The sequence below is a fragment of the Sesamum indicum genome, linkage group LG5 (assembly GCF_026168435.1).
Source record: "Sesamum indicum cultivar Baizhima isolate 11 linkage group LG5, ASM2616843v1, whole genome shotgun sequence".
Taxonomy (NCBI): domain Eukaryota; kingdom Viridiplantae; phylum Streptophyta; class Magnoliopsida; order Lamiales; family Pedaliaceae; genus Sesamum; species Sesamum indicum.
The window spans coordinates 5529214-5601302 of NC_142661.1; the positions used below are offsets into that span (position 1 = coordinate 5529214).

The 72089-nt window shown below is 34.9% G+C and overlaps 3 protein-coding genes across 3 annotated transcripts; 1 reads left to right on the forward strand and 2 right to left on the reverse strand.

The window, feature by feature from the left end:
• Positions 1–1216: 1216 nt before the first annotated feature.
• Positions 1217–1804, reverse strand: LOC148788050 (putative disease resistance RPP8-like protein 2). The gene has a single exon (XM_088880306.1). The coding sequence runs from the start codon at positions 1802–1804 to the stop codon at positions 1217–1219; it is 588 nt and encodes a 195-aa protein (XP_088736432.1).
• A 2071-nt stretch (positions 1805–3875) lies between these two features.
• LOC105179442 (putative disease resistance protein At1g58390) lies at positions 3876–6951 on the reverse strand. The gene is made up of 4 exons (XM_088880307.1): positions 6664–6951; positions 6197–6385; positions 5947–6118; positions 3876–5458 (listed from the first exon to the last, which is right to left on the reverse strand). Exons 1-4 carry the CDS (start codon positions 6949–6951, stop codon positions 3876–3878), a joined length of 2232 nt encoding a protein of 743 aa, XP_088736433.1.
• An 8045-nt stretch (positions 6952–14996) lies between these two features.
• On the forward strand, positions 14997–18291 carry LOC148788051 (putative disease resistance protein At1g50180). Its single transcript, XM_088880308.1, has 3 exons — positions 14997–15301; positions 15398–15673; positions 18156–18291. The coding sequence occupies exons 1-3, from the start codon at positions 14997–14999 to the stop codon at positions 18289–18291; spliced, it is 717 nt and encodes a 238-aa protein (XP_088736434.1).
• Positions 18292–72089: the final 53798 nt, after the last annotated feature.

Here is a 72089-nt window from a genome sequence, read left to right on the forward strand (position 1 = left end):
TAATCCTTGGATGGAGGTTTAAAATTATCAACTTTGCCCTTGATGTATTTTTATCTTTTTTTCTAAAAAAATTAAATAATGAGAAAAAAAAACATACATAGTGGATGAAATATTATCAACTTAGTCCATAAAAATTTTTTAGAAAATTTTTAAAAATAACTAAAATTATAATTCAAAATTCACAAGAATATTTTAGTCAGTTTACCACAAAAATAAATTAATTGGACTAATTATTGCACCAATGTTAGAATCAAAGGTTGCATGGTAATTATTCAAACAGAGAACATTACATTTATATATATTGTTATTATTATGAACTTTTTATTTATATCGATGTATTGTAACTTAAAGAACAAAATTTATTTGCATTACTAATGTACACCATTTAATATTTCGATTGACTTTCACAAAATTAAAAAAGTTATGAAATAACCAGAACAAAAAAAAAAAAAGTTACGAATTGTGATTTTAATTAATGCGTACATTACATTACACGGAACACATGCTAGTTAATTATACATTCATCAATTATAGTTATAAATAAGTGACACCTATAATTGGTATTAATTGGTATAAATGAAAATATTTGGAATGTGTTTGATTTTGTGATAATCTTCTCCTTCACCATCCACCACTCCTACCCTCTTCACAAACTCTTCTGGCATAGATATAATTCTCAGTTCTTGGATAGTATTAATGAATTCCAATTCATCTGGAATCATCTTCAATTTACTGCATTCTGCAATAAGTAGACTGGAGAGGTTGAGCATTGCTCCTTTCTCCACTCTCCAACCCATTAAATTCAACAACCTATGCAAAACAAGTTCCCTGAGTTGAGGAAATCCAGCTGCCCGACAAACCATCTCTCTGCCCACATATGGATTGCTCCACAAGCCAAGAACTTTTAACATGGGAAGCTTCTCTAGTATTTCCATTGGGTCTTCCTCAATCCTTGTACCCACAAGCTGCAATTCTATCACATTTTGATATAGTTGAACTTCATAAGCTGGTAATTTGCTCACTCGACAATGTGTGATTCTCAAGTAATGTAGTGAGTGACACATCACCAACCTCCTGAAAAGAGTTGAGCCATCTTCCCGATTCGTATTGACATCCATGTCCATCTTGGGCAATTTAAGAAGATGAGTGATATCATCAACCACATCACCAATCCAGATATCATCAACCATCTCCAATTCACTCAACCCTTCAAATTTCAATTTTTTGCTCCAACCCTCTCATGATCATCTTTCATAAATAGATGCCTCAAGCGCTTCATTTTGTATATGCAATTAGGTAATCTCATTGTATTTTTCACATTCAATATCTGCAAACAAGGTAGCTTGCATATAGATGGTGGCAATTCTTTCACAATACTATTTTCGAGACTCAATAGCTTCAACAGCTTCCATTTTGCGATTCCTTTGGGCAATTTCCAATTCTCAAATTGATAACCTTTGAATACAGAAGATCTTATGTTCTTATTTTCCCCAATCCTTTGACTAAGATCGTTATCCACTCCCACCGCATGAATAGCCAATCTATTTGTTTTGCAAATGGAAGAGTCTCCTCCCATCACTCTATCCATAACCTCCAGAAATCCTTGTCTTTTTCCTTTTGACAAACATAGATCTCTAATCATATCATGAAGCCGGCATGACTTAAACCTATTATACAGCGGCAACTCGTCTATTTCCACTTGAACCATACACCTATTTGCTAGCTCAAATAAATACCGTTCTGCCACATCTCTCAAACTTTCTCCCCTTCCCTTGTCTTCTGAAGAAATCATTCCTTCAGCCATCCATAGTAAATGTAGTTTTTCTGTATCTATTTCTTGATCCTCTTTAAAACATGCCAAATACAAAAAACACGGTTTCAGGTTGTAAGGGAGCATATTGTAACTCAAATCCAGTATTTGATTTACTCTTTTGTCAGTCTCCAAACCTCTCCATGTTGAAGGTACGAATCAAGATTTCTACACACATTTTTCCATTCTATTGATGCCTTTTCATGACGAAGAGTTCCCCCAATAACTGAAATGGGTAATGGTAAATAACCACATTTTTTTACTATTTTCCTTCCATATTCTTCCAATAACTTTATTTCAGTTGTAGGTAGCTCTGTATACATAATGAATTAATGTTAGTTATTTACGTTTGTTAATTCAATATATTAAATTTGTGTAATTAAAACAAATATAAGAGAATTTTGCCCCATACTTAAAACAAATAAAAAGAGAATTGTTGTTATGTTTGTATTGTAATGAATTTGTCACTAATTATTCATAATGACAATTTTTTTGTCACTAATAATTTTTAAAGATAGTTTTTTCACACATATTGTCGTCATGTAAACTATAAAAAAATATTAGAACATATTAAAATAATCTTTTTCACCTAATATATACTATTAATGATATTTTTAGCATCATTACTCTTTTTTCTTTTTGTCACTAACTAGAGAAGAAGATTCAAAATCAATAAAACAAAAACAAAAATATTTACAAACTAACCTTGTGAATAACTATTTGGGAGTGCTATCTTTTGAAGGAGCTCCCACCCTTCATCTTCACTCATGCATATAATTTACTACAACCTACACAATCTAAGAATATTTTGAATAATTGCATCAAAATAATTAACTTAATGATACGAAAACAGAAAAAGTTCAAGCAAGAAAATTGAAAAATAGAATGAACAACCCTAGAGAAACTATAGATTCATTAAGGACATTTCTGAAAAACATCTTAATAAGTAGCAACTATTATACGCCATATAAAAAATTATTGTATTAATTCTTAAACAAATAGTTATTACGAATTATATTTTTCAAAATAATCCAAAGTTTATAATATGTTTATAATTTTTATAAATATCTTTTACAAAATTAATAAAAAATAAGATAGATGTTGACCGTCCACATAGACACGGGTGTATCTATAAAAGTAGGATACGTTCCCTATTTCAAAAGAAAATCGAAAATAAAACATAAATTAAATCACTTAATTTTGATTGGCTCAAAATTCCATGTAAAGTTCATAAAGTAAATACATCAAATTGATAAGAAATATGTGTGCAGTATATTTGAGAAGACAATGAAAATAGTTAATAATGAATAAGAAAATTGATATTGAAACTCCAACGATTAGTAGTGGGTAGATGATAAATAATTATATATATATAAAAAAAAACTCAATAAACTCATGAAGCCAAGCAAGAGGATTTCTCCTCCAACAAAATCAAACTAGCAAATGAATAATGGAACCATATGTTTACATGACAACTTAATGAGTTCTATTGTTAATTAACTTTTGAATTTTCATTGAATATATTTGCAGTAATTATTAAAATTTCAAATTCATTAAACTTAATGAATAAAATCTTTTCATTAATAAAGTGCATATCAAATTTTAAAATAATATGTATTCATTTATGAAGTATTTTATATTTTTGCTTAATTAAACTTCTAAATTTTGTCAAGATTATAAGTATCACGTACAACGCACGTGATTCCTACTAGTAGTGACAAAAGGTGAGATCTATAAATCAAAAGAAAAACCAAAGACACAAATGTAACAGATTCAAAAGCCATGTATGATTCAAACAGAGATAACAAGAAGCAATTGACAATCAATGGAGGCCAAAGCACATGAACACAATATTAAAGGATGATGAGGAATGTAACTACTACTGTCTCACCATTGTTAGTCGTAATAATAAATGTCAATGAAGGGTATGTGTTTGATTTTGTGATAATCTTCTCCTTCTTCACCATCCACCACTCCTACCCTCTTCACCAACTCTTCTGGCATAATTATAATCAGTGTTTTTAGAGTATTAATGAATTCCAATCCATCAGGAATCATCTTCAATTTACTGCATTTTGCAATAACTAGATGAGAGAGATTGGGCATTGCTCCTTTCTCCACTCTCCACTCTCCACTCTACTAAATTCCTCAAATCATTCAAGGAAAGCTCTCTGAGTTGAGGAAATCCAGTTGCCTCACAAACCATCTCGCTGCCCACATATGGATTGTGCCTTAAGCCAAGAACTCTTAACATGGGAAGCTTCTCTAGTATTTTCATTTGATCTTCCTCAATCCTTGTATCCACAAGCTGCAATTCTATCACATTTTGATATAGTTGAACTTCATAAGTTGGTAATTTGCTCACTCGACAATATGCAATACTCAAGTAATATAGTGAGTGACACATCACCAAACTTTTGAAAAGAGTTGAGCCATCTTCCGAATCCATATTAACACCGATGTCAATATTAAGTTGTACGTCGCGAAATTGTTCTTGATAATTTAAGATGTGATCAACAATCATTGACAAACTTTCTTCATAAAAAATTCTTCCTCCCAATACTCGGAGCTTCGGCAATTTAAGAAGATGAGTGATGTCATCAACCAAACTGTTGAACCCAGTTATCATCTCCAACTCATTCAACCCTTCTAATTTCAATTTTTCACCTCCAACGCTCTCATGAAGAAATCCCAGAAATAGATGCCTCAAGTGCCTCATTTTGTATATGTAATTAGGTAATCTAATTGTATTTTGCACATTCAATGTCTGCAAATAAGGTAGCTTGCATATAGATGGTGGCAATTCTTCCACACCACTATTTTCGAGACTCAATAGCTTCAACAGCTTCAATTTTTCGATTCCTTTGGGCAATTTCAGATTCTCAAATGTATAACCTTCCAATACTAAGACTTTGAGAGATTTGAAAATCCCAAACGTAATGTAATTATACAAAAATGTATCTCGCCAGTCCGTTTTGAGGAATAGAAAAGATCTTATGTTCTTATTTTCCCCAATCCTGTAACTAACATCGTTATCCACTCCCTCCATATGGATAGCCAATCTATTTGTTTTACAAATTGAAGACTCTTCTCCTCCCATCTTTTTATCTATAACCTCCAGAAATCCTTCTTTTTTTCCTTTTGACAAACACAAATCTCGTATCATATCATGAAGCCGGCATGACTTAAATCTATTATATAGCGGCAACTTGTCTGTTTCCACTTCAACCATACACCTATTTGCTAGCTCGAATAAATACCGTACTGCCACATCTCTCAAACTTTCTCCTCTTCCCTTATCTTCGGAACAAATCATACCTTCAGCCATCCATAGTAAATATAGTTTTTCTATATCTATTTCTTCATCTTCTTTAAAACAAGCCAAATACAAAAAACATGGTTTCAGATTGTAAGGGAGCACATTGTAACTCAAATCTAGTATTTGATTTACTCCTTTGTCATTCTCCAAACCTCTCCCATGTAGAAGGTACGAATCAAGATTTCTACACACATTTTTCCATTCTATTGATGCCTTTTCATAATGAAGAGTTCCTCCAATAACTGAAATGGGTAATGGTAAATAACCACATTTTTCTACTATTTCCCTTCCATATTCTTTCAACAACTTTATTTCAGTTGTAGGTATCTCTGAATACATAATCAATGAATGTCAGTTAATTCAAAATATTATATAATTTGAATTTCTTATAAATATGTATAGTAATTAAAACAAATCAAAACAAGAGAATTTCGCCCTATACTTTCAACAAATAAAAAATAGAAATAAAATCTGAAAGCATAACTTTATATTGCTGAATCCATTTCTTCGTATGACTTTCTAAATGTTTGATTCCTTTTACGTTTTAAACAAATTTTGTATCAAAAAATAAATTTTAAATTGCTATTCAATAGCATTTTATACATATAGATCAACTTGAAATTTACATAAGAAAATTCAAACAATCTTGTCATCATGAAAACTATAAAAAAACATTAGACTTAACAAAATAATCTTTTTCGCTAAATATATACTATTAAGGATATCTTTAGTATCATTACTCTTTTTTCTTTTGTCACTAACTAGAGAAAGAAGATTCAAAATCAATAAAATAAAACAAGAAATTTTTCAAACTAACCTTGTGAATAGTTGTTCGGGAATGCTATCTTTTGAAGGAGCTCCCATCCTTCATCTTCATCCAAACACTTGAGATTGTGGACGTATCCTCTGGAAGCAATGTTTTGATTTCTAGTTGTGAGCAAAACTTTGCTATCTGCCTCTGCAATGGGAAAGGCACGCCTTGAGCAATTCTAGTGATCAACTTCCCAAACGTCATCAAAAACTAGGAGACATTTTCTGTCTCTTTGTACTTGGTACAACTTTCTGACCAATGTATCTTCGTCTTGCTCTTCACTTTCATTCGGAAGAAGTTGCTTTAATAGTCGTTGGAAAGTAGTTTTAGGTTGAAATTGCTGACTTAGACAAACCCAAGCACGATATTTGAAGCACCGCTCCACGGCCTCCCCATTGTAAATTTTAGTAGCAAGAGTGTCTTTCCCAATCCTCCCATGCCACATCTGGAAATCACTCCATTTGATTTGTCATCAGTTGTCAGAACTGATTCCAACTGTTTAATATCCTCCTTCATTCCTACAAAATATTTTTCAACCTCATGCCCATACGTTCTTCTTAACCTATCGGTATCATCTACCAATCTTGATGAGTTGTCTCCTACACTCATAGACTCCGACTGTTTGGTGAGGACGGACATTCGAGACTTGATATCTTTAATGTCTTCTCCGATTTGGTGCATTCTTGACTACTCGCTCAATATACAAGTGAATCTTTTTAGAACCATTTTAAGGCCTTTTCCTTTTCTTCTGGACACCACTTCAATGACATATCTTTCTAGCACATTCTCAACTTGAATGGACAAATCGCGAAGTTCAGCGATACAATTCTGGACTGTCTGTGAATTGTACCGATCATGCCTCCTATCAGCATCCTTCAAGAAACAGTGCATGATGTTGAGCTGCCTACGGACTTCCTCAACCTCACCACCCACACTCGATAGAAACTTGGCTTCCTCAATCAATAAGTCCCGAAGTATTTCAAGTGCAATTGTTGCAATAGAATTAACCATTTTACTTTATATTTGGGTGATTTTCTGGAGAAATGTGTTGGATCAGTAGCGGCTAATTGCAAAGTGGATGGATGTTATTGATCTTTTTAATTCACCAACTGACTTCATTTTATATATGCGCATACCAACTTCTATCCCTACTTGACACAAATTCTACGCATGCTACAAATTCTTTTCTCCTCTTATCTTTTATTTTAAATTCGAAGTTTTAGATTCTTTCTCCCATATTTCACACTTTCTTGATTCTCACTTTTAATTTAAGTTAAAGCAAAAGAATCGGCTACTCATAACACAAGTTCAAGAAATCCCTTTCAGATTTAATTTAAATTCTACTCATAGGTACAAATTCTTTTCTCCTCTTTCACAAAATTTTATTGATGGGTATTGACTCAATCCAAATATAATTTATATTTTTTAATGGATTTGGATTTGGACATAGGTTTAGTAATATTTATTGGATGTGAGTATGAGTCTGAGTAGGGTCTCACCCTATCCATTGACACCCCTATACTATTAATGTATCCATATCAAATTAGTGATTGATTAACTATAATACTAATTTTAATTAATTATATATATTTGATATTAATTATTGATGATTGCATAATATAATTATAATCAATTTATTAAAAAAAATTATGTTCGGGTTTTAATAATGATTAGTACCATGATCCGCATTGATCCTTCAATCTATATTATATAAGTAACTCAAATGCTTTCTAGCCCCCCCCCCCCAAAAGAATAAGACGTGGATGCCAAAATGCACTTAAGTGTGAAGCACATGGACTACAATCAGTCTATGGGAAAAGTTAAGATATTTCAATTGCTATGCATTTTTTATTCATTTAAAAGAATGTTAAACAAATCTATGAATTCACATCCATCTTAAACATAAAAATAAGAAAAATTAATAACATAAGACGTACATGGCTCACCCAATTTGAGCTACATCCAACAAATAGAACGTTTACGACATCGAAAAATGATGATGAGGAGTGTGCAAAATGACTTTTAGAAGTAATACAACTCTAGTCTAAAAAATATAAGTCTTGGACTATTACATGATACTGAAATAGAGCATGATAACTTAAAGTACCTTATAAATAAGAAAATTTAAACTATATGATAATTTACATATAAAATCTGCTATAAATGAATAGTTGTGATTGTTTGAAATCCAACATTCTTGTCCTATGCTACACATATTTAGAAGAGTACATAGCGTCCTTTGTGAGTACATCACAGGCAAAAGTCCATTCGATGGTTGGCTTGGCTTCTCTCTGGTGAAAATCTCTATGCTTTCCATAACACAACTTTGTCAAATCAAATAACTCTTTTACGGTATATTTTTGAACTGTGGATCCTAATCTGGCTTTATGTAACTCATGAATCTGCATCGTCGACTTTGTCTTAGTGGGAGAAACTTGTGTGATTGTGTATGTGGCACTGCAAAAAAAAAAACTCGATTTGGAATGGATATTTTGTAACGGGTATGTGAAAAAATCCTTCAGACTTCTGTGTTCTTACCTGCTCTCACCTACTCTCTCCTGCTTCTAGCTAGCACCTCTGTATTGGTGGAATGGGGACTCCTTAAAGTTGCCCACTGCAAAAGCATTTGCCAAGGATTTTTTCATTAATCAAGAACGATAGATAATTCATCCATATATATCCTCAACTTAGGAATAGTGAGAAAAATCATTGTCATCATATACCTCTAGTACTCATCCAAATAGACAAACTCCCACACGTTGTAGCATTTAGTCTAATAAACAAACAAGATAAAAGCAAACCAACAACATAAATGTCTATTTGGTTGATCGTTGTATTAACTTTCTTCACTCTTGATCAAGTCATCACGAGTGCATAGCCACCTCCGTCCTAATGCATCATGGCATCTATAGAATCTCCGTCCTCCATTTCCATCTATGTATAAAGTCAAAAGTAGCAATACAAATAAAAAAGTTTCATAGTTATTAGATGTTTACGTTAGCAAAAGCAAGCGATAAGCAAGACTTATGTGCACGTGACCTTTCGGTCCGAAAATCAGCCATGCATCATAAGCACAAAAACATTACTATGCATTACAACTTCAAAACTAAACTATACTTACGAATGATAATACATCAACGCAAACAAATGCAAATGCAAGGGAATGATTATATTTCCGCTATCAAAATGTTATTTTTCGGCATATTTCATCGTTGTTTTCTTTGATCTTACAATGCTAGGAACAAAAATTTTACTTATATCGTAAAAAAGGGGTTAAATGCAGTTTACCCCATGTGATATGTGAAATGAACAAATATTTTCTATGAAAAAAAAATTGCAAATTACCCCACTATTTAGATGGGTGGGGGTGGGGGGTAATTGGTTTCATTTTTCAAGACACATGGGGTAATTTGCTATTTTATTCGGAACAGTTTTTTTTTTTTTTTCATTTCTCATATCACGGAGGTAAATTGCATATTTCCTATTTGTGCAGCAATTTTTGCATATCGTTACAAAATCACAGTTAACATTAAATTCTAGCATCAAAGACGGAAATAAAGATGTTACGCGAAAGTATCAATAGACGTTACCTCCAGGGGAGTTTTTGAAGCTTTGATGCGTTGGCCATTGTACACAAATGCTATTGCGTCGTAGTTTAATTTCTTCTGCTTACAATAAGATGTAAATAAGTGTTGTAGTCTCTTGTCGAGGGGAAACCGGTAGTAGACCTCGTCCCCGTCCTGCAATGACATAAAAATTAAGTAGTTCAAAGATAACTTGCATCAAGAATTAATTAACTACATTTGTATTACGGTGGGATATTCTGAATACGTATATCTATTATTATTAATTATTGATCTAAACTTCAAATATATAATGAATGGGTGAATAGAAATTTGCACCCTGTGATATTACAAATGAGTAAATTAGTCTTTTATAGCAAAAAAAAAAAAAAGATAGGGAGGTAGATTGGTGTATTTTAGATTATATAAGGAGGTAAATCTAGGTCCTTCTCTAGCGATTCTTGTAAGTTTTGTGCATGCACTTGAACCCTCCTATGTGAAGGCATATAAACTTGCTCTGACTAGACACTTTATCGCTCCTCTAGCAAGGCCCTTAAGTCTTTGTTTGAGTAGGCACCCCAAAATTATCCTCTTTTGATGAGGCAAACATATTTTGCTCCGTGCAAACACACAACTTCTGTTCATAATAGATATATCTCCATTATTAATATTTTCTTTTAGAAAAATAAAGCCCTAAACTTGAGTAGACAACCATTAAGCCTTAATTGATGGAGGCACACGAGCCTTCCTCCATAGAGACAAATAAGCCCTACTCCTACAGGAAAGACGTGCTATAATAGCTAGTATTTGAAAAAAAAATGCCATCTACACTCACAAAAGACAGTTAATGACACCATCGCACCAATTTTTGAATATCACAATTGCACCCCTAGTTAAATTAATTTCAAAATTAATTTTAATTACTGCTCTTTTTTTGTTTACAAAAGTGATTAGCATCATTTTATTACTACTACACTAACTTTTTTTATTGTGTCGAGAATACCTTAATTTTTTTTTTTTGAAATGTGATTTGTTAGTTTATATATTTTGTTCTTAATTATATATAATATATTTTAAAATATGAAAAATTATTTTTATATGCACGCAAGAATGACGTGCCACGACGAATAACTAGCATAATTTAAAAGATATTGACAGCTTGTTACAACATTAATACAAATTAATAGTTCAATGAACTCAACTTCTTTTTTTCTTGGAAAAATTATAATTTTCGTTCTATAAGTATGGAAGGTAACACTTTTGGCCCACTTAAAATTTATTCTAGCAACGAAGGACAATAATTTAAGAAAAAAAAAAAAAAAAAGCAGCACATTGCGGACATTTGTCTCTGAAAATTTTCCCTAGTTACAGTTGCCATGCACATAATATGCACGTGACATTTTCCAATAAAATTGGTTATTTCATTGGTGAATATAAAGAACAAACAGTATCAACATTATGAAAAAAAGCAAATCAAAGATAGTTAATTCATCCATATCCTCAACTTAGAATAGTGAGAAAAATCTAAACTCATTTATTCTACTAACGTATATATGTATGGCAGGTTGAAGTACGGGAAATGGACATGTATTACATAATTGTACAAGAAATTGAAGACAAGTTGGACGTAAAGGTGAAGAAAGTGCCTCTCCAACAAGACGTGGACCCTCTACCGAAAATTATTTAGACAATAAAAATCCAACCAAGATCCAAGTTACCCCTACAGGAATGATTAGAGGAGCCTCAAATGCTACTGATAAGGTAGTAATTATTTAATACTTTACCTAAATAATCTTTAATTTCTGAGTTATGCAAAAGTAATATAATATAACTAACATTCTTCAACCAAATTTTCATGCAATAGTACTATATTCATGATAGAGTTTCTGAAAACTTCCGCTCTTTAAAAGAGGTTGCAGCTTTTATACTCTATAGTTGTCCGAGGAGTGATCTAGTGCTGGAACAAGTTAATTCAAAATCTATAAATTCATTTTATCTTTGATCAAAATTTATGTGGATATGTTTTATTTTATAACTTTTCAACTATAGAAGATTATAAAAAATGAATGAACTATTATGTCATTTTGTCAGGATGCATATTAAAACTTCCTAAACATTCATGTTTTTAACTCTTATCTTTGTTATTTGTTCTTATCTTAATAGACATTCTATCAGATCCGGGCAATGAAAATCCAAATAAAATGGATAATGAAGTGTTGGAGATCATTACTTGCACTTTAATTGATTTATAGCCAGTAAATTTTCTCATTATTATTTTTCTATTATTTTGTCAACATATATAATTAAAAAGGAAATTTTAAATTCGAAGATCTTTTGCCTTTTCGAAAGCTTTTGAGGCGAGGAGAGGGTGTAGGAGTATTTTGAGGCCGTCACTGCGGCCCCATTGCAGGAGGAGCAAACTCCCATTTCTAATATTATGGAGGGTACCAGTACGCCTTGGGGTGATGTAGTGCAGATGATTCGGCATGGAGGATGGTTCTAAGTATAACCGGGATAGTGTGCCTGATAATGCTATGGGGTCGTATCCTACTAATGTAGGACCTAGTTCATATTACGGTAGGTGGTACGATTATGTGTCTGGGCTAGCAAATCAGTTTCACGATGTAGTGCATGCAGCAGAGCAGCCATTGGGGAACGGTTGCACCCAATCTCAATTGAAGATTGTTGCTGAGTTGGTGAATATGAAGGTCGTTGGCCATTTTCTTAGCATATATGTGACCAAATATCCCAGTGGGTTGATCATATAGTAACGCAACCATACCTTGTCCCAGGATTACTATACTATGAAGAAATTGATAAGAAACTTAGGTTTACCTATTGGAAGATTGATGTGTGTAAAATGGTTGCCTGTTATACTGGAAGGTGATCTTTGACTATTGCATGTTTTGTGGAGAAGCTAGGTACAAGTCAACCAGGGCACGAAATCCTAATCGCAAAAAGACAGCGTATACCAGTCTTAGGTACCTACCGATTACCCCTCGCTTACAACGGTTGTATGCTTCAAAAGCGATTGACGAGCAAATGACGTGGCATGCTAATAATCTAACGAAAGAGGGATCCGTATTCAATCCGTCTGATGCAGATGCATGGAGGCATTTTGATCGAACATATCCTCATTTTGTAGTAGAGCCCCGTAATGTTAGATTGAGTTTGTGGACGGATTGGCGCGCACCGCACGGGCAGTACGGTCGTACGAACTCAGGTCGCCCCATTATACTTACACCATACAATCCCCACTGGGAATGTGCATGACTGCTGAGGTGATAATGGTGATCCTCGATCCTTCCAATCCTAAACGTTTCATCAATGTTTATCTGGAGCCTTTGATCGAGGATTTGCAGAATTTGCGGCATGTAGGTGTACTAACGTGCGACACTGAAAAGCGAGTTATTCGCAATGCACGCCATGTTGATGTGGACTGTGAACGACCTACCCGCTTATAGATTGGCCTCTGGATGGAGTTCCACTGGTGCTATGCGGTGTCCAGTTTGTATGGAAGACGCACATTCATTCTACCTACAGAACAGTAGAAAGTCATGCTGCTTTGACTATTACAGGCAGTTCTTCCACATGGACCATCCAAACCGTTGGAACAAGAAAGCATTCAATAAGAACCGAGTAGAAAGGAATGTTGCACAACCAAGATTGATGGGAGAACAGATCCGCAAATGGGTTGGAGAGTTTAGCCCTGCGGTTGAAGTGTCGTTGTCACTTGCGGACGGGTAAGGTAGCGAGTATAAGTGGACAAAGAAAAGCATCTTTTGGGAGCTCGACTACTGGTTGATGCATCTCATATGATGCAATCTTGGTGTCATGCACATTGATAAAACATGCTTGACATTATATTCAATACCGTGATGGATATAAAAGGAACAACGAAGGATACTCTGAATACATGGAAGGACCTGAAAATCATATGTAACTGACAGAAGCTTGAGCTGGACAAAAGGAGGATGAACGTGATGCATAAAGCCGTATACACCCTGACTCTCAATGGACCGACATTGCGTTTCAAGAAGTTGTGGGAATACCTCGAAGTTCCGACGGACAACCATAATTATAACCTGCATAACCCAAATGGTACACTATTAGTCGTTGAGCTTTATATTGCTAATCAACAAGGAGCAGGTACATCCCGATCGGGGAACTGTAAATCTTATGACGAGTCTGACGACGATAGCTTTGATGAGGATTACGAGACTGAAGAAGACAAAAATTCTAATTGACATTTAGCATTTTCTATATCAAGTGTCTGTGTATTTTGCCGATAGAAATTAGTATAAATTAAAAAATTACCGATAATAATTTATAAAAATAGTTTACCAGCTAATTTAGAATTACAACTTTCAAACTATTTGTCCATACCAATATTCTTTTTTAAAAAAACAAAACACATTTTATTTTCTATTTAGGAATGGTCAAAAAATCTACAAACAAAGTGTTATATGTAGATTAAAGAGCAAATAAAAAATTACCAAGAAAATAACTAAATATTAGAATAAAAATTAATAAGATGAGATAAAGATTACTTCAGTACTCGTAATCAATAAATCATAATAGCAAACGAATTTCTAATCTTCAAATGATTTGGATATATAAACCTAGCTTGCGACCCAAAAATAAAGAATTACTATTATTTCAGTTTTATTTGTCATAGGAATTTCACATTATATCTTGTAATTGAGAAACATCCACCAAACTAATGCTAATTCAATGGTCATGGACTAAACACATGGTTTCTAGTGGGTGATCAAGATGCCTAAAGAGTCGGGATCAAGAGGGACTCAACCTAGGATCTGATTGGCCCATTCAAAAAGAATTGGTTGGTACAATCCATGCCAAACCAAGGCTGATTCCAAGTATCAATACTTGGGATAGGCCCAGCTCAATGACCTAGGACCTCCTAACCCTGGGTCAAGTTAGCGGGCTGACCTAATCGAGCCACTTCTTTTTTTTTTTAATAATATATGACATAGAAGTTTTATTTTATTATTGTAGCTTAACTATTCTATATTTTATATACTTTGGAAACTTTAAAAAGTTTTACCTTTATTCTTATACTTCTATATTAGTACAACAATTCACTAAAACTCATTGTTATTTTTTTTAAAATGTATTTTAAATTTTTTTTGGGCTTGCCATTATTTAAGTTTATTATTTGTAGCTAGTTGGTTCAATTGTTATTAAGTTCTTTATGCGGTCTTAGCTACTTTTTTTTTTGTAGTTTTGATTATTTGTTTGGTTTAATTTATGATTTATTTATTTAAAATAAAATCATAAATTATTTAAATTTGTTGAAAAAAGTATCTCATCTTCATTTAAAAAGAAAGAAAAGAAAATAGGCACAATCGGGTTTGGTTTGAGCCATCACCACTGCCATTGCACTTTCTCTTCATCCCCCGTTTTGTGCTAAATATAAGGTATCAAAATTAGTGTTTTCGACTCACTTGTATATTGAGCGAGTGGTTGATAATGCACCAAATTGGAGAAGACGTTAAAGATATCAAGTCTCGTATGTCCGACCTCACCAATCAGTCGGAGTCCATGAGTGTAGGAGACAACTCATCAAGATTGGTAGATGATAACGATTGGTCAAGAAGAACGTATGGGCATGAGGTTGAAAAGTATTTTGTAGGAATGAAGGAGGATATTAAACAGTTAGAATCAGTTCTGACAACTGATGACAAATCAAATGGAGTGATTTCCATATGTGGCATGGGAGGCTTGGGGAAGACCACTCTTGCTACTAAAATTTACAATGGGGAGGCCGTGCAGCGGTGCTTCAAATATCGTGCTTGGGTTTGTGTAAGCCAACAATTTCAACCCAACACTATTTTCCAATGACTATTAAAACAACTTATTCCCAATGAAAGTGAGGAGCAAGATGAAGATACATTGATCAGAAAGTTGTACCAAGTACAAAGAGACAGAAAATGTCTCCTAGTTTTGGATGACGTTTGGGAAGTTGATCACTGGAATTGCTTAAGGCACGCTTTTCCCATTGGAGAGGCAGATAGCAAAGTTTTGCTCACAACCAGAAATCAAAACATTGCTTCCACAGGATACGTCCACAATATGAAGTGTTTGGATGAAGATGAAGGATGGGAGCTCCTTCAAAAGATAGCACTCCCAAAACAACTATTCACAAGGTTAGTTTGTAAAATTCTTATTTTATTTTATTGATTGTGAAGATAATGTTGAATTTCTTGTTGAACCCTAATTATGGAAAAGAAATTCTTAATATATTCAAAAATTAAATATTTACTTTTTTAAACTTTGACAAGAAAAGAAATTAATTAAAAAAAATTGGAGAAACAAAAAGACAAATAATTAAATCTGTACCTGAGGCTCCATTAATCTTGCATGAAGAGCACAAGAGATGGGATCTGACGATAGATTTCACAAGATGAATTTGAATTTGGGTCGGATGAAATAATCCGGCCAAAATCTTTAGTGTATGTTTTTGAAGTATTTTGTTGGCAAATTATAACGATGACGAATTAACAAATTGATTCAAAAAGAAGAATTAAAGAAGGAAAAAGAAAGAATCAAATGTTTGAGAAAAGGAATAATGCAGTTGCCTGGATAGAATTCATCTTACATTTATGGAGTTTTTCGCCATTTCTTGGCTAACAAAGGAATCAGATGTAACGTCCCTAGCGCTCTCTGAGCGTAGTACTTTATGGACTTGAACAGTGTTCTGCAGTGAGTGTGTTGAGGGAGAAAAGGCGTGAGAAAATCTGAAGTGTGAGTGGTTGACTGAGAGAGTGTGAGTAAATGTTGTGTGTGTATGTGCGAGTGTTTCAAACAACAAATCTCGATAGGGGGTAGCAGAAGCCTCGGATGTTACGTCCTGTCTTTTTGTCATAATATTTTCCTGTTAATTTCTTCTTTGTTGGTTTGTCGTTACATAATATTATTGTAATAATAAGACAAAAAGCATTTTTAGAAAGAAATGTATATATTGATTCTATCTATGAATACAATACAATGAATTATTTTCTCTATTAATTGGTCCAGAAAAAGCAAAAAAAAAAAAAAAAATGAGACAACATTTATGAAAATTAATTAAAGAGTTCATCAATCTGTACATATTATTGTATTGTAATCAACCATTTGTCTTTACTTAATTGTATACAACTACAGTTTCTGACTAAAATTAAAAAACTTAAAGTAGTGATGAAGTTAAAATTGATACTCAAAACAGAAAAATTAATCATGTATACCTTTCTTGCAAGTTCAATCATTTTGTGTTTATTAAAATTTGGCAATACTTTTAACTATCGGTTTGGAATTCGGTTTCAAAGGCTGGATATTAGAGCGAAATATATGTGGTAGGTGTGTTTTAATCTGAAAGATGTAATTAATGGTTTGGTACATAAAGATAGATATAGACTAATGTCATTTATTACACTTTGAGGACTGGATTTCATTGATGAACTGCAGTCTAGTAATTTATGTTTGAAATTGAATTGCAATTATATTAAAGTTATACACATAAACTAATGTGTGTAAGACTTTTTTGCACCAATTTATTTGGTTCTTTGCCACCACAGAACATATCACTTTCAAATATTTTGAAAAGAAAAATCAATTGACACATTTGAATCCATTAATTCCTATATATATATATATACATATGTATAATAGACACTTAAAAAAGCTAAAAGAATAACAAAGACTAGAGGGTTGGATATTGCAAAAAATAAATTGGAATATCCACCCCTCTAAGGCTGACTATCCTCTAGTAACTTCTGGAACGTCTCCTGCAAAACAAACAAAATTATAAATACTTTTAAGCAAGAATTAATTTTTTTAAGAAAATAATATTAATAATGTATCTATTACTGCCACCTCGAATGCCCTCAGCCCACTCCAGCCACCGTCTACTTTTTTCTTGTAGCACATCTCCAATAATTCTATCTGCTTGGGGGCGACCGACCTTTGCCTCATGTAGAAGAAAAAATATTTAGCATCTTGTTTATAAAATAATGGTAAAGCATTTAAATATTATTTACTTACCAACTTCCTCTTGTGCATGCCGATAGAGGACGACCCCCTCCCCCTGATACACAATTGAGGACACCGTAGAGTTTGCCGCCCGGTTGCCATATTCTTTGAGGACTCCCGCTGGAAGTCCACGTTGGCCCAGTACGTCTGGAGCTGGAGCCAAATCTTGTTGGCCAGCCAGAGTGGCCTGACGAGGCTGGACAGGGTGATAGAAAATATCTTCCAGATTCACTTATCGGCCAACATGTTGAAAACCAAGAACATTAACTCATCGTCACAGTCCCACCAGTAGGTCATCTACAATAATAAAATTAAATAAAACATTAGTAAAATTCATTAAATAATTAGATTATTAGATAAAACAAAATTAATTTAAAATTGGTTACCTTTGCGCTGTCAAACCAGAAATGCTGGTACTCTGGCGGCACCTACCTCAGTATGGCGACAGGTGGGAAAAATGTCCCCGTCACGGCTGCATTGATGCACTCGTGAAAGTGGCGGTCAGATTTAAAATTACATGCTATATTAGACATTTTTAATATAAAATAATACTAAAAAAAAATTGTTAAACAAATTTACCTCGCGTCATCGAGGCTGATGTATTGGGCGCGCTGATGGTAGTGGTGGAGCAACCGTCGGGGTTACAGACTGCTATATCCTCTCTTCCGCTGCCGGTCCAGCTCTAGATGCTTTAGCCTCATTTGGAGTCTGCAAGGCGGGGTACGGTGCAGTCGTGACAGGTGGTGTGGGTGGTTGAAGAACTGCTTCCCAAATTGGGAAGCATCCCCCGAAAATGGTAGAAGTGGCGGGGCACGACCACGACCATGTGGTATAGGAGGCATACCACTAAACAAGATCTAAACAAATTATTCAGAAGTATTAGTCTAAATTTTATGGTTATTGACATTAATATTTAAATAAAAAAGCATATTCTAATTCTTACACATCGAAAACATTATCATGAAGTTATAATTATTGTACTCATTAATTATTTAAAATGTATAATTGCATATATACAAATGGGTCAAGTATTGATTTAAGCTTGTTTACCCTATCACATGAACTTATTATTGTAGTATTCGTTACATTTATACATTTTAATCTATTAACATTATATTTTGTTGACAGATGAAGATGGATAAACATAACAAGTTCTACAGGCAAAATTCAATGAATGGGCTAACAAGAAAGGCATGCGTGATTTGTTTGTACGCAGTTACCAAAGAACTATACATTTTTAAATAATTATTAATTATTGAAAATATTGTCCTCAATTTGTTTTCTATTTCTAATGGTTATGTAATTGTATTTTAATTTGAAATATTACCTTGATATTGTTATTGTTGATATTACTTTGTTAATAATATTATTATAGGGATTATTGGTCTAATTTTGTGATTATTGATATTATTATGTAAACGTTATTATTGAAAAAATTGGTCTAATATTTTTACTATTGACATTATTATGTAAAAACATTATTATTAGGAATATTGGTGTAATTTTTTTGATTGTTTACATTACTTCTTAAAATTTTTATTATTGGAAATATTGATCTAATTTTTTTGTTATTTACATTATTATTTAAATAATACTATTATTGGGATAAACTATTGGTCTAATTTTTGTGATTGTTTAGATTATGATGTAAAAATTATATTGTTTGAAAATATTGGTCCAATACTTTTTATTATTTAAATAATGTTACTATTGAGATTATATATTTGTCTATTTTTTTTGGTTACTTACATTAAGATGTAAATAGTAGCATATTTATAAAATAAATTGCACATGTATACAATAAATTTCACAAAAAAAAGCAATATGATATAATACACATAAGAATTGCAAAAATTATGGAATGTTACATGAGTAAATTGCACTAAATTTAACAATACTTGCATCAATTACACAACTATACAATTAATTTTGAAAAATTACAGACATTCTATAATTACAGAATGAATTAAGGTTATTGGAAACATATAATGCTATAAATTAAATTGATACATGTTCAGAAGATCAAGTATATTTGTATATAAAAGATTGTTACTCTTATGTAGATGTAAGTGACATCTTATTCTGTTCTATTGCATCGTCTAATCAGACTGATAAAATTTTTATCAAGCCGTTTGATAGTATAAAATCGACAAAATACTACATTCGATGAAGTTTTTGAAATTTTTGTTAAACGGATACCAAGATATCTTATTTGACTTTACCACATGTGTCTGTTGTCCTTGTCATATTACGTCAATCACGTCTTTGACGTCACAACAGATGCCCACAGACCACTCAATAACCCATGTAGTTTGGTTGTGCATTTTGGATGGCAGCTATGAAACTAACTTTTGAGGGTTGGTCTAAAACATTCCAAGTCAATGACCTCAAGACTAGGCATCGAGAGTCCTACAGAGACTTGCACTGAGTATTGCATTCATTTGATGAGTGTTGCGTTTCATCGGCGAAAGACGTTGGACATCTTTGCAATTTCAGTGGATTTGTTGACAAGGTGGTCAACTAACTGAACTGACTCGTGGGGATCGTTATATGGAAGCCTCAGTAGCTTAGTCAGTATACTTGAGTCCTTGGCTCAGATAGTAAGGGAGTAGTTCTCAAACTTGAGGAATCACAGTAGTCATATACATACGATGACTGTATCTTAGATATGTGGAAGAGGTGATTGTGTCACAAACGTAATTATCATAAGCCTTATCAAGTGTAGTCGAAGTGTGTAGTGAGGACGGTGAGTTCCGAGAAGAGGATCCATCCCCTATCAGTATGTGATAGAGGTATCTCCTATTCACTTGGAGATGCATTCACGTCTTTTGAATCTCTAGCCACAGTCGTTGATCGAATAGGAAAAGGAGGTTCCTATGTCAAGAAACTTGGTATAAAATGATCTCAAGTATTAAGCATAGATGCCTGGTCCAAGATGGGAACTGACACCTAATTCCATGCCCTCAACTAAGCCTAGGAGATGATAGAAGAAAGGACCGTACCCGTACGGACTGGTGAAAATAAATGTTTGCACAAAAATTCATCTAGTCTCTAGTGCCATGGACCGTTGCTAGACGACCATCCATGGTAACGGACTTTCTTGAAAGAATAACCGAGAAAGAATAAGGAACTAATTTGAAATTAATTCCATAAGATGTAAGTAATTTGATTACTCACACATGAGGGTACAATGGATGGATAGCCCAAGTTTAAACTAATTAAATTAATTGAAATTGTTCTTGTCTTTATTAGTTTAATGAATTGGATTCCATTAATGAATAAGAGACAATTTCATCTTGAATATTTAATTAGATTAAATACCTAGTGGGATGAATTAAATGAATTGTTTTATATTAGATTTAATTAAAATTCATTGGGTTTGAATTTACTTTACATAACATCGGCCCAATAACTAAGGCGCACTAGCAAAATTGATGGAGGAAAAGTTGACCAAAGAATTGCATTTTAGAAATTGTTAGTTTGGTCATAATTAGCTCTTCTCTATTTGGAACGGATTGAAGAGTTACCTTATAGATAACAGAATGTATCTTGACACATTCTTGTTTATCTATTCAAGGTATATAAATATATTTTGTGTATGATTATTAGGGTAATAATTCATTACAAAATACAATAGAAAAATTCCCTCTCCTTCTCCATCATAATTCGGTTGCCCCCTTCATCTTACCTTGGGTGAATTATATCATCCTGATTCCTTCTAACAAAGGAATCAAGGTCTCATTTTTTGGTGTGATATGGATCATCTTTAGAGAATTCCTATGTTGGAATCTCTTATGAATGTTCAACGATTTTATGTCAAATAAACATGTCAACGTGTTTTAATATTTTTAAAGCATGTTTTATTGATTATTTTATTGATAATTATGTGTGGAAATTAACTTGTATAATTTTGTGATTAATTGGATGATTTTAGTATTTAAGAAAATTTGAATTTTTCTGTAAAACTTGGTTATTTTTTTAGTTTAATGTGTGGAATCAAAAAAATAATTTAAGCGCTATAGCAGCAACTGTCGGTCGGTGCTGCACAGCCGCCCGTTCGCATATGAAGGATAAAATTAAATTTTTTTCTTAATATGGTTTATTTTTGTGCATTGGATGCACATATTTTTATCATCCTTTCGATTGCAATTTTAAACTTGTATTTTCTGCATATAATTTTTTTTTGTAATGTTCAATATCATGATTTTTCTAATGCATGGAATGCATTATTTTATGTCAAGCATGTTTAATTGGATTATTTTGCTAGTTGGACAAAAATGGATGATCATGGAGCCCTTGACCATTTGAATGTATTTATTTATTTTGTTTACGTTTTGTGGGCCCATATGCCTTTTTATTATCTTCCTCCTTCACTCGTTTTTGCCTTGGAAATAAGACTTGCTTTCCTCCCATTGTGTACTCTCCTGAAGAATTGATCAGGATTTGTTTTTAAATTGTAATGAGACTAGAATATATTTTTGGTGGAAGTTTTAGTTTTACAGAAGCAAGTCCATGGAGAAGAAGGTCCACGGAGGAGGAGGCCGACAGAGAAGGAGCCCCATGGAGGACTTACAAGGCCCATCTATATGTTAATGAGTAAATTACATTTCTAATAGCTTACGGCCACCTTGTACCTTAGACTGACTACAGTCTTAGTGGGCCGCATAGCTTGGACTAGAGATCATCCAACAGGGGTATGCTTAATTTTGTTGCATGTGATGCGTTTAATGTTTGTATTTATATTCGTTTAAATATTTGATATTTGTGCGTGCAAAATTTAATGTGATGAGGTCTCAGTCAAACACTAAAAAATTTAACTCGCAAGTGGTTGGACCAAATTAAAGTGTTGGGATCCAAAATGGACTTGGATAAAAATTGTTTGATCTGTGCAAGGCTTTCATCCACAATAATGTGGTGAGGAAACTACCACTACCCAAGTGTGGTCCGCGAGTCGTGGCACATTCTGATTAGAGGCAAGGTCCACCAATATTGTGAATAAAGGAACACGCTCACCGTTATTCGGACACAATAGTCATGGGGGGCGAAAGTTGAGGTATGATTTGGTTGATGGGTTGAGCACGATACTAATTAAATATTAAGTCCATAATGGACATGGATCGAAATGGCATTTCAATTTGTCCAGGGCTTCCATCCATAATAATATCATAAGGAAGCTACCACTTCTTAGAATAGGTGACCTGAAAGCTAATTGGATTGGCATTCTTGTAATCTATTCTAACAATAAGTCGATATTGTGCAATATTATTCAGTGAATAAAATGAGTATTCGATATTGGTATTTCATTGCTGTGCTCATTACATCTATATTTGCATTTCTTTCAAACATCACAACAAAACCCACAGACCACCTTGAACAATCGTGCAACAGTTGGACTGCACATTGGAAGGCGGTCATGAAACTAACTGTTTAGGGTTGGGTCTGAAATGTTCCAAGTTGAGGACCTCGAAAATGGACATCGAAGTGTCCGATGTAGACTTGCATTAAGAGTCGCATTCATTTGATGAGTGTCATGTTTCATTTGCAATAGATGTGGGACGTTTATGCGATCTTAATGGGTCGATTGACTAGGTGTCAAATCAACTGAACTAACTCACGGGGATCGTCATATGGAAGCCTTTCAGGCTTGGTCGGTATGACTTGAGTCTCTAGCTCTGATAGTACTGGAGTACTCCTCAGAATTGAAGAAATACGGCAGTCACGTGTATGCGATGATTGTATCTTAGATTTGTGTGGGAGATGATTGTGTCTCAGACATGGTCATCATAAACCTTGTTTAGTGCATTCAAACTATGTTGCGAGGATGGTGAGTTTCAAAATGAGGATCCGTCCCCTGTCTAAATGTGACAGAGGTATCTCCTATGTACATGGAGATATGTTAATGCTTTATAAACTTCAGGCCACAGTAATTGGTCGGATAGGAAAAAGAGGTTCCTAGGTCGAGCAATTTGGCGTAATGGGATCTAAAGTATATTAGCATAGACGCATAGTCCAGGATGGGAACTGACACCCAATTCCATGTCCAAGACTAAGACCGAGAGACGGTAGATGAAAGGACCGTACCCGTATGGACTCGAATCCGACACTACAGGTCTAGAGCTCTAGACTCTAAAGGCATGTTTTGGGTCATGGTCCCTCAACTCGTAAGTCATCCCAGAAGGTGATGCCTTCCGAATATGTTCTCATAGGTCGTTCCATAGCGAGGTGGATGCTAATAAGGAATTCCTTATTGCGACCTAGACAATGTCTAGATCCCTTTGGATTTGTCCAGCAACTTGTGCATTAACCGATAGCTGTCCGAACTTTATGTCAAGCTACTCGAGGTTTTCCCGAAGGTGCCTGAGTCTCAACATGATGGAGTTTGCTTCAGATGCCTCCATCTCTCGTCAGAAAATCTGCAAGAACGTTTTCATTAGATTTTATAACAACAATATTATAACAATAATATTAGCATTCAGCTTGCCATCTGATAATACGAGCTTTCTCTATTTTTTATTCTAATTAATTCTTTAAGAAAGCTATGACGTTAGTATTATCAACTTTTAAAGTAAATTCTTTGGCAAGTAAAAATAAAGGCCATTTTTTAAAAGCCTTCCAAACCGTAAAGAATTATTTCTCGTTGATGTGCCAAAGTTTGGCTTGTTGTTCTGAGAACAACCCTCTTGTATATCTACAAGGTTCTTTCCATGTAGTTGTCTTTTTCATGAGCACTGCTGGCCATCTGTAATCATTGGCGTTTGTATAGAGTACCAATTCATCCTTGTCCTGCGGTATAGCAAGTTTTGGCAGGCTATTGCAAACCTGTTTCAGCTCACGAACCCATTTTGTGTGGCTTTCTTCCCATTTCTACTTTGAACTTTCCGTTCTTTCAGAAGTGGTCGGAAATTCTTCCTATATCTTGTAAAATCTTTAATGAAGATACCTGCAAAATTATCAACTCCCAAGAAGCTCTATAAGTGCTTCTTGTCCTTGAGTACATCTGGAAAATTATGAATTTTCTCCACAATATGATCTTGAAACTTAATTCCGGTCTCGTCAATAAAAAGTCCTAGAAATTCAATTTTATTGACAATAATAGTAGCTTTCTTTTTCGAAAGTACCAAACTTTCTTTATGGCATGCATCAGAAAACATTTCAAGATGTTTAATATGTTGTTTCATATTTTTAGATGCAATCAATATGTCGTCAATATAGAAAAACATGAATTTGAAATAATCTTTAAAAAAAAATATCTATTTTTTTTTAAATATCTGGAGTGCATTAGCTAAACCGATTGGAAGCACAATACAGATATATTGTCCCTATGGTGTGGAGAATGTAGTAAATTTCTTTGATTCATCTTAATCTGATAAAACCCAGATTTGCAATTGGACTATGAACCTTAAAGAAGCACTAATGAACCTTACCCAATCTGATTTTCATTAGTGCTTCTTTAAGGTTCACAATCTCTTCCTCGAATTTCTTATAGAAGTTATCCCTGTCTATGAGTCCCTGTTGCCTAAAAGTCAAAAGGACCTTACCAAATTTCATTGGACCAAATTAATCTTTTTTCCTATATTTAATTGAAGTAAATATATGATGGACTTAATTAGTGAACTTTAATTAAATTAGATTTAATTAAGATTGATTGGACCATGTATTTTAATTAATTAAAATCAGTGAAGCCCATTAATTAAGTTGGTGGAAATGATTAGAATAGGAAATTATTGACTAACAAATTCACTTTTGAAAATGCCATCTTACTGATCCTTTATTTGGAATAAAGGATCTTATTACTTAGTGGATAGTTAAATGAACCTAGATATATTGTAATGCATCCAGACAAGGTATATATATGTATATTAGTTATTTAGAATAACTAGTGAATACAAAGCAAGAAAATAATTTCCTTCTCTCCAGTTCCACCTCTCGGCCGAACTCCCTCTTGTGCATACCTGGTGCGGTTTTGCTCCTTAATTTTTTTCTAGCAAATAGAGTTGTGGAATCCCAAGTTCTGGTGTGCTGAGGACGTACCTTTAGAGAGTTTCTACATTGAATCCTTGCGTGAATGGATCAAACGAACGAGGTTCGAAATAAACCAAATCAAAGGTGACTCTTAATTTATATTTATGTACCTCTCGTTTTTCATTCAACTAATATACCACATCGAACGCCCGGGAACTCGAAGGGTACACCTCATGATTTCATGGTTTCCTTACGATTTCATTTTATTTAAGAAATTTATTTTAACCTCTTCCGCTTGCGCGTAGCCAGGCTGATCCACTCGCACTTTCAGGTGCCCTTCCAAGTTGTATCAGAGCCTAGTTACCATGTAGGGGCTATGGTACTGTGTGAATAAGCATGAAAATGTGTTCTTTATTTCTTTTGAAGCTTGATATATTTTTTTAACTTATTCTTTGATAATTATGTGAGAAAAGTAATTCTTTTAATTTTTGCGATTTTGGATGATTTAAGTATTTTATAAAATTTGAATTTTCTCATAAAATAGTTATTTTAATCTCAGTTGAATGTGTGAAAATAATAAAAAAAAATTGGTACTGTAGCAGTGAACTACTGATCTGCAATGCACAGCGTGCACGCTGCTGGGTGTGCGCGAGGGCAGTTGTGTGGTTAGGCCGTTTTTCACCGTTTTTGCGAAAAATTGAATTTTCTAATTTGTACATATTTTGTGAAAAATATTTATCGTTGCTGACTTAATTTTGGAAAAAACTGAAATTTTTTGAGAATTAAATTGATTTAATTAATTTGCTTTAATTGTGTGCATTGGATGTACAAGGATTAATCATCCATATGAGTTGCAAATTTTAAGCTTATTAATTTCTACATATAATTGTTTGTTGTGATATTGGATATCACGATATTTTTGGGATGTTCATATTTTTGTCTATCATGATTAATTGTTATTCTATGTTAGAACGAATGTCACGGGATGATCACGGAGCCCTAGACCGCATGTATGCCTTCTAATTTTTGTTGGGTGGGCCCATGTGCCCTTGTGATTTTTTTTTTGTCCCCCCTTCTCATATTTAGCCTTGGAATATTAAGGCTTGCTATCTCCCTCTTAATATACTCCATCCAACTTCTGATCGGAGTTTCTTATTCAAATTGTAAAATGAGTAGTATTGGACCTTTGGAGATACTTTTTCATTTCTAGCAAAACTATGGAGAATAAGGCCCACGACGGAGGAGGTCCACGGAGACGGCGGCCCATGGAGAAATCACAAGGCCTATCTATATGTTGATGGGTAATATTACTTTGTAATAGCATATGACCACCTTAGACAGACCATAAACTCACTGCGGGCTTAGTAGGTCACATAGGTTGGGCTCGTGATCATCCAACAGGGGTATGCTAGGTTACATGCGATGCGTTTAGTTAATGATTTATATTTATGCATGCAATGTTTACATATGATGAGGTCTCGGTCTCGGTCTTAACTCAAAATTACTCTCACTTGGTTGGACCAAGTTGAATATTAGGGCCATAATGCACCTAGATCAAAAGAGTTTTGATCGAGCCAAGTCTTCCATCCAAAGCAATGTGGTGAGGAAGCTACCGTTGATGAAGTGTGGTCTCACGAGTTGTGGCACACTTGGAATAGAGGAGAGTTGCACCATAGTTGTGAACAAAGGATCATTTTCACCATTTTCTTGTCTAACGAGTCATGGGGGCTGACGAATGAAATGTGATTTGGTTGATGGGTTTGGCCTAACACCGAGTAATATGATTCGCTTGGAGTCCTCGGAATCATATGAAGAGGTGAGGCAAAAGATCTTGGGGATCTCATGGGATGACAATGGTACTGGATAACTCCCACGAGGTTTTTACCTTGTGAATCATAAAAGCAGGGCGTGGCAAATTCGCTTGTGGACTCCAAGCCCACTAGGAAAGGCTATTCCTTAAACCCCACTTGAGAGTGGTGAGCTTTATTATAAATAGTGGTAGTCTTAAAGACTAAAGACCAAGTCTTTTAGTTTACTCATAATATTACAATCATTGGCTGATTTCTATTTAATTTTCTATTGTGTAGAAAATGTCTATGAATTCTTTAGCCATGATAATGAAGACTAATAAATCCAATGGTACTAACTACAATGAATGGCTGCGAAATCTGAGGATTGCCCTATATTTTGAGAACTAGGGCTATGTTTTTGACAAGCCATTCCCAACGGCTTTGCTGGAAAGGTCCTCTTTGGAAGAACCTGTCATATTGGTTTCGATGTCCAATGACATCCAAAAGCAATATGATAGGCTGGATGATGTTCCCTCGATAATGCTCTGCATGAAGGAAGTTTATGTGGTTCCTGATAGGCATATTAGATATGCTACCACGAAAGTATTCTTAGGGACCAAGACAACCGAAGAATTGTCTGTACAAAGTCATAGGGTTAAGATGCTATCCCTAGTGGAGAAACTCGAAGACCTTAAAGCTGGGCTTGAAATGACACATATATTGATATGATTTTTCAGTCACTTCCTTCGTCCTACAACCCGTTTATTATTAACTACAACATGAACGGACTTGAGAAGTCTATTCATGAGTTATTTAATATGTTAGTCCATTACGAGGCGACGACCCATAAACCTATACCGATGGAATTGATAAGAGAGATTTCAGCCTCCAAAGCGAAAGGCAAGAGGGCTGGACATTGGAAGAGAAAGAAGGGTAAGGGAAAAGAGATCGCACCTGCTACAAGTTCTTTGAGCACTCCTACTGCTTTCGTTAGAATGGGAAAAGGGAAAGGGAAGGTTGGCGGTTCTTAGCGGTTGAAGGCAAATGATATCTGCATTCATTGCCAAGAAAAGGGGCATTAGAAGAGGGAGTGCCCGCAACTCCTCTCCAACCTAGGTACATTTGTGATTAAGTGACTATGATAACTAATTCTGCTTCTTGGGTATGGATACCGGCTGTGGAGCTCACATCTACAATAACTTGCAGGTGTTCGAAAGAAGCAGAAAACTAAGGATGAGATAATTCTATGGCTAGGCCATGGGAAGGCCGTCGCAGCGGAAGCCGTGGGATCTCTCCAGTTAGTTATTAGTGGTCATATTCGGTAGAATAAAAAATTGTCATTATGTTCCGAGCATGATGAAGAATATTATTTCCATTCCTGTTTTACACAATGATGGTTATTTATTTGCAAAAAATAAAAATAGTTTTATTTGATGATTGATAATAACTATCATCTGCTTGGTACATTGGTAAAAGGTCTTTATATTCTCCAAGAGTCTAATTGGATTATGCCTGCCCAACATAAACAAAAATTAGGTAATCATGAAAATGCACAGTTTCGGCATGCAAAGTTAGGCCATATCTCAAAAGATAGGATGAGAAAGTTAGTAAACTCAAACTTGCGAATCCCATCTAAAAGGGAAAATGACCAAGAAGCATTTTGTTGGACAAAGTGCGCTTGCCAACAGTCTTTTTGATTTGATCCATACAGACATTTGTGGATCATTAAATACTCCGGCTAGAGGAGGATTCTCGTACTTCATAACCTTTATCAAACTAACCGTAAAATTAAAGTCCTTCGGTCGGACCAAGGTGGAGAGTATTTAAATGGTGAGTTCATTGAGTATTTAAAGAAAAATGGAATTCTCTCTTAATAGACTTCTATTGGAATGCCACAACTGAATGGCGTGGCTGAAAGGAGGAATCGAACCCTGTTGGACATAGTTCTATCCACATGACTTTTACGGAATCTCCCCCTTCTCTCTAGGGTCACGCTCTTGAAACGATGGCTTAATTACTTACCATGGTGCCATCTAAAACAGTGCTCCAGACGCCATATGGGATATGGCAAGCCTACGTCCTACAAGTACTTGAGAGTGTAGGGTAGTCCCGCATACGTCAAGAGGCTAGTGGGCAGCAAACTAGACTGGAGGTCTAATCTGTTCAAGTTTGTCGAATATCCAAAAGGAACTGCGAGATACTACTTCTATGATCCATCTAAGCAAAAAGTTTTTATCTCAAGGAGCATTGTGCTCTTGGAAAAGGGTTTTTCTGCAGATACTCGATGCAATTTGGTACAACTTAAGGAAACAAGTCAAACACCCCAGCAGAACAAAAGAACATTTTGAGCCTATAGTTCCCACTAATCCTCGTAGGTCAACCAGGGAATCGCGACCACCTAATAGGTACAGATTCTTGGGACTATCTAGTCAATTGGATAATGATCTAAGGACGTACTGAGAAGCGATGTCGGTCATCGATTCAGAAATGTGGCTTGAGGCCATAAAATATGAAATGGACTCAATAGGTTCAAATAAAGTTTTAACCCTCGTACACCCACCTAAAGGTGTTAAACCAGTTGGGTGCAAATGGGTCTACAAATACAAGCTTGGAGCTGATGGAAAGGTTACAATCTTCAAGGTTGGGCTTGTGGAAAAGGATACACTCAAGGACTTGGGATTGATTTCGAAGAAACCTATTCGCCCGTAGACATGGCCAAGTCCATTCGGATTCTGCTTGCCATAGGAATAAGGTCTGACAATGAAATATGACAGATAGACGTGAAAACGACATTTCTCAACGGTTTCGTTGAGGAAGAGGTCTACATTGATCAGCCGGAGGATTTCACTTCCCATGAGAAGAACAGAAGGCCTATCATCTCCAAATGTCAATATATGGCCTCAAATAAGCTTTCTAAAGCTGCAACACACGTTTTGATGAAGTCATACGGGGTTATGATTTCAGCAAGAATGAATTTGATCCTTGTATATTCAGGAAGATCAGTGGGAGCGCAGTTGTGTACGTTGTGTTTTATGTATATGATATCTTACTCATTGGGAGTGGTGTTAAGATGTTAGACAACATTAAAGCATGGTTGTCCACATAATTTTCTATAAAGGATATGGGTGATCCTCTTACATTCTTGGCATCAAGAGTTATAGGGATAGATCTAGAAGGATGTTAGGACTAACCCAATCCTCATATATTGAGAAAGTCTTGAAGAGATTCAAGATGTAGAACTCAAAACAAGGATTTCTTCCCATGAGCCATGGGATTAAGATGTCCAGGAAGTAGTCTCCCAAAACTGATCAGGAACTTAAAAGGATGTCGAACATCCTTATGTTTCCACCATAGGAAGCATTCAGTATGTTGTCTAGTACACCAGGCCAAATGTCGCGTACATTTTGAGCGTTACGAACAGATATCAGGCATGTGCCAGGGAGGCGCACTAGAGCGCAATCAAGACAATACTTAAGTACCTGAAAAGGACTAAAGATGTGTTCTTGATTTACGGTAGTGGAGAATCGATATTGGAAGGCTACAATAATGCTAGCTTGCAATCGGACGATGATGATGCCAACTCTCAATCGGGTTTTGTATTCAAGCTGAATGGTGGTGTGTACCAAGTACGATTCCACAACGGCTTCCAGCATGAAACCTGAATACATAGTAATTTCGGAAGCAGCTGAAGGAAGCGATTTCGATGAAAAAGTACAACCAAGAGTTGGGTGTGGTACCTATAATTGTTGAGCTCATAGTTATCTTCTGGTATAACAACGGGGTAATAGCACAAGCAAAGAAATCGAGATTTCATCACCGTTCTAATCATATTCTTAAATGCTACCATCTGCTTAGAGAGATGGTGAGCATAGGTGACGTCAGGATAGACCGAGTCAGCTCAACAGAAAACACAGTGGATCCACTTATTAAGCCAATGTCTCAAATTGCCCATGTTGGGCATCTAGACGGGTTTGAGGTTGATGGTTTATTTATTTAGGTCAAGTGGGAGATTATTAAAATAAGTGACTTGAAAGATAATTGGATTGGAATGTTTGTAATCTATCTAGGCAATGACTCGATCTTATGTAATATTATTCAATAAACAAAATGAGTTTTCGCTTTTGGCATTTCTTTTGTTTTGCTCATTACATTTATGTTTGCACTTCTTTCAAACATCACATCAAAGCCCACAGACCACATTGAACAACTGTGCAATAGTTAGAAATGTTTATTAGATGGCGGTCATGAAACCAACTATTTAGGGTTTGGTTAGAAATATTCCGAATCAAGGACCTCAGAATGGGCATCGAAGTGTCCTATGGAGACTTCCATTATGAGTCACATTCATTTGATGAGTTATGTGTTTCATTAGGGGCAGACGTGGGAAGTTAATGGTGATCTTAATGGGTCGATTAACTCACGGGGATCGTCATACGGAAGCCTTGGAGGCTTGGTCGGTATGACTTGAGTCCCTAGCTTCGATAGTACGGGACCAGTCCTCAGACTTGAGGAATCACGACAGTCACGTGCATGCGATGACTGTATCATAGATTTGTGTGAGAGGTGATCATAGGCCTTGTCTTGTACTTTCAAAGTATGTAGAGAGGACGGTTAGTTCCAAGAAGAGGATCAATCTCCTGTCAAAACATGACAAAAGCATCTCGTATGCACTTGGAGATGTGTTAATGCTCTAGAAACCTGCGGCCACAGTCATTGGTCAAATAGGAAAAATAGGTTCCTCGTTCGAGCAATTTGACGTGACGCGACCTTAAGTATTATTCATAGACACGTAGTCTAGGATGGGAACTGACACCCAATTCCATGTTGTAGACTATGGCCAGGAGACGGTAGATGGAATGACCGTACTCGTATAGACTCGTGGCCTAAAAGCTCACATGGGTATTCACCTAGTCTCTAGTGTCATGGACTGTTGCTAGAAGGTCAAAATGATGATAGGCTTTCTTGCTCAAGGATTGATCAATAATTATCAATTAATAATAATTAATTAATAATAATGGTGGACACTAGCTCAAGTCTAGCTGAAAGGTGAACCTATACAGTCACACATAAATCACTAAGAAGGGACGAGTAATTAATGGAGAATTAATTTCATAAGCAATTGAGAGGGATCCATTGGATGGATAAGCTCAAGGATAAATTATTTGGATTAATTTAAATTAGCCTTGTCCTTAGCACTTAATAAGTTGGACTTATTATTTAGTAAAGGCTTATTGGGTTCATATATTTAAATGGATTAACTTTATGATGGACTCATTAGATTTAATTAAGATTGATTGGGCCTTGTATTTTAATTAATTAAAATAAGCCCCATCACCATTAATTATCTTGGTGGAAATGATTTGGAAAGGAAAATATTGAGTATCAAATTTACTTTTGGAAAGTGTCATGTTAGTGATTCTTTATTTCGAATAACGGATCTTATTAACTTATGGATGGTCAAATGAACCTAAGCATATTTTATTTCATCCGTAAAAGGTATATATATGTATATTAGTTATTTGGAATAACTAATGAATACATAAAAAAGCAAGAAAATAATTTCCTTCTCTCCAATTCCACCTCTCGGCCTAACCCCCTCTTGTACACACTTGGTGTGTTTTTTCTCGTCAATTTTTTTCTAGCAAATTAAGCTGAGGAATCTCAAGTTCCGGTGTGGAGTGGGCGTATCTTTAGAAGGTTTCTACGTTGAAGCCTTTCGTGAACGGAGTAAACGAACAAGGTTCAAAATAAACAAATGAAAGGTTATTCTGGATTTACATTTATGTACCTCTTGTTTCATTCAACCAATAGCTCTATTAATTTTATTATTGTCGTTTATTTTATTAACTACATCGAACTCTCTGCAACTCCAAGGGTACACCCCTTGGAATTATGGTCTCATTGCGATTTGGTTTTATTTACGCAATTTATTTTAACCGCTTCCACTTGTGCGTTCCCGGGCCGATCCACTTGCAGTTTCCAGTGCCCTTTCACCATTACCCAAATATGGTCTCGCGAGTCGTGGGACATTTGGAATAGAAGGCAAGCTGCATTATCGCTATGAACAACGGAACACGGTCGTTGTTTCCCTATCTCATGAGTCATGGGGAGTGACAATTGAGGTGTGATTTGGTAGATGGGTCGGGCTTAACACCGGTAGCATAGTTCATTTGGAGTCCTCGGGACAGTGTAAAGAGGTGAGACAAAATATCTTGGGAATCTCATAGAATGAGAATCGCATTGGTTGCCTCCCAAAAAGCATTTTCCATGTGAATCATAAAAGTGGACATGGTAAATTGTTCTTGTGGATCCCATGCCCACTAGGAAGGGATGTACAGAACTCCACTCAAGAGTGGTGGGATTTTGTTGAAATAGTGGGATAATTGAAAGACTAAAAGACCAAGTCTTAACACAAAATAATATTGGAATAATCTACTTATTCATTCTACTCTGCGTTTAGAACGCATGTCTTAGAAACATTTTCCAATTCATTTTTTGAGATTTATTACATTAAATGGAATGCAAAGAATTAAATTGGCTGAAAAAATCGAAGGATTGTCCTCGATTTTCAAACCTGGTTTATGTCATGGTTAAGCCACTTCCATCAGACTTGTGAATGGAGTCCTTACTAAAAAAGAACGTTGACTGAAGGACCGTACCAGTATGGACTCAGAAATCCAATGCTCATACGGAAATTCAGATAATCTCTAATGCCATGGACCAATGCTACACAGCCACCTATAGTGACGGGCTTTCTTGATTAAGGGTTAATCAAGAAATACTAATTAATAATATTATTAGACACTATCCCAAATCTAACTGAAAGGTGAACTTAAAGAATCACACACAATCACTGAAAATGAGCATAGAATTAATTTAGAATTAATTCCATAAATAATTTAATTACTTACAAAGAGGGATCCATTGAATGGAAAAAGGCCAAGAATAAATTAATGGCATTAATATATATTTGGTTTGTCCCTATAATTTAATAAGTTGGATCTTATTAAGAATAAAGATAATTTGGGTTATAAGTATTTAATTAGATTAAATAGAAGTTGAGCTCAATTAGATTGGATTTTTATTAAAGATTTAATAAAAATTCATTTGCTTGTATTTTTATAAGGGTAAGAATTGTTCAAGCTCAAATATTTTGAGCCAAGGAAAATTCCATGGAAGGAAATAAATGGCTAGCAAATTGCAGTTTAGGAAAGTTCAATTCTACCCATTTTTGGGGATCTCTTTATTTGGAATAAAAGAAATATACCTTGTAGATAATAGAATATATTTAGAAATATTCTTAATTATCTAAACAATATATATATATAATATATATATATGAAATTTAGTTATTTGGTAAATAATTATGATGATCATTACACAAAAAAAAAAAAAAATCTCCTCCTTCCCCCAAAAACCATTTGGCCACCCCCTTCTCTCTTTGTGCACTTGGTGTAATTTTCTTCTCTCATTCTCATCTAGAAAGAGGACGTAGAGATCCCGACTACAGTGTGATGTGGAAGAATTAGACGGTTCCTATGTTGAAGACTCAAATGAGGAGCATTTTCAAGGTATCATTTTTCACCCTGATAATTTTTTCGATTTTGGTAATCCAACATCAGCCTTATGTACGTTTTATTTTTAGTACATTGAATGCCCAGGAACTCCAAGGGTACATCCCTTGAACTCATTTATTTTCTGTATTTAATTTTTGCTATTATGCGTTTTATTTATCACTTCTGCTAGCACGTTCCCAGGTCGTACCATGCGATCCCCTTCAAGACCATGTCTTGAGCTTATCAATAATATTACTATCGTTTGCATATTTCTGTTTAATTCTATCATGTAAAAAATGTCTAAGAACCCCTTAACCCTGATAATGGAGACTAATAAATTTAATGGCGCAAACTACAACGATGGCTGAAAAATCTAAAGATTGACCTAAATTTCGAGAATTAGGGCTATGTCTTCGACAAGCCGCTCCTAGCGACATTACTGAAAGGCTCCTTGCCCGAAGAACGTGTGACGTTCGAGAGGTGGCATGAGAACAACTGCAAGGTCCGCAGTATCATATAAGTTTTGGTGATCAATGACTTCCAAAAGCAATATGATAGGTTGGAAGACGTTCCCACGATAATGCTTCGCATAGAGGAAGTTTATGCAACTCCTGATAGGCATATTAGATATGCCGCTACAAAAGCATTTTTCGGGACCAAGATGACTGAAGGATTTTCTGTGCAAAGACATGGGGTCAAAATGCTTCCCTCGTGGAGAACCTCGAAAACCTCAAAGCTAGGCTTGACAATGTCACGTACATCAATGTGATCCTCCAATTACTTCCTCCCTCTTGTAACACAATTATCATTAACGACAACATGAATGGACTTGAGAAGTCTAGTCATGAGTTAATTAATATGTTTGTCCAATACGAGGAAACGACCCACAAGTTTGTGCCATCAGTATTGATAGGAGGAACTTTGACCTCCAAGGCAAAAGGTAAGAAGGCCGGAAGCTGGAAAAGGGAGAAGGGAAAAGGAAAATTCGTTGTAGCCACTTTTAGCGCTCCAAGCACCCCTGTTGCTCCAGTGTAAAAGGAAAAAGGGAAAGGGAAGAACGGCGGTTCACAACGATTAAGGAAAATGATGTTTGCATTCATTGTCAAGTAAAGGAGCATTGGAAGAGAAAGTGCCCACAACTCCGCTCCAACCAAGACACTCTGTGATTCAAGTAAATATGATGACTAATTCTGCTTTTAGGTATTGGATTCCGGTTGTGCTCACATCTGCAATGGTTTGCAAGTGCTGAAAAGAAATAGAAGGCTACATAAGGATGAAATGGTCCTAAGGCTTTGTGATGGCAAGGCCGTAGCAGCTGAAATTGTGGGATCACTCAACTTAGCTATTAGTAATCATATTCGGATAGAATTAAAGAACTGTTATTATATATTGAGCACAATAAAAAATATTATTTTCACTCCAGTTTTAGACAATGGTTATGCGTTTAAGATCAACAAAAAATTTTATTTGATGATTGATTATAACCTTCAGCTGCTTAATACATTAACAAACGGTCTTTATATTCTGCAACAGTTAAATTGAAGTATTATTGCTCAACACAAATGAAAATTAGATAACCTTGAAAACACACAGATTTGGCATGCAAGGTTAGGTCATATCTCCATAGAAAGGATGAGGAAGTTGGCAGATATTAAGGAGTCTAGAGGTAGAGGACTTGGATAAAAATAAACTTTCGAATCTTGTCCAAAAGATAAAATGACTAAGAAACCTTTTGTTGGACAAAGTACCCTTGCCACTGGTCTGTTGGACTTAATCTACACAAATGTCTGTGGACCACTAAATACTCCGGCTAAAGGAGAATACTCATAACCTTTATTGATGATCACTCCACTTATGGTTATGTTTAACTCATGAGGTTCAAGTTTGGGACCTTTGGAAGATTTAAAGAATTCAGACTTGAAGTAGAGAATCAAACAATTCGTAAGATCAAAACCATTATGTCAGACCGAGGTGGGAAATATTGAAGTAGTGAGTTCATGGATTACCTAAAAGAAAATGGAATTATCTATCAGTGGACTCCTCCTGGAACGCTGTAGCTAAACGGCATGGCAGAAAAGAGAAATCAATCCCTATTGGACATGGTTCGATCCAAATGAGTTTTATTCAACTACCCTTGTCTTATTGGGAATACGCTCTAGAGACAGCCGCCAAGTTGCTCAACATGGCGCCATCTAACGCTATGCCCCCAAACGCCATATGAGATATGGCACAGCAAGCCAGCATTCTACAAGTACTTGAAAGTATATGGTAGCCCGACATACATCGAGAGGCTAGTAGGAGACAAACTAGAATCAACGTCTAATCTATCCAGGTTTGTCGGTTATTCAAAAAAAGTTACTGGGTATTATTTCTATGACCAATCAAGACTAAAGATTTTTGTGTCGAGAAACGTAATATTCTTGGAAAAGGGTTTTCCAATGGATAGCCAATGTGATGAGGAACTGCTTGAAGATTCATATGAGATACCTTTTCAAGATAATGCAACACCATCCATACCTACGAATCCCAGTGTTAGTGCTCTAGTTCTCTGTAGGTCAACTAGAATATCTCAACGTCCTGATAGGTATGAATTCTTAGGCTTGTCTAGCCAATTAGACGGTGATCCAATAACATACAGAGAAGCGATGTATGACATCAACTCGGATAAGTGGTTTGAGGCCATGAAATCCGAAATGGACTCGATTGTTCGAATCAAGTTTGGACCCTCGTGCGCCCACCTAAAGGTGTTAAGCCAGTTGGTTGCAAATGGGTATACAAACATAAGCTTAGAGCTAGCGGGGAGGTTACTGCCATCAAAGCTAGGTTCGTGGCAAAAAGATACACTCAAATACCCGAGGTCAACTTTGAGAAAATCGATTCGCCCGTGGCAATGACTAGGTCCGTTAGGATACTGCTTGCTATAGCAACGTGGTATGACTATGAAATATGGCAGATGGACGTTAAAATGGCCTTCTTGAACGATTTCATCGAGTTAGTGATCTACATGGATCAACCAGAAGGTTTCACCTCTTCTGTAGAAAAATATAAAGTTGGTCCATCTAGAGGTCCATCTCTGGCTCCAAACAAGCTTTCGGTTGCTGGAACACGAAGATCAGAGGGAGCTCGGTTACATACCCTCTACTTTATGTTGACAATTTGTTGCTCATTAGGAATGATGTCAAGATATTAGGAAACATAAAAGCATAGTTGTCCACTCAATTTTCCATGAAACATATGGATGAGGCTTCCTACATCTTGGCATCGAGATCTACAGGGATAGATCCAAAAGGATGTTAGGATTAACTCAATCCTTGTACATTGAGAAAGTCTTGAAGAGATTCAAGATGGAAAACTCAAAATGAGGATACCTTCCAATGAAGCATGGGATTAAGTTGTCCAAGAAACAGTCTCCCAAGACTGATGAGAAACTTAAATGGATGTCAGACATTCTATATGATTCAGCTGTGGGCAGTATTCAGTTTGATGTTTAATGCAGTAGGCCCGATTCGCCTACGCTATAAGCGTAACTACCAAACATCAGGTGTGTGTTGGTGAAGCAACACTAGAGTGCGGTCAAGACCATACTTATGTACCTGAAAAGGACTAAAGATATGTTCTTGATATATAAAGTCGTGGATAATTTATAATGGAATACTACAGCGATGCTAACTTCCAATCGGAGATAATGATGCCAACTCTCAGTCAGGTTTTGTAATCAAGCTAAATGGTGGTGTGGTTACTTGAAAAGTTACAAGCAAGCTACCACAGCAGATTCTTGTTGGAACAAGTGACCAAAACACCAATTAGATTGGTTGTTTTCGGAACTATTCAAGCAATATTTATTTCAACAATGTTGTCCCGACGAATATGAAAAGTATTCGTCCTGGCGTATGTAGCTGTTGTGCTTACCAAATTATATCAAGTATTGGTTTCACATCACAATAGATGCTCTCATACCACTTTGTAACCCCTGTAGTTGGCGCATATGAAATTTATGTGGGTTAGTTGATAAGGTCGTCATATGAAAACCTTAGAGGCTTGGTCAGTATGACTTAAGTCCCTAGCTTCAGTAGTATGGGAGTAGTCCTCAAACTTGAGGAATCACAATAGTTACGTACATGTGATGACTGTATCTTTGATTTATGCAAGAGGTGATCGTGTCAGAGGCATTGTCATCACAAGCCATGTCCAGTGCAGGTAAATGTAGAGAGGACGGTGAGGTCTAAGAAGAGGATTTGTCACCTGTCAAAACGTGACAGAGGTATCTCCGAATAGGAAATGATCGAATAGGAAATGAGGTGTGTTTATGTTTTATAAACCTGTGATCATAGTCATTGATCGAATAGGAAATGAGGTTCCTATGTCGAGCAATTTGGCGTAATGAAATTGAATCTCGGGAGTGGATCAATGACAGAGGTATCTACCTTGAATCTCATGTGAATGGATCAATGAAATGGAGTTCGAAACAAATCAAGAAAAAGGTAATCCTTGAAATCATGATTTTATTACGTTTAGATTTTAATTTTTGAATTTTATAGTATCGCTTCCACTTGCTGGTTTCAGGCCAATCCACTCGCATTTGTTTTGCTTTCAAGTGGTATTAGAGCCCGCTTCGATGTAGGGGCTATATATTTATGTAAATAAGCTTGATAATATGATTTTATTGTTTTTGAAGCATGATATTTATGTATGCTTATTCTTGAATGATTATATGAGAAAATCAACATGTTTAGTTTTTGCAATTTTGAATGATTGAAGTATTTTAAGAAAATTGAATTTTCTGGTAAAAATACTTGATTTTAGTTTTAGTTTAATGTGTGAAAAGAAATATAGTGTTGTAGCAGTGCACTACAGATCGGCAGTGCATAGCGCGTGCGTGCGGGCAAGAGCTTGCACGCAGCCTAGATAGCACAGGCCTTGCGTGCAGGCAGTGCGGCTGTTGTTCCAGTTGATGGCCGACGTCTGGGTCATTTTTTATCGTTTTTCTAATTTCTGAATATTTTCTGAAAAATATTACTTTTTGTTGATTTAATTTTGAAAAAATTGGATTTTTTTTAATTAAATTGCTTTAATTAATATGGTTGATTTGCGTGCATTGGATACATGGGGCTTTATCATCCCTTTGAATTAAAACTTTTAAACTTTTTGTTTTCTGCATATAATTTTTTATCATGATATTGGATATCACGATATTTTCTTGGGATTTTCATTTTCTTATCTAGCATGCTTAATTGATATTATGTGATAGTTGAATATGGTGGATGATCACGGAGCCCTAGACCGCATTTATGTCTTATAATTTTATTAGGTGGGCCAGTGTGCCCTTGTGATTTATTTTCTCCCTCCTTCTCGTTTTTAGTCTTGGAATGATACAGCTTGCTATCTCCCTCCTAATGTACTCTCTCCGACCTCTGATCAGAGTTTCTTGTTAAATTGTAATAACAGTAGTATAGATTATTTTGGTGAGGTTTTTATTTTAATTGAGCCCATGGAAGAAGGTCTATGGAGAAGGCGGCCCACAAAAATATTACAAGGCACATCTATATGTTGAAGGGTAAAACATTTTTTCTAATAGCATAGGGCTACCTTAGACTCACTGCGAGCTCAGTAGGTCACATAGGCTGGGCTGTGAGCATCCAACAGGGGTATGCTAGGTTTCATTGCATGCGATGTGTTTACCTAATGCTTGAAATATCTGATATTTATGCATGCAAAGCTATTCTTTGATTAGGTCTCGATCAAACAACTCGATAATTGAGGTATGATTTGGTTGATGGGTCGGGTATAACACAGAATAACATGATTCGCTTGGATTCATCAGGATCATGTAAAGAGGTAAGAAAAAATATCTTGGGAATCTCGTGGAATTAGAATGGCCTCGGTTGCCTCCCGCAAGGCTTTTTCCATGTGAATTATAAAAGCGGGGTATGGTAAATTGTTCTTGTGGATCCCAAGCCCACTATGAAAGGATTTTTTGAAACCCCACTTGAGAGTGCTGGGATTTTATAGAAATAGTGGGAGAAGTTAACGACTAAAAGACTGAGTCTTTACTCAAACTCAACATTGCTATAATCTACTTATTTTCTACTTTGTATTTAGAATGCATATCTTAGATACCATTTTCCATTTTCTTTATTTTTGAGACTTATTTAATGGAATACAATCAATTAAAGTTGAATGTGAAAATCGAAGGATTGTCCTCGATTTTCGAACCTAGGCATATGTCATGGAAAAGCTACATCCATCGGACTTGCGAAAGGAGTCCTTGCTTAAGGAATGCGTGACGCTCAGGATTTAAGCATAAGGACAATCTCAAGGTCCGCAACATCATACCTACTTCTATCATCTATGAGCAGTATGATAGGCGAGATGTTGTTGGTTCAATAAATGCTCCACATAAATCATATTTATGTGGCACTGAACCCGCATATTGGATAAGCCAAGATAAAAGCATTTTTGTGAGCGTAAATGACTGAAGGTTGTCTGTACAAAAACATTGGGCTAAGATGCAATGCCTTATGGAGAAGCTCTAAAACCCCAATGTTGATCTTAATAGGAATGTACTTCATCACTCCTTCGTCCTACTTATCATAAACTCTAAATGGGCTTGATAAGACCATTTCATCAGTTTATAAAATGGCTGGACCAATAAGAGGCAACGATTGAAGAATCTGCACAGACTGTATTAGATTTGGAGGCTTCAACCTCAAAAGCAAAAGGCAATGGAACCGGACTTGAATGAGAAAGAAAGATGAAGCAAAGTCAGCTACTTCAAGCACTTTGAGTGCTCCAGTCACCTTAATGAGCGAATGTAAAAGGAAAAATAGGATAATGGTTCGATAGTCAAAATTCACTTATGATGTTTACATATAACTGTCAAAGGGTATTAGATGAGGGAGTATCGTGAAATCCCCTTCACCCAAACTATGGCATTTGTCGGGTAAGCATGATTACTGTTCGTATTCCCCAGTGTTAGACACTTGCTCCCAAAATGCTTTTATGGAAATAGTTTACAGAAATGAATGGAATAGAGCTCCAAGACAACTACTCTTAAAGATAAGCAATGGCTAGGCCATTAGTGCAAAAGCAATAAGACTACATAAACTTAGCTAATAGTATTGATATTGAAATAGTTTACGTTTATGTAACCTAGCATGATCAAGTCGTTAGTCAATTGTTAGACAAATTAGACTACAAAATTGATCAATAAAAGATTTTTTCGAGTCTGCTAAGTTATTAAATTGTCGTACTACATAATTAGATTATGCACAATGAAAACAAATGACTAAAACAGATGATCAAGAACATAACTTATAGAAAATGATATACATGAACTAGGCCATATCCCTCTAGTTAGGATAAATAGGTTGGTAGATTCAAAGAGTTCCACAATATATGATTTGAGTTTACTAATTTATGAATCTTTTCTCAGAAGGAAGAAACCATGAAAGCACTTTATGGGACAAAGAATAGTTTTAAAAAACAATCAATTGGATTGGATCCAAAATAGACATTTGTAAGTTAGTAAATACAAAAATACCAGTAGTGGGTTCACAAGTCTAAGGACTTCTGGAAAGTTCGGAGAAATTAGACTTGAGGTGGAGAACCAAACTGGTTACGGAGATAATCCATTCAGTGGGATCGAGGTAGTGCATATTTAGTGGGATTTCTTGTAACATCCTAAATGAGAATGGAATTCTCATTCAGTAAAATTCCACCGAAAGAGAAGATGTTGAACTGTTTCTGGTAAGGAAGAAATTGAACCTTGATTGAACATGGTTCAATCGGTGCTTCACTAGATGTGGACTTTTGAAAAACCGTCCAGTTGTAAAACATTGTGTTTTCTTAAAGTCGTAATACAGACATATACTTGATATGGTTAGGTAAACCTGTGTCGAACCAAAGTCTCGAGTATGAGAAATGGTCCTGCATACATTAAAAGACTAGTGGGAGGAAAATTTGACTCAGAATCTAATTTATACAAGTTCGTTATGAAATAATACAAACATCAATTGTAATCGGAACTTAACTGAACATGTCTAAGTTCTCCAAAGGATAGTCAGAAAACACCAGTTACCTGATAGGTTTGAGTTCTTGAAATCGGACAAGAGGAAGCGATGTAGGACATCTATCCGAATAAATGGCTTGGAGACATAAATATGCTATGGAGTTCAAACTAGGTTTGAATGCCCTACATAGTTATTTGGACAAGTTCATGAGGTACATGACTTGGTCAAAAACAAGGTGGAAAATTAATGGGAGCCCAATTGTGTTCCAAGTGTTTTAGAGGTGCAGAATGTCTCGATCATTTGGAATGATATAAAGACATCTTGAAAGTCTAAAACACGAACATTGTTTATCAAATTTTCTATAATAGGAATTGGACTCCTATCTAAGGATAAGCTATCCAAGATTCAGCCATGGTAGACTAATGAGTTGCTTAGATATTTGTTATCCCCTACGTCTTTGTTGTAAGCTGCATGGAATGTTATTCGGTGCATTAAGCCCGATGTTGCTCATGCTTTTTAAGCATAAAAATGTATATCGAGTGTGCACCAATGAGGCAACAAACAGCTGTTGAAAGGGCAATCTTTAATACCTAAATAAGGATTAGACAAGAGCTCTTGATGCATATTAATGGAGGTTGGTTTTGGAAGGCTGTACCCAATAGTAGCTTCCAGCATCATATGAATAATATTTAATCTAAAAAATGAATGTACATTCGAGGTTTAATGATAATGTGGTAATATTGAAAAGGTTCCAACTGGAATATCACAAAGAACCTAATCATGAAACATTTAATGTATGGTAAACTTTGAAAGTTATACTGGAAAAAGGTTAGGATCAAAAACCAACGCTCAATTATTGGGTGTTCTACCTAGCAGAGCCGTGCTAGTCGTCACCTTGGAGGATGACATCTCGGCTATGGCACAATATAAAAGGCCCAAGATCTCATCACAAGTCTAAGGAAAAATCTTAGACACCTTCATCTGCTAGGAGCGATGATAGAAAGATGTAACGTGCGGTTGGACCGCAGAACATCGGCAAAAACTAGAGTAGACCCATAAGACCTAGCCGGTATCGCAGATTAGTCATAATCAGATTAATCTAAAAACATGAGCAATTCGCTTTAAGGTCAAGTGGGAAATTGTTGGAATAGATGGCCAAAAAGCCAATTAGATTGGCGATTTTGAGAACTATTCAAGCAATCTTTATTTAAGCAATATTTTCTTGACGAATATAATAAATATTCATCTTTGGCACATGTAAGTATTGTGCTTACCAAATTACATCAACTACAACTTTGATGTCACAACACATGCCATAGACCACTTTGTAACCCATGTAGTTGGGTTGCGCATTGGATGGTGGCTATGAAGGCAAATTCTATGGGTTGGCCTGAAATATTCTAAGTCGAAGACCTCGAATCTGGGCATTGAGAGTCCTACTAAGACCTGTACTGAGTATTGCATTCATTGGATGAGTGCCGTGTTTCATCCGCGACAGGCATTGGACATCTATGAAATTTTAGTGGGTTAGTTGACAAGGTGGTCAACTGACTGAACTAACACACGGGGATCGTCATATGGAAGCCTTAGATGCTTGGTCGGAATAACTTAAGTCCCTAGCTTTGATAGTACGGGAGTAATCCTTAGAATTGAGAAATCACGACAATCACGTGTATGCGATGCTTGCATCTTGGATTAGTACATCTATACAAGGTATATATATATGTAAATTAGTTATTTGGAATAACTAATAAAAACATAACACAAAAATGATCCTACCCTAGAAGCTTCTAATTCGGCTGCCCTCTCACAAGCACACTTGGTGTGTTCTTTCTCCCTAATTTTCTTCTAGCAGAGATAACATGGGGATCTCATATTCTGGTGTGGTGTATACGTGTCTTTAGAGGGCTACTACATTGATGTCTTATGTGAACTTCGAAACAAATCAAGAGAAAGGTAATAATTGATTTACGTTTTTTGCACGTCTTGTTTTAATTTCACTATAAGTCCCATTTAGTTTTATTATTGTTATTATTAACTACATCGAACGCCCGGGAACTCCAAGGATACACCCCTGGGAATCTTAGTTTTATTACGTTTCGATTTTAATTTATGAATTTTATATTACCGGTTCTACTTGCCCGTTTCCAGGCTGATCCACTAGCATTTTTGTTGCTTTCATTTCCACAACGTAATTTGAAAACAATGCAACTTTAGAAGCAGCTAAGGAAGCGATTTGGATGAAAAACTACATCGGAGACTTGGTTGTATCGTCTAGCATTGCTGACATAGTTATCTTCTCTGATAACAATGGAGCAGTAGCATAAGCAAAGGAACCGAGATCTCATCACCATTGCAAACATATTCTTAGACGCTTCTATCTACTTTGAAGAGATGGTGAGCAGAGGTGGGGTGCGGATGGACCTAGTCAACTCAGCACAAAACAAAGTAGATCCACTAACTAAACCGGTGTAACAAATTGCTCATATTCAACATCTTGATAAGATACGTTTGAGGCCGATGGGTGATTGGCCTTAGGTCAAGTGGGAGAATGTTAGAATAAATGACAAAAAATCCAATTAGATTGGCCTAGATGTATTTTATTCTAACAATTAATCGACATTATGTAATATTATTTTTAAGAAAATAAAATGAATATTCGCTTATTTTGGCATCTACTTTTTTGTTCTTATTTTGTATGTTTGCATTTTCTTGAACATCATGACAAAGCCCATAGACCACTTGACAACCATGTTAACGTGAATTTTCTTGAACATCATGTTAATGTGCTTTCACAGCTTTTGAAGTATGTTTTAACGCATTTCGATAAGTAATTGTATAGGAAAAACATTGCAGCAGCACTGCCGCTGTTGGGGCACAGTATTCACCCAACCAGACTAGCGCAAGCAAGGGAGCCTGGATGCGCGAGAGCTAGCAGAGAGCAAGCGCGTGTGAGCAACCTGCAATGCAGCCATGCGCGCGAATGTTGGGAGAGGGCCAGAGCGCACGCACAGGCAACGACGACAGTACGTGCTACAGGACTGACAACCAACGGCTCGGATGTTTTTTGCCCGTAATTCGAAGATTTGATTTTCTGAAATTTTATTCAGTATTAATTATATGTTTTAATTTTTTGGGACAAAATTGAATTTTTTCTAAAATTAAAATTGTATAATTAATTGGCCAATACACCTATTCTTTTATCATCGTTTTGATTGCAAATTGTGAGCTTGTGTTTTCTTCGTAAAATTATTTTTTGTTATATTAGATATCCTGGAGTACAATATTACATGGGATGTATATTATGTGGTGTATGGATGGATGATCTCGGAGCCCACGACCTCTTGTAAGATTGAGTTTATGGTTCACCTCGTATGCCCTTGTAATGTTTCTTCTCTCTCCCTCTCGTTTTTAACCTTGGAATAATGAGGCCTGCTATCTCCCTCCTTATGCATTCCCCCCAAGTTCTGATTGGGATTTCTTTTCAGTTGTAATGAGAGCAGTATAGGAATATTTTTTATGAGGTTTTTTATTTTAAAGCTAGCTCATGGAGAGGAAGGTCCAAGGATAAGGTGGTCCACGAAGATGTTACAAGGCTAATCTACATTTTGATGGGTAAATTACTTTGTAATAGCAAAGGACCACCTTAGACCTACCATAGACTCACTCCGGGCACAATAAAGTCGCATAGGTAGCGCTTGTGATCATCCCACAGGGGTATGCTTAATTATGTTGCATGAGGTGATTTCTTTATTGCTTTAGCATTTGATGTTTTGCATGCAATAAAATTATGTGATGAGGTCTCGGTCAAACACCGAAATATTAACTCTTGCTTGGTTGGACCAAATTAAATATTAGGCCCAAAATGGACTTAGATCAAGATTGTCTTGATTTGACCAAGCCTTCCATCCACAAAAATATGGTGAGGAAGCTACCGTTACTCAAGTGTGGTCTCACGAGTCTTGGCACAGTTGGAATATAGGAAAGCTACACCGTTGTTGTGAAGAAAGAACAAATTCAGCATTTTTCTATCTCACAAGTCATGGAGGGCAACGACTGAGGTGTGATTTTGTTGATGGGTCAAGCCTAACATTGAGTAACATGATTCTATTGCAGTCCTCAGGATCATGTGAAGAGGTGAGGCAAAATATCTTGGGAATCTCATGGAATGAGAATATCATCGATTGCCTCCCACGAGACATTTTCCATGTGAACTGTAAAAGCAGGCATGGTAAACTGTTCTTGTGGATCCCAATCCCACTAGGTAATGACTTCCCAATACCCCACTTGAGAGTGGTGGGCTTTCATATGAATAGTGAGAGAGTTAAAGACTAAAACACCATGTCTTGAACTTATCAATAATATTACTATCATATGTTGAAATCTATTTCATTCTATATTGTAGAACATATCTAAGAACCCCTTAACCCTGATAATGGAGATTAATAGATTTAATGGCACGAGCTACAACAACTAGCTGCAAAATCTAATGATTGCCCGAGGTTGCAAGAACCAGGCTATGTCTTGGACAAGCTACTCCCGGCGACTTTACCAAAAGGGTTTTCGCCCGAAGAACGTGTGACGTTCGAGATGTAGCATGAGGACAACAACAAGGACGCAATATCATATTAGCTTCAATGACCAATGACATCCAAAAGCAATATGATAGGCTAGAAAACGTTCCATCAATAATGCTTCACATGGTCGAAGCTTGTACGATTCCTGATAGGAATATTAGATATATTGGTACAAACCAGATTTTCAATCGAATTTAGAAAACACTTTTGCTCCTATGTAATCAATTAAGTGTTCTCTACTAGGAATGTAATAACCATCAAATTCTAATATCTTATTAATACCTTGATAGTTAATAAGCAACCTGGGTTTACCTCTTTTAATCTCACCATGGTTTCATACCATAATTCCAGGGCTACTGTAGGTAGAAACTCCGGGTTCAATAAGTCCAAGACTGATATGCTCTTTGATTATCATCTGCATATCTTTCTTATCCACCATGTTCATCTGGATAGGCTTGTATCGAACATACTCGTATTTGCACTCATCTTTGACCTTCAGAGTAGCTTCGATCTTGTTCATATCCCACCAAGCCAGAGGATTTTCGCTGAAGTTCCTTTGAATAAGCCTCTTGACATTTTCAAGAGAAGGCCTGCTTCTTCGCTGATGTCTAGCGATTTCATTTCCAATAGTGCTTCTTTAAGGTACAGAATTTCCTCCTCGGTTTCCTTATAGAAGCTATTGCTGTTTATGAGTCCCTGCTGCCTGAAAGTCAAAAGGATTTTACCAAATTTTCTCTTATCCTGCATTTTTGGATTAGTTAATCTGGCATCAAAATCACCACGTTTGCTGCGAAAATTTATTAGCATTATCCTGTTAAATGTCTTTTCTCTTAGCAACACCTGTATCTTACTACGACAATTAGTAGTAAAGATTAACAGATTTCTCTGATTATCCTGCATATATCTTGCAAATGTTTGAATGAAATTGTTGCCTAGCAGGATATCGGCACCTGTATCATGAAAGTATATAGGAGGTGTTTTTACCCTAAAACAGGGTGATCCGAATGCTCCTCCAATCATGATTTTGGCATCTCGTATTCCCTTATTGAGTATCAGGATTTTTTGTGAAAAATCCCTTCCTGCAATAAAACGGGTAAGGTTTCCCCCTTGCTTCCTTTGGAAAACTCTAGGTTTTGCCATGCAAATTACTGATCCTGAATCAAAATAAGCTGCAAAATACTCTGTCTTATATTGATCATACAACATACCAACAGATATGTATATCGAAAAGGGATTCGTCATTCAATCCTTGTGGTAACACCATCAAGACTAAATTCCATTCCGTTACCTTTTCTTCCCCATGGTTTATGATCTTTGAGGAAACTTAACCCCAAAGTCATACTCCCATTTTCTCTTCCTCAACACCTGCAACTAAAATTTCATGGCCTGCTATTTCTAGCATGCCTTCATATTTTCCAACAATAGGTTGTTGTAAATGATATAAGTCATCACAAGGGAAATAATTCTCTTTCTTAGTGATGTCGAATATAACTTGTATTTCTTTCCATCCTTAAGGGAATCTAAGTTTTACGTTATCTACCCTAATCTCTTGAGGAGTTAAAGCTTTTAATAACTCTTTTTCCTTTCCTTTGTAGCTTATAATCCTATCTTCTGAAAAGGACATCCGACTACTAAACTCAGTCCTAGAGCTAGGTGTTCGATCTAAGACTAGGTGATCTTTTATAACAATATCGACACCACCTATTCTAGGTATCCTAATAGGATCTGGTGTCCTTACCTTGGCGAATTCCTTGAAAATTCTAGGAATCTCAATATACTCTTTCCTAAGAAATAAATTTGAATGATGTGTATTGGAAATGACATAAGCTATTCTATAAGTTATATAATATGGTCTATTACCTTCTTTCATTAAATCTTTCCTTTTGAAATCTTGATGAAGGGTTAAGACTCTACTAAAATTTTGGTCTGCTAAGTTGTATGGAATTCTAGGATGAATGTCAAACATCAATTTGCCTGCATACAAATTAACTATCATTGTTCCAAAACAACCATCTCTTAAGTTATTGATTCTTCTATCTATTATCGATAAATGTATTTCTGAATCAATTCTTCCTTAAATGTTGCTTTTATTACTAGTTCAATAGTTCCTATGTGGATCCATTTCATAGTAACAACTACTTCTTATCTAAGCTTACTTAATTCATCAAGAATTTCTTCTTTAGGAATTAATTGCATCTCATCACATTACCAGTAAGTTCCATAGGTATAGCAAACTCACCTGAACTCACTTTGTAGATTATGTGATGCTTCCTTTGGTTTAATCCTATCTGGTTCAGGACTTTCCCAATTCCTCCAATCCTAAATCCATCGTATGGGCTAAGGTTGGAATCTTGCCGCATGATTCTCTCCATGGTTTTGTTTGACACCGCATTCTGGAAAAGAATCCTGATAGGCTTTTAGAAGTTTGAAGCCTATCTTTTCTCGTTGTATTTATTCTGACTCGGTTGAAGATCCATCCGAATCAGTCTCTATTTCTTCTTCATAGACGCTTTCATTTGAAGGAAGATCTTCGAATTGGTAGATGGGTACCAAATCGCCATAGTATACTGCATCTAGGATATCATCCATGGCTTAAAATTTTCTCAATTCACCACGTTTCTATGGGCAGTCGGGAGATATATGTACTTTTGCTCCGCAAGTCCAGCAATTGCAGTCTTTGAAACTTTCATTGGCTCGGGTATGGGCCCGTCTAAAAGTTCTTCTTGTATGGGTTCTTTCAATGGATCTTGCATCTGCTCGTCTAGATCCTTGGGATGAAACCCTTGTTGGTCCTGTTCTCTGTCCAGATTTGTAGCCTTGGACTTGGACTACCATGATCTCACCGGAAAGGTTCTTCTTGAACTCCTACGGTAGGAGTCACTATTCTGCTTCTCCCTTTTTCTTGGCTCACTTGATTCTCCTATAATAGTTGAAAAATTATTATTATCACAATAGAGAGGGGTTCGTTTGATTTTACCTCTCAGTCTTTTCATATTCTTTTGGATGGATGCTTGATAACACCACTCCTTTAGTTTGTCTTTAAGGAAAGACATTCTTTGCGCCACTGAATGTAGCTGTCCTCAGGTACTTTGTATGACTAGATCTACATTTCCCTCCATGGACTACATATTTTTGCAAAGAACATTGGAGCTGCTACTTTCGTTGCTACTCCACTCTAAAAGAAATACTTGCGAAACCAATACTTCTAAGTTCAAGGCTGAAGAGAGCCTGTGCATATTCTCTAGCCTTTTGTGCTCTACTTCCTTCGAAGTATCCGTCTCCGATGAAGTGTATTTTGATAAGCCTTCCTAGCCGGTCTACTATCGCACCTTTTGAATCTCCTGCAAGGATGCTGGCCTTGGTATCTTCTGGGGTGTTATCCCATCTGATCTTTACAGTTCCCTCTAAGCTCAATTCCACAAGTTTTATAAAGTTTTCTTTATCGAGCTCTAGGGTAGTTGCTGCTATCTGGATTGCTGCAACCCATTCGTCTATCAATTTATCGGTATTTTAGAAATCGATAATATCCAGGTTCAGTATAGCGCCATATGGATGTAAGGGCTGGAACATGGTCCTTGCCGAAGGTGTATTCTCCGGCACTCTTTTTGGATTTCTTCCTGGATTTTCCTTTAGCCTGGTTCTCACAAAAGTTGGAGTGGCATTAGTGTGGAATTCCGCACTTTCTCTCATCGGTTGATCCTGCGGAGGATCATTAGAGCATGTACTTCCCTCAGGCGGTGGTAGTGCTGGAGTGATCTCATTTGTTTGGATATTTACTAAATCCATGATCCCGAGTTGGAAAAAGGATTCTACCAATTCTTGTAGATCTGATAGATCCGCCTCTTGTTAATTCCATTATTTTATAGATCTAATAGAAGCAATAATCAGATCTTCTCTTGACTTCGGCTTTGGAATCTTCGTGGCCTTCCCCTTTTTGTGTGGAAGAGGTACTATTCCAAGGGCGTCCCTGATTCGTTCCTGTCTGGATCTAGATGTCTCAGGGTTCTCTCGTTGACTTCTCTTCAGATCTTTAATTTTTGCCTTTAGATCTGTAAGACCCTTGTGTAGATCGGGAAGGATCTTAAGGACCTCGTCCACCCTTTGGCTCATAAATTCTATTTTCATAGGTATATGGATTAACCTATGTCCATAGTTTTGAACATCTCCCTCAGATCTTGAGAGATCTTTGATGTATCCGGCTAGAGTTCCTTCCAATCAATCATAATTTTTAGAACTGAAATTATGTAGGAATTTACCCGTTCCGCTTCTCCTGGTTGGGATTCTACCATGAACTTCAGTGGAGTGTAGACGCCTCACTACATTCCCTGGTAGAACTTGTCGGACTTCAAAGTTTCTCAGCCACTCTTGTTTAACTTTCGGCGTAAGAAATTTTGGGTCAATCCTCTTGGAACTATTGTCACACTTGTCAAGAATTTCCATAAGAAATTCTCTTCTCTGTATTTTCAGAATCTGGAAATATTCCCTGTTTTTATGATAACTCGAACCTTCGTTCGGTTCCATTTTCTCTCAAAGAGTCTCCTCCATTAGTGGATAATATCAAAATGTAATATAATCATATATTTTTTCAATAAACCTAGGCTTTGATACCATTTTTCGCAAGCTGGATATTTTCATACCATTTAGAGATGAAATGGGACTAAATGTGTTAATTTCATAAAACTAATGGACTAAGATTGTTGACCCCGAAAAGCAAGGGACCGAAAGTGAGAACTACCCTATCCTACGGGACTAAATCTGTCCTTTCCCCTGAAGGTATAATAGTAGGCTGTTGGAAACATTAATGTTGAAGAACCGTTGCATCACAAACTAAATGCAAAGTGACATTAATCAAAAGTTCCCTATCATATGAGGGCCGCTAAACCACATGCCTGTAGAATTCTAATTTAACATTACCCCGACATAAAATGTTTGTTTTAGAAAAGAGTTTACATGAGTTACCAGTATGTCATTTTTGTATTTATACCATCATCTCACCAATGGTTATAACTATTAGAATTGACATAGATGACATCACCCTAATTCAAAAACCACTGTACTGCATAGCCCTATGCAAAATCTGCCTGTATTTGGTATATCATGGAACCCACCATCATCAATATGAATTTTTTTTGTGGTCATTTAATCCTCTTAGCTTCCCCACAACCACTTTTGTAGTATCTTTTCCACCCTATGTGCATGCCCAAATAGAGTTCTTTCAATATTGTCACTCTCTAAGTTGGCCACTTTAGATTTTGGTCACTAACATCTTCATCACAAATTGCATCATCACCATGCTACATGGATAAAGCATTGTTCTTGATGCATAATGACATGTTGCACCACCATTTGTATCTGTAGATAGTGATCGATGCATTGCTGCCTTTCTTACCCGATATCTTTCATTCCAAATCCACATGAAATACTTCATGACAGCGGTCCTCTATCTAGTATTATAAATGGCTCTTTCAACTTGCAACAGCTCCAATCTTGGTCATGGGTTATTTCTTTATTGACAGACTTCAGTGCTAACTAACCTTTGTAAAAGTTTGAATTTCTCTTCAACTTGTTATGAAGTGATTAAAAAATCAAGCATACTGAGATGCTACTTTATCTCATGCTTAGTATAAAGTATTACTAGCTTATCTACATGAGCAAATTTGAAAGGAAAATAAGTTATATTGACCAAATTTCCGTTGTTGGATTATATTATTTGTATAGAGTAATTTGGATCTATATATGAACAAAAATTGGTTACGTTGAAACGTTCAAAAATGTAATCATAAGTAAGATATCCTGATTGGAATTTTTAAAGAAAATATGCTTTGGATATGAAAAAAGTTGGCAAATTGAGAAAGATGTATAGAACACTAAATAGACAGATGGATCAGAGAGCCGAGACCCGAAATACTAAAAGTAACATTTATTGTCCTAAGTATGAAAAACGACATACCAAGAGATCCAATTTTGTGCCATGTATGATAATGTAAGGGAATTAACGCCTTCTAAATCATTTCATGGAAAACTATTGTTGTGAACTAAAAGACTTATTACGAAAAAAATAATATATGTATTGTGATGAAGAGAGAATATATAATATTTGCAACAATTAATACCTTATTGCGCTTCCAAACATGAAACAATGAGATTGGTTGGTCCAATCTAGGCCAATCCTTAGCTAATTCCAATTATGAATACTTGGGATAGGCCCAACCCAATGGCCTAGGATCTCCAACCCTGGGTCAAGTTAGCGGGCCGACTTCTATATTATTTTTTTTTAAATCATACATGACATATAAGTTTTATTTTATTTTTTAGCTTAAACTATTCTATATTCTTTATACTTTTGAACTCTAAAAATTTTACCTTTATTTCTTCTACTTCTATATTATTACAACAATTCACTAAAATTCATTGCTATTTTTTTAAAAATGAATTTTAAATCTTTTTTGGTCTTTATGTGGTCTTAGCTATTTCTTTTTGTAGTTTTTTATTGTTTGGTTTAATTTATAATTTATTTATTTAAAATAAAAGCCTAAATTTTTTAAGTTTGTTAAAAAAGTATCTAATCTTCGTTAAAAAAAAGAAAGAAAAAAAAACAGGCACAATCAGGTTTGGTTTGAGCCGTTTTATGCTTAATTTAAGGTAAAATTAGTGAAATAAAAATTATTGTTTTCAAATATGAGTTTAGTCATTGCAGCTACTGGTCTTGGTAAGAAAATATATCAAAAAATAAGGAAAAAGAAAAGACAAGTTTTATTGAGCATGATTTCTATAGCCTCAGGAATGGGTTCCACAAAAGTTTATTTTAAAACATTTATCAAATAAGTAAAGTTAAATTTCTTGTTTAACCTTAATTATGGAAAAAGATTTCTTAATATATTAAAAAATTAAATATTTATTTTTTTAAACTTTGACGAGAAAGGAAATTAAATACAAACAAATTGAAGAAACAAAAAGAAAAATAATTAAATTAGTACCTGAGGCTCCATTAATCTTGCCGACAGAGCACAAGATATGGGATCTGGCGATAGCACATCACCGGAATCTTCACAAGATGAATTTGAATTTTGGTCGGATGAAATAATCCGGCCAAAATCGTTAGTGTATGTTCTTGAAGAATTCTGTTGGCAAATTATATGGTAATGACGAATTAACAAATCGATTCAGTAAAAAGAATTAAAGAAGGAAAAAGAAAGAATCAAATGATTGAGACAAGAAATAATGGAGTTGCCTGCATAAAATTCATCTTACATTTCTAGAGTTTTCCGCAATTTTTGGCTACTAAAGGATTCAGATGTAATGTTCCTAGGGCTCTCTAAGCGTAATACTTTATGGACTTGAATAGTGTTCTGTAGTAAGAGTGTTGAGGGATAAAAGGCATGAGCAAATGTGAAGTGTAAGTGGTTGAGTGAGAGAGTGTGCGTAAATGTTGTCTGCGTATGTGTGAGTGTTTCAAAAAAGAAAGCTCGACAGGAGGTAGCAGAAGCGTTGGAAGTTACGTTCTGTTTTTTTCTAATAATATTTTCCTATTAATATCTTCTTTTTTGGTTTTTCTTTACTTAATATTATGTAATAATTAGACAGAAAGTATTTTTAGAAGGAAATGTATATATTTGATGCTATCTATGAATACAATACAATAAACTATTTTCTATATTAGATTCCTCCATAAAAGGCAGAAAAAGAAAGAGATAATATTTATGAAAATTAATTAAAGAGTTCATCAATATGTACTTATTGTTATATTGTAATCAACCATTTGTCTTTACAAAGTTCTTTATATACAACTCCAATTTTTGAGTAAAATTGAAAAACTTAAAGTAGTGATGAAGTAAAAATAGACACTCAAAAGTTGACACTAAAAAATGAAGTATAAACATTTCTTGTAAGTTCATTGTTTTGCGTTTATTCAAATTTGACAATATATTTAACGAAGGATCTATTGAAATTTGACAATATTTATGAAATTCGGTGTGTTTTAATCTGAAAAATGTAATTAATAGTTTCATATATAAAGATAGGTATAGACTAATGTCACTTGCTTCATAATTTTAGTGATTATGACACTTTGAGATCTGGATTTCATTGATGAACTGAAGAATAGTAATTTAAGTTTAAAACTGAATTGCAATTATATTAAAGTTATATAGATATACTAATGTGTGTAAGAATTTTTTGCATTAATTTATTTGGTTCTTTGCCACCATAGAACATATCACTTTCAAATATTTCGAAAAGAAAAATAAACTGACCCTTTTGAATCCATTAATCCCAATATATATATAAATATATATATATAATCAATACTTACAAAAAGAAAAAGAATAACAAATACTAGAGGGTTGGATATTACAAAAAATAAAGCACCTTCTGGAATATCCAACCCTCTAAGGTCAACCATCCTCTAACAGCTTCCGGAACGTTTCCTGCAAAACAAACAAAATTATTAACACTTTTAAGCAAGAATTAATTTTTTTTTAAAAAAATAATATTAATATTGTAGCTACTTACCTCCACCTCCAACGCCCTCAGCCCGCTCCAGCCGTCGTTCACTTTTTTCCTGCAGCCCCTCTCCAATAATTCCTTTTGCTTGGGGGGGGGGGGGTGATCGAGCTTTGCTTCCTGTAGAAGAAAAAAAATTTAGCATCTTATTTATAAAATATGGTAAAGCATTTAAAATACTATTATTTACTTACCAACTTTCTCTTCTGCATGCTAATAGAGGAAGACCCCCCCCCCCCGGATACACAATTGAGGACACAATGGAGTTTTCTGCCCGGTTAGCCTTCTATAAGGACTCCCGCTGGAAGTCGACTCTGGCCCAGTACGTTTGGAGCTGGAGCCAAACCTTGTTGGCCAGTCAAAGTGGTCTGACCAGGCTGGATAGGATGATGGAAAGTATCTTCCGGATTTACTTATCGGTCAACACGTGGATCACCCAGAAAATGGACTTATTTGTTACAGTCCCACCAGTAGGTCATCTACAATAATAAAAGTAAACAAAATGTCAATAAATTTCATTAAATAATTAGATTATTAGATAAAACAAAATTAATTTAAATTTTATTACCTTCATGCTCTCATATCACAAATGCTGGTACTCTTCCGGCACCTACCTCAGATATGGCGATGGGTAGGGAAAGTGTCCCCGTCACCACTGCATTGATGCACTCTTGAAATCGACAGTCAGATCTAAAAGGACATGCTATATTAGACATTTTCAGTATAAAATAATAGTAAAAAAAAATTGATAATCAAATTTACCTTGCGCCGTCGTGGCTGATGTATTTGGCGCGCTGATGGTGGGTGGAATTGATAGTAGTGGTGGAGCAGCCGTCGGGGTGCCACACTGGTGTATTGTCTCATTAGCTGCCGGTGCAGCTCTAGATGCTCCAGCATCATCTAGAGTCTGCGGGACGGGGGATGGGGGACGGTGTGGTCGTGTCAGGTGGTGTGGGTGGTCGAAGAACTGCTTCCCCAACTTGGGAAGCATCTGACAAAACTGGTAGAAGTGGCGGGCCACGACCATGACCACTTCCTCGACCACGTGATATAGGAGGCGTACCACTAAATATGATCTAAAAAACTATTGAGAAGTATTTGTCTAAATTTTACGATTATTCACATTAATATGTAAATAAAAAAGAATATACTAATTCTTACACATCGGAAAAATTATCATGAAGTCATGATTATTGTACTCATTAATTATTTAAAAATGTATAATTCCAGCCTATCACATGAACTTTTTATCGTAGTATTTGTTATATTTATCAATTTTAATCTATCAACATTTCTTTTGCTGACAAATGAAAATGGATAAACATAACAAGTTCTACTGGCAAAATTCAATTGATGGGTTAAACAAGATTAAAGGCATGCGTGATCTGTTTGTACGCTATTACCAAAGAAATATACATTTTTAAATAATTATTAATTATTGGAAATAATGTTCTCAATTTGTTTTCTATTTCAAATGATTATGTAATTGTACCTTAATTTGAAATATTACCTTAATATTATTATGGTTGACATTATTTTGTAAATAATATTATTATTGGGATTATTGGTCTAATTTTGTGATTATTGACTTTATTATGTAAAAATGTTATTTTTGGAAATATTTTATAATTTTGCAATAATTGACATTGTTATGAAAATAATGTTATTACTGGGAATATTAGTCTACCTTTTGTGATTGTTGACATTATTATGTAAAAATGTTATTATTATTAGGAATATTGGTGTAATTTTTGTGATTATTTACATTACTATTTGAAAAGATTATTATTGGAATTATTGATTTAATTTTTTCTATTATTTACATTATTATTTAAATAATGTTATTATTGGGATTTACTATTGGTCTAATTTTTGTGATTGTTTACATTATGATGTCAAAATTATTTTATTGGAAATATTAGTCCAATTATTTTTAATTATTTACATTATTATTTAAATAACTTTACTATTGGGATTATATATTTGTCCAATTTTTTATGGTTATTTACATTATGATGTAAAAAATTAGCCTCTTTATAAAATAAATTGCACATGTATACAATAAATATGGCAAAAAATTTAAGCAATATAATATAATACAAATAAGAATTGCATAAAGGGAAAAATAGGCCTCATTTGACTTGAATTTTCAAATTCGAAGGAGACTAGTAACTAATCTCTTTCTTTCATATGATTTGACCAATTGTAATATCTTGATTTGAATATTTGAAATATTTAACACGAAAGAAAAAAGTAAAAAGAACAAAAAATTCAAAAATTCTATTTATTGAAATTAGTCAGTGCATATCTTCATATAGAATATTACAGTAAATTGCACAAATAATTACACTATACAATTACTAAATTACACAATAATTGCATAAATTACACAACTATACAATTTCTTTTGAAAAATTACACAAAATTTCTATAATTGCAGAAATTACATAAAATAAATTTCTATAATTTCAGATATTCTTATATATTTGCAAAACTTACATAAAATAACTTTTTAACAGAATTTTTTTAAAAATAAAAAGAAATTGACAGAGAATTTTTAAAAATCCCCAAAAATTAAGAGAAAAATATTAGAATTACCAAAAATTATGAAATTTTTTAAAATTACATAAAATTTACAATTTTGTTTTTAAGATTTTCAAAAATTTATAGAAAAATATTAGAATTACCAAAAATTATGAAATTTTTTAAAATTTCATAAATGTATAATTTTTTTAAAAATTACAGCAAAATTAAGTAATTATTTTTAAATTGCCGAAAGTTTTTTAAAATGTTTTATTTTACACCAAAAAATTAAGAAAATAAAAAATAAAGGATAAATTGTCCCAAACATGTGAATGATCAGAAAAAGTAGACTATAAATTAGTTATGGTCATTGGAAACATATAATGCAACGAATTAAATTGATACATGTTCAAAAGATCAAATATATTTGTATATATAAGATCGCTAGTCTTACGTAGATGTAAGTAACATCTCACACTGTTCCATTGGATCGTCTAATCAGACCGTTAAATTTTTTATCAAACCATTGGATAGTATTAAATCAATAAAATACTACATTCTATGAAGTTTTTGACATTTTTGTTATACGGATACTAAGATATCGTATCCGATACACAATCAATGAGGTTGAAAAAATGATGAAACTGACCATCAGACAATTTGATTTTAGATCAGACCACTAGATATGTTCACATATGAAAAGTATTGTTATGAGTTTAAATTTGATATTAATCAGGGACCTGGATATTGAGACACTGTAATCGAGAGGTGAACGAGCAATCTATGGGCATATTTAGGGACAGTTTTTGGAACACATTTAGAAAAGTATTTTACTAATTTCAGAAAAAGATATTTTATACATTTATGAACGATTTTATTTAAATTTCATATTTTTGCAACGGTCAAATATTAAATAATAATTCCTAGGTTTGATTTTTCCTCCAGTTTTCTTTTGGTGCGAAACACAATTTGTTGGAACTTATTTTGTAACGGTCAAAATAAATTAACGGTTCCTATATTTTAATTTTTCCTCCTTTTTATTTAGTACATTGTAATATATTGAACGGTTTATTTTATTAATGTCGTCCAAAGTTGGAAAGGGTTTTGGATCGACTTCCTAATTTTTTGACATTTCGTAAATACGAAAAAAATGTGTTTTGTTTTTTCTGAAAAAAGAAATTATTGGTATGGACAAATAGTTTGCAAATTGTACTTCTAAATTAGCTGGTAAACTATTTTTATGAATTATTATCGGTATTTTTTTAATTTAAACAGAAAATGGTAAATGTCAATCATAATTATTGTCTTCTTCAGTCTCGTAATCCTCATGAAAGTTATCCTCATCAGACTCATCATCAAATTTAAAGTTCCCCGGTCAGGTCAACATGAGTATGTACCATCGTACTGCCCGTGCATTGCAAGCCCATCCGTGCACAAACCTAGTCTAACATTACGGAGCTCTACTGCAAAATGAGGATATGTCCGGTCAAAATACCTCGATGCATTTGAATCAGACGGATGGCACTTGGATCCCTCTTCCGTTCGATTGTTGGCATGCCATGTTATTTGCCCGGCAGTCGGTTCTAAAGCATACAACCTTTGCAGGCTAGGGGTAACCAGCAGGTACCTAAGAATGTTATACAATGTCTTTTTGTGATTAGGATTTTGCTCCCTGATTGACTTGTACCTAGCATCTCCGCAAAACTTCCAATAATCCAAATCAATGTTGTCCTTCTTGTACAACATGCAGCCATTTTTACATACATCAATCTTCTCAATAGGTAAATCCAAGTTTCTTAACAATTTCTTCATACTATAGTAATCTTGGGGCAGGGTGTGGTTGTGGGTCACTATATGATTAGCCCATTGGGATATTTGCTCACATATATGTTGAGAAAATGGCCAACGACCTTGATATTCAACAACTCAGCAACAACCTCAATTGAGATTGGGTGCAACCATTCTACAACGGCTGCTCAACTGCATCCACTACATTGTGAAACCGATCTGCCAGCACAGACACATAATCGTACCACCTACCATAATATAAACTACACCCTATATTAGTAGGACACGACCTCATACCTTTATGAGGCACACCATCCCGGTTATACTTAGAAGACCAGACATCCGGCCTGGCGGCATCAAAAACCATTCTCTATGTCAAATCCATTTGCACCGCATCATCCAAAGGCGTACTGGTGCCCTCCATAACATAAAAAATGGGAGGTTTCTCCTCCTACAATTGGGTCGTGGTAATGGCCTCAAAATACTCTTGCACCCTTTCCTCGCCATGAGAAGTCCAATTATAATACTTCGACATAAAACCTTTCGTAAATAAGTATAACTTTACCTCATCCGTGGTTTTGAAAACTTCATTTATGCACTTCCAAAAAGGACACTTAATTTTCTCACCATCCATAATGCATGTTGAGATTTGGGTCATTCTATAAATGTACTAACACCATCCTCAACGGCGTAAGACCCGCCCTATTTGCAAGGATCTTCTCATACATCCATCTACTCAACTGTCATAAGATTACGATGAGTCATACATAAACACTGAAACACACACACACATATATATATGTATATATTATTGTAACATTAAATTTAAATGATAAAATTGCAACAAATATAATCAATTGACAAATAACTTCAAATATCATTAAAAATTTGAGACAGGCTGACGATCAAGAGTAGAAAAATATTTGTGAGATAGTGAGAGATCAAAAAAATTCGAGAGAGATTGAGGAAATAGAGAGAAAATAAGAATCGAAGAAGATAGTGACATTAAATGGAAAGAGCACACAAATTTGGCTGATAAAAATTAGCCGTTGATTTAGATTTTGAAACGGTCCTTTCGACGAGTTTAGGAACATTTTTTTACCGTTGAAATATAGCCATTGTATTTCATTTGGAACAGTCTCAGTAATACTAAATAAATAATACAAAAAAACAGTTCCAATTTGCACCGAATTTTGGAACGATTGTTGAAACCATTACTTCTTAAATAAAACTAATAATTTGGAATGGTTTCCCGCATAATTGATTAAGGGTGTTCCAAAATCGTTTCAAATTGTACCTTATTTTCGAATACATTTTCTAACTATCATCTTTTGGACATCCTTTGTCACACATATAGGAACGGTCAACTCAAGACCGTCCCTAATTCTAATATTATGTTCCAAATAGAGTTACAATCATCTACCATTACTATTTCGTAATGGTATTTGGATCAGATTTTGTAATTGTTTGTTCGGAACTCATGTTGGAATGGTATGCCTGTTCCAAAATTATAACAAAAAAAAATGTAGATCATTGACATCATCTTTCAATATCCGTTCATTATGTGTTCCAAAGACCGTTTCAAGATGGAACGGGTTTAGGAACGGTTGCCCTGATCATGCCAAATCCCACCTTTTTTTATAGTGTGGTGAAGTACTCTAACCAAATCCCATCAATAAAACTGGTTGGCGGAGCACAAGATCTAGGATCCGATCATAGCACAAGAAATGGGGTCCGCAAGTTTTTTAGTTTAACAAGCTAGCTTAAGGTACTATCACTATAAAAAAAGGCGAAATTTGAAGCAATTTTAGGATGGTTTTTTTGGGTTTGGAACGGTTTGCAGGACATTGAACTTATTTGGGGTGATTTTTGAAACGGTTGGAAATTCATCCTTACAACTCGCGTTACAAAAATGGTTCTGGCAAGACCATTTCTATTTGGGACGGGAACTGTAACACACTACGAAAACCATTCCTAATATCAAATTTGTCAAGAAAAATTTATTTTTTCAATTGGAACGGTTTTAGGAATTGTCAGTCGTATTTAGGAACACATATATAAAACTGTTTTAATAATGGTATTAGCAATGGTGTTTTTGAGAACACGTACTTAAAATTGAAATAGCAATGGTATTAAGAACGATCAGCCACTATTTTCACTTATTAGAAATGATTTTAGCAATGGTATTTGAAACAGTCAGTGAAGTTTAGGAACAGGGGTTTGGAACTATTTCAGTAATGATATTTGGAACGGTCATTTATTTAGATTTATAATATTTCTTTATCATTACTAAAACCGTTCCTAATGTTTTAATTCTATAGTTTATTTATATTTTATAATTTATTCATATATTTAATATATTGCAATAAATAAATAAATTTATTTATTTTAATATATAATTAAATTAATTTAATAATTTTTTAACTAACTATATTTATGAATTTAATTAATTAACTAAAATTGATATAATGAAATTTAATAAATATTATGAAACATGAATAATTAAGAAAAAATATTATATTAATATGAAAAATTATCTAATTAAAAAAATGAAAAAAAAAATTAAACCAAATCTAAGCCGTCCTCTTCAGCGACATCAATATTGTCCTGGTTTGAAGCTGGGGGGTCTGTTGAAGGCAATTCTAGAACGTCTACTGCAAAACATAAAAAATTATTAGTACTTCTAACCAAGAATTATTTTTTCTAAAACAAAGAATATCAATAATCTACTTACCGCCACCTCAGCCCACTCCAGCCACCATCCTCCTTTTTTGTGTAGCACCTTTCAAATAACTCCATCTGCTTGGGCGGCTGATCGAGCTCTGCCTCTAATAAAAGAAAAAAACAGTTAACATCTTATTTATCAACATTGTCTTCCGTTGACAAACGAAGATGGATAAACCTAAACAGTTCTACTGACAAAATTCACTTGATGGGCAAAAACTTAAAGGCATGTGTAATCTGTTTGTACATGGTTACAAACAAACTATATATTTTTTAAATAATTATTAATTGTTAATTGTATTTTAATTTGAAATATTACCTCAATATTGTTATTGTTGATATTATTTTCTAAATAATATTATTATTGGAATTATTGATCTAATTTTGTGATTATTGACATTATTATGTAAAAATATTATTATTAGGAATATTTTCTAATTTTGGATTGTTGACATTGGGAATATCAGCCTAATTTATGTTAATGTGATTATTATGTAAAAAATTATTAATGGAAATATTGGTCCAATTTTTGTGATTATTTACATTTATTATGTAAAAATGTTAGTATGGGGAATTTGGTGAAATTTTTTTTATTAATTAGATTATTATGTAAGAAATTATTATTTGGAACAAATTCTCAATTTTTTTAATTATTTATATTTATTATATAGAAATGTAATATTGGTGAAATTTGTCAAATATTTTTTTATAAGTTAAATATAAATTGCGTAAATTACACAATGAAATAAACATAAATTGCATAAATTACTCAAAAAATTATAGATAAGTTGCATAAATTACACAAATTGTGGAAATGACCAAAAATTAGAAAAAGATAACAAAAAAAAAATTAAAATTAACAAAAGTTTTCTGTCAATTTTTTAAAAATAAAAAAAACTTAAAAAAGTACCAAAAATTTATAGAAAATTTTTAAAAATTATATAAAAAAATTAGAAAAATTACAAAAACATTATATAAAATTAGGAAAATTAAAAAAATACAAAAATATCAGAAAATGTTCAGAAAACCGTAATTAGTTTTTTCAAAAAAATTTTAGAAATTTTTTTCAAAAAACAGAACTTTTATATAGTTAAATGCCCAAATATTTTTTTCGAAAAGTAGCCAAAATGTTTTAAAAACAGAACTTTTATAAGTTAATTGGTGTTTTATTTTATACGAAAGTGGAGGAAAAAAGGAAGAAAAGTGTGGTGAAAAGAAGAAGAAAAATGGTGGGGGGTGGGGGTATCAAAGAAAAAGGTTGGGGGGTCCAAAAAAAGAAAAAGGAAACCCAACCATTTGATTCCACTTACCTCTAGACGACGGCGGATGGCTGACGGTAATGGAGCTAAGTAGCAGGTGAGGGAGGCAGTCGGTCGGACAGAGTGAGGGAGGGAGAGTGAAGGAGGAAGAGGGAGGGTGAAATAAAAAAATCTTCTAAGTTTTGTACGTATACCGATTTTTTAAGGGGGCTTTGGAACCGACAATTTTTAAAAATCCATTCGTAAGACCTCTCTTTGCAAAAAAAAAAAAAATATTATTTCTATTGACAAGCAATATTTAAAAAGTCGTTCCTATTGTTTAGCCATTCCAAATAACCGTTCCCAAATAATCAATGTCATTTGTTTCGAAATGACGTCATTTTGGTATAATATTAATACGACCACTCATGAGATGCAATATGAGAAAATTGCAATAAATGGAACTAAATTGAAAAAGGCCCTTACGGAACAAAAGGTGCAATTTTTTCCTTAAGAGTTACATTACTTTGTGTGCTGCTCACTTTAGTACAATAGAGACACTACTTGTAAACCAATCTTAAAGTACCTTTAGTTTACCATAAAAGATAAATATTAGTTATAGTTATTAAATAAACTAGGCAAAATCACACTATTGGGATATAAGTTTATCCAGAAACAGATAAGTTATATAAACAAGTTTTTGGAACAAAATTATTATTGCAAAAGCTTCACTATTTCAACTTTGACCCATTCAGTCTGATTAGATATTATCACAAATAATATAGGTAACCCCTAGGACCCAACAAAAACAACAGCATTTTATTTGGTGTCAACAACAGACTGGGAATGTAATTTACCTTAGGATTCCAATTTACTAATAGATGACGCCAGTTGACTGATTTGAGATTCCAAATTTTGAATGCTCGTCTGGGTCTGCTGTTGGAACTGTTGTTGGAACTATTGTATTTGTTGTTGGAATTACTGTGTTTTGGTCACTAGTCTTTTTATCATGTCTTCGAGAGATGGACCAGGTGTGGGATTAGGCGAAGGAGTTGGTGGCCAGTTTTGAGATTGCGAAATATAGCTAAGACTGGGGTAAGTTGTCCTTCCTGGATTATACATGTTGAAATGAGGATCATATCCTTTTTGTGGTGTTCCAAAAAGTCCTCCAACAACATTGGCATGCTTGATGGTTTCTTCTTGAAGCATAGGGCACAAATCGGTGGGATGTGCCATAGAATTAGACAAACGAAAAGCCTTCATTCGTTGGAATTCTTCTTCGACAACTCTTTCAACAAGGGACAAAAGTTTATCAAAACGATCATAAATGGAAGATACATTTACCTCATTCACCGGAGGATTGCCGTATCTAGTCCCAAACTAAAGAGTATTGGCCCACATGATTGCAATTGGGTTGTGTGTTATGGTTCACTCCAAGTGTCTAATATCTCTTGTGCTAACTATGGCTCGGAAGAAGTGGGTATCCTTTCAACTTATTGCTTGATTTCCTTTCAAAATCTCCGTCCAGTCTTCTCAATCTTGAATCAGATCAAGTTCACATGTACGAGAAGATTATAGTATTAAACCAAGTAACCAAAAAAAAATCAAGTAACAAGAAAAGAAATCTTCTTAAAAACACCAGCCCCGGCAACGGTGCCAAAATTTGGTGAGTGTCGAGATCACTAAAAATAATTCGTACAAAACTTGTGAAAGTGGGGGTAGGGTCGATTCCACAGGGACTGGTATAAGTTGATTTCTTTAACAAAAAGAAAATAATGGGAGGAGATTTGACGATAAAAAAAAATAATTAAAAACTAAATAAGCTAAAAATAATTGAAATTACCTGGCGAAGATAGGAGAGAGAGATTTTACGGTTTAGGCTAGGATCATGCTTGATTCTTGCGAGTTGATCATTGATGCAAAAATACATCCTAAAACAAATTTAGACATCATGAATAGGTGATGAGGGAAATTTTAAGCATGATATAGGATGCATTGGGATAGATTGAATAATTGCCTTTAGGAGAATCTCCTTACGCGCTTGGGAGAGCATCTTCTTCTTCCAGTCTTGTACTCTTTGTCAAATCTTATCCTTAATTCTAGCACATTAATATTTCTTTCTTCAAGAGTCCACCCACCGCCGGTTACCCCAAGTGTTGACTTTCGCTAGGGCCAAGTGGTATTCATTGCATATGTTCCTACTAAACCCCGTGCTTGATTTTTTAAGATTAATAATCTACCCCGATGCTTGTGTGTATCGGTATAGTATGATACCATGGAAAGATGACAATGTGGCGTTGCAAAAAACACAAGCGTATCTTCAACCAAGAATAGGTTAGATATTCAGGGTGCCACGGTTGCCATTCAAACACCCTGGATCAAACCTATTGATTTAGCCGCTTTTAACATTCCACTGAGAACTTCTCCACAAAATAAGAATAGGTAAAGCGATCGGGGGTCTCCTTGTTCGACTCCCCTAGACAGCTTTACTAGTCCAAAATTCTCACCATTAAGAACAAAAGAATAACTAATAGTACAAAACAAGCATCAAAAGAAGACGGACAAAAGAGTACTTAAACCTTAGTCTAATAAGATAGATTCCAAGAAGAGCCACTCAACCAGGTCCTAGACGTTGCTCATGTCAAGCTTCATTATTAAATAGCCTTTCTTTCCTCCTGTCTCAGATTTCAAGAAGTGATTAGCATCATAAGTATGAAAAATATTAATAGATATTAATCGACCTGGAATAACCAATCTTCTTTGTCTCTTTGTTTCTAGATTCTCTCATCTTCCATAAAACATCTCTCAATTTCATCTAAACATTTTTTCAGCATTTTCAATCAATGGTTAAGACTCTAGAAATTTAATCCTTTCTTCAAGCTCTTTAATCATCCATTTCAAGTGTCCAAATGAGCACTTATTCTATCTAGCCAGTTATATCCTACAGCTTTAGACTCGCTAAGTAGATGTTTAATGTTAACACAGGTACAAACAACCTTCCCACTATCAGAAATGATCTTCACACACTCGTCTACCTTCAACCACATTGCCCCAAAGCGCTACACCTTAGAGCAGTTGTCGTGAAAATTGTTGATTTAGAGTCATACTTATAATTAAAGGAGCATGGTCAGACAATAGAATCGGGATCACGTCTACTTTTGCATTTGATCAGGTAGACCACCCTGAGTTTGCACATGTACAATCCAAACGAGCCATAACATTGTTGGAATGAATGACAAAAAGGCAGTTAGATTGGTTGTTAATCATTCTCCAATCTTTATGGAATAATATTAGATTGATGAATACGGTAAGAGTTCATCAAGTTGGCAGTGTGTTTTATTTTGTTTACCACTCATATTGAATGGGGTTTTCAATATCACACCAAATGCCCACAGATCGAAAGGTGAAACTCGTGGAGTTGGGCTACGCATAGATTTGGCAGCTATGAAACCAACTCATGAGGGTCTCGGCCTGATGCGTTCCAAGTCGAGAACCTGAAAATAGGGCATCAAAGGTCCTATAGTGTCTTGCACTAAGTATTGTATCTGTGTTTCGTCGGCAGGAGACGTAGGCCTTCTTTGCTATTTTAGTGGATTAGTTCAGAAGGTAGTTGACTGACTAAAATGACTTGTAGGAATTGTCATATGAAAACTATTAAGGCTTGATCAGCATGACTGGGATTTTTTGGTTGTAATTGTACGAGATTAGTTCTCGGACTTGAGTAATCATGCTAGTCACGTGCATATGAAGAATGTATCTTGGATATGGCGAGCGGTGATTGTGTCGTGAGACATGATCGTCGTAAGCCTTATCCAGTGCACTGAGTATGTAGCAAGGACGGTGGATTCCACCAGAGGATCTATCCCCTATTAGTATATGTCAGTGAGTTCTCCTTTGCGCTCTGAGATACTTTAGACTCTACAAGTATTTAGCCAAAATGATTGATTGATTAGGGATAGGTTTAAGATCAGATCAGTAGAGTAAATGCATCTCGAGTATTAAGCATTGTTTTCTAGTCAAGGATGGGAACCGACACCCAATTCCATGCCCAATTCTAAGACCGGGAGATGGTTGACAGTAGGACCGTACTCGTACAGATTCGGAGCCTACATGTTCAAGCTGCTATTCACCTAGTTTCTAGTACCATGGACCGTTGTTACACGACCACCTATGGTAACGAGCTATTTCTGATTATGGGATAATTCAAAATAATTAATTAAATTAGATTAAGTTAATTTTGTTGGTCGCACATGCCCAAGTCTAGTCGAGGGTGAACTTAAAGATTCACACCCTACCACTATAATGGGATGAAATTAATTCGGAATTAATTCTAGAGAGTCGGATTAATTTAATTGAATTAAATTAAATCTTAGAGAGAATTAATGATTGGATCATTTATTTAGACCAATACATTCGATGCATGACTTTAGTTTAATTAATTGGATTAATTAGAATTTCAAGTTAGCTATTCAAATTAATTGGATTAATTTTACTGGGCTTCGTTTGATTTATGAATTGGTTTTATAAGTTAAAAGCGAGAAAATAGAAGGCTTGGATCCTTTAATTGGATCAAAGTATATTTTAATATTGGGATTATAAATTAAATTAGATTTGTTTTAAAGTGCATTAGACGTGGGCTTGATTTAGTTTTAATTAATCAAGCTCGTTCCATTAAAATGCAAGCCCAAGTCCTTTGTTAGACCATGGCTAGGTTAAGGAGTCAAAACTCCTCCTTGGGTGTGGTGTGGCATAGAGGTATTAGATGGTTGAAGAAATCTTTCTAGGTTAAAGCTCATTGGTATCTTGTGACTAGGTCACATATAAAGTTTCTAAAATACTGATAGCCGACCAGCACCTGCAGCAAAAACATACCCATAAAATTTCACTCCTATTTTCTCTCCAAAAACCCTCTTAAGATCTTAGAGATCCAAAGAGGAAGAAATGATTAAATGTTAAACAATAACGTTGTTGATTCTTTGCACATTTGTTGAGTTTTTGCTAGTACAAAATCTCCATATCCTTTAGTGGTGGTGTGTTAGTCTTTGGAGGGTCTCGAAATCGAGATCTCACTGTGAACGATACAGAATGAGGAATCAACGCTTGTAGTCAAACATAATGTGGATTTTTGTCTCTCTTATTTATTTTTTGTCCTAATTATTGGCCTTCTTTGTTTTATTTTTACACCGAAGGTCGAGGAAAAGATTAAGGGTACACCCATTGGTCAAGATTTAATTTTGGGATTGAGAATTTTTCATAAATTTTGGAATATCTAAAATATAATTGATTCTTTGAAATGTAGAATAAAAACAAAAAGTTTAAAAAAAAAATAGCAGTAGATGTGCCGACAAGCGCACGTCCGGGCGCGCGCTCCTGCAAGCATGCGTGCTAGCAAGGGTGCATGCATGTCTGCGCTGGCACGCGCAGGCATGCACTGAAACCAGATCGACGAGCGAGGTCCGCGCATTGTTTGCTCATGTCTGCTTTATGTTTTTTCAAAATTTTTATTTTTTCTGAATTTTCTGCATATTATTCTGAAACAATAAATTTTTGGGAATTTAATTTTTGGTTGAGATGTGGTATTTTCTAAAATTAAATTACTAAAATTAATTTAAATGGGTTCTCAAACAAGAATTTATTTTTTGTATCGGTTGCACTTATGTCCATAAATAAGTTGCATTATTTTTAATAAAAAAACCCTTGGATTAGATATGTGATTAATATATGACCTTGGATATTATTATTATAATGCATGGTTAGTATTATATTTTTTGTGCATGTTTATTTTGAAAATAAATGTGTTTTTTTGTTAATTTGATTAATATGGATGATCACAAAACCCATTGGATGGTTTATTTTCTGTTGGGTTATGGCATGCATGCCACTTATTTTCTTATCTCTTTGTTTTTAGCCTAATTATTTAAGGCATATTTTCTCCCTATTCATGTACTTCTCGCTACTTCTGTTTGGGGTTTCTTTTTAGTCGTAATAAGTGTAGCAGGTTAGGGAGATTTAGTTTTATTTTTTGTAATAATTGAAAAAACTAGCTCAGGCAATAGAGGTATATGGAGGAGCCATGGGTTGGTTCATGGAGAAGAGGTCCAAAGGACGGAGCCCACGAAGGAGATAAAGAAATAAGGAGAGATTACAAAGCCCATAGTATGTTAATGGGCCTACTCTAGACTGACCATAGATCTACTATGAGCTCAGTAGATCTCATAGGCGGCTTTTGACTATCGAATAGTGGCGTGCTAGACTTTTATTTTTGCGTTCCATGCATTTTAATTAAGGTTTTTAATATTTAGAATATTATTCATGAAAAATATTAAAGGTGATGTGGTCTCGGTCATATAAATAACAAATAACCCTCACTTAGTTGGACCAAGTTAAAATATTAGACACAAAAATGGAAATAAACATCGTGAATTTTGCTTGTGGACCCTAAGCCCACTAAGTAAAGGTTTTTCGAAAATCCATTTGAGAGCGATGGTTTTTATAGAAATAGTGGGAGGGTTAATGATTGAAGTCCAAATTCTTAACTTGAACATAGTTTTATAAAATCTAGTAATTTTTGTATTTATTGTAGATGTCTAAGAATCCACTTAACGGCATACTTGAGGATAATAAATTTGATGGAACAAACTATTCAAATTGGCTGAGAAATCTGAGGATAATCCAAGATTTCGAGAACTAAACTTATGTTCTGGATAAGTCTACCTCGTACTTTGCCAAATGGGTTCTTGCTAGGAAAATGTTTGACGCTCGAGAAATTTACTCAGTGGCATGAGGATCAATGGACAGTACGCAGTATCATACTGGGCATGATGAGTAATAAGATCCAGAAATAGTAAGAGAGGTACAAAGATGTATGGTCAATAATGCACCGCATGAATGAACTTTATGCGATACCATATGAAGGAATTCTTACGTTCTAGAATAGTTGAGGGATTGTCCGTATAAGAGTATCGTGTGATGATACTATCCCTAATACAAAAGCTGAAAGACCTCCTGGTTGATTTTGAGAATGAACGTGATCTTAGAATCACTACCACCCTTTTTTGATCAATTTATTATCAACTATAACGTGAATGGGATTGAGAAAAACCTTCATGAGTTGATCAATATGTTGGTCCAATATAAGATAACGGTTGAAAAATCTGCATCAACCAGTACTAGTGGGAGAGGCTTCAATCTCTAAAGCGAAGGGCAAGGGTGCCAAATGGGGGAGAGAATGAGTGATGAGACTTCTTCTATTGCTTCTAGCACATAAAGTGATCCTGTTACGCTGTCAGGCAGGGGTACGGGAAAAAGGAATATTGTTCGTCAGTCAAGGATACTGAATGATGTTTGCATTTATTGTTGAGAGAATGGCCATTGAAATAGGGAGTGTCCTAATCTCCACTCTGATGAAGGTAAAATCTTTAATTGAGTATTAACATAATCACCATTCTACTCTTGGTATTGGTTACCACTAAATACATAATCTGTGAATGGTTTGCAGGTGATGATGAGGAATAGAAAAGTTGAAACAAGAAGGTCCTAGGGCTTAGCGATAGAGGGGCTATTACGACTAGGGACTTAGTTAGGCTTAGTGGTGATCATGTTAGTATAGCGTTTATGTAACCTAGCATGGTCGAAATAGTGATTTCAATTATTGTTGGACAATTTTGATTACGTATATTGGTCAATAAAGTCTTTTATGTAACATTAAATGGGAGATGTCTATTGGGTGAAATATAAAATTTATATTATCACATAATTGGATTATGCATAATCAAGAATGAAACTTACTGTTCTGGTTGGACAATCTCTGCTAGCTGAGGATGAGAAAGAGTGATGGATTCAAAGAGCTTTAGAAATAGGCGATTTGGATCCATTAGCTTTCAAAA

Excerpts from the sequence above, each read along its gene's own strand:
- LOC148788051 (XM_088880308.1), top strand. The coding sequence starts at position 14,997 with ATGCACCAAATTGGAGAAGACGTTAAAGATATCAAGTCTCGTATGTCC. Across the intron at positions 15,302-15,397 it reads AATGGGGAGGCCGTGCAGCG|TGAGGAGCAAGATGAAGATA; the intron begins GTGCTTCAAATA and ends TCCCAATGAAAG. Across the intron at positions 15,674-18,155 it reads CCAAAACAACTATTCACAAG|TGGTGGAGCAACCGTCGGGG; the intron begins GTTAGTTTGTAA and ends CGCTGATGGTAG.
- LOC105179442 (XM_088880307.1), bottom strand. The coding sequence starts at position 6,951 with ATGGTTAATTCTATTGCAACAATTGCACTTGAAATACTTCGGGACTTA. Across the intron at positions 6,119-6,196 it reads AGCAAGACGAAGATACATTG|AATTGCTCAAGGCGTGCCTT; the intron begins GTCAGAAAGTTG and ends GTTGATCACTAG. Across the intron at positions 5,459-5,946 it reads CCCGAACAACTATTCACAAG|AGATACCTACAACTGAAATA; the intron begins GTTAGTTTGAAA and ends TTATGTATTCAG.
- LOC148788050 (XM_088880306.1), bottom strand. The coding sequence starts at position 1,804 with ATGGCTGAAGGAATGATTTCTTCAGAAGACAAGGGAAGGGGAGAAAGT.